Source organism: Salvia hispanica, chromosome 1, assembly GCF_023119035.1.
Source record: "Salvia hispanica cultivar TCC Black 2014 chromosome 1, UniMelb_Shisp_WGS_1.0, whole genome shotgun sequence".
NCBI classification, from domain to species: domain Eukaryota; kingdom Viridiplantae; phylum Streptophyta; class Magnoliopsida; order Lamiales; family Lamiaceae; genus Salvia; species Salvia hispanica.
This window is the reverse complement of record NC_062965.1, coordinates 38,405,660-38,471,201: the sequence shown is the minus strand read 5'-3', so window position 1 is coordinate 38,471,201 and position 65,542 is coordinate 38,405,660. Positions and strand designations below refer to the sequence as shown.

Genomic DNA, 65,542 nt, shown 5'->3' with positions numbered 1-65,542 from the left:
TTTGTTAATAATTCTGCCAGGTTATTCTCTGATGATATCTTGGTAAACATAATGTCTCGCTGCGCACTTAAATCCTTAATTAATTTCATACTTCCTCTCTATGTGATTGCTTAGCCTTATCAGATTGTGATTCTCTTGAGTTAGACACATGACTAGAGTAACCATAATAAAATATAATACCCATAGGCATACTCGGAATCACGGTCAAAGCTATTAGGAATATACTGAGATGCCTTAGTAGTTTCCAATGAAACCACACTTGTAATTTTCATGATAGAGCCTATGATTTGATCACACTCCTTCATGTCTCAGTATTCAACTCCTAAAGTGAACACATAGTCAGAGGATGACTCGATCACCGATCAATAATAAAATCGAATCAATGTAACCTAAAGGACATGACATGGATGTCTGGTAAACTAGAGCATATCGTTTAGTCTTCTTCAAGTACTATAGTATATTCTTTACCCTATCCAATGTCCTTGGCCATGGTTAATATGATATCAAGCTTCTATGCCAATGGCAAAGCTAATATTTAACTTAATACACATCATAGCATACATGAGACTTCCAATTACGGAACTTGTCTCATTCTTCTTGATCTCATTTAGTGTTAAAAAAAACACATGGCTACAGACAAGATAATTCCGTCTATAGAAGTAAAACCTTTTCTTGGAATTTTCCATGCTAAAGTGTCTAAGTATGATATAGATGTAGGATTCTTTAAGAAAACTTAACATTCATTTTCTAGCAATCTAATGACTTAGATGCTTAGAGTGTAACTAGTTAATCTTAAATCCATCATCCTTAAACTGGGTAGACGACCAGTTTGCTACACTAGATAACCCTCTAAGTTGTTTATCAACTTTTATAGATGTCATCATCGTAGAGTAACAAGAATATCAAATATAGTGCACTTTCAACTTTCTTGTACTTGTAGCACATAACCATTAAGATGTTCCATGCAGGTGATCTCCTCAAGACTTCTATCAAAGAGAACTGTCTTGACAATCGTAATGCATACACCCTAAAAATGTAGGTTATAATAGACCATATAATACAGATCAACTTAGGCAGAATGGCAGGTGAGAATATGATTCTCTCTAGGTGTAACCCTTTAGCCATTATTCTAGCCTTTTAAGATCCATGTTTACACTTGCAGATCCATTTGCTCCCACTGGCTAAAATAGTCTATGGGTAGTATATCGCAAGTCTTGCAAACATTCTTGTCTATCTTAGATTATTATTCAGAATCTATCATCTTATTAAGAATGATTATCTGAATGAGTCAATGCATCCTTGTAGTTACAGGAATTATATTCGCAAGGAACGCTCCCACTACGACATGACTCTTATAATCTTAGGTACAAATGTTGATTTCTAAGTGCATAAGTATCTAATGGTATGACTTCTTGGTTAAGATTGAAAATAGATATTCTCATTATCTTGATAAATATCATGCTTGTTAGGCTTGTAGTTCTTCTCATAATCTTCATAAAAGAATCTAGTATTCGTGTAAACAAACACCTATCTTACCGTGAAGATTATAGAACCTGTACCTTTTCTATCAATTGGGACAATCTTAAAACATACCTCAGTACACAACTCCAATTTCTTGGATACCTTTTCCAAAACATGTGTTGGAATAACTCCACACCTTGAGATGTGCTGGACTAGACTTACCTCTAGTCCACAACTCGTGTGTTGTAGAAGGTACTGATGTTATGGTAGTTTCTTTAAGATATAACTCGTTGTTTCCAATGTATATCCCATCAATGATAAGGTGTTAATGAGTAAAACTGTTCTCATATCGAACTTGTCTTAGAGAGACTTCGATATCTTCTTCTATGACTATCCCATTGTTTAGAAGAATGCTTGGAGTAGTCAACTAGGATTTAACTCCCACTACTGATCTTAACTCATTCCTCGTCTCCCATTGTGTAGACCATTGAGACTTGCTAGTCTTTCTATGTTTCATCTCTATAAGTATTCTGAATCCCTTGAACCACCAAAGGATCCTTACTTATAGTGCAACAACCAGACTTACTTGACTTTCGAGCTATTTAACAAGCAAATTGTTAAAATCTCGATAGTCTGAGTTAGACAAAATCAGTTTGAACAATTATTAAGTACTTTCTTGACCTTATGTCTAAGTGTCATAAATACTTTATCATTCATTGTATAAGAAGTTGAACAGTTGTTCGAAACTCAATCTTGTTGCATTTATATTGTTTAGATACTATGATGTATAATTTGTTTTTCTATGGTACTGTGATAGATATTCGAATCACGTTTCTTAATAATGCACGCATTATAAAATGACATCGAACATCGCTTAATCACAAACAAGTTTAGAAACTGAAAGTGAATTCTTTCTAAACTAAACTATACCAATAAAACAAACTCTAACATCAAACCAAAACAATTAAGTGAGCATAAATAAATAGCTCCCACTGCAACAACTGCCCAACTGGACTAAGATCTCTCCTTTAGAAGTTGCATTGTTATCTAAGTCATTGTCCTTCTTTAGAAGAGGTCAATCCGACTTACAATGCATCTTCAATTTGCCTTTTCATCTAATTTATCTTGCCTTTCTTGCTTTCAGCAGGCATAGATGACAATTCAGCTCTTCCCTCTTTCCATTGCTAGTCTTCTATTCGATCGAACTAAGACATAGGAAAGATGTAGCTTTAACGAAGTTGTCATCTATCATGTTATCTTCCTCTATTAGTAATAAAGTGAATATCATGTAGAAGGCTTCCAACTTTTAAGTAACAACCTTCATACTATCACTTCCTATTACATTTGACGAAGAACTGAGTGTAGAAACTATTTGAGTAACTGAATCATTAGATTCATCAAAATATTCTATCTCTCGTGGATATTCCAATAGAATCTGGACATCGTCCTTATTGGATATTCCCCTTTCATCAATATAAACCAAGACGTGTCTTACTACTTAAAAGAAAGTACTTTGACCTTCTATCTCAAAGAACTTGTCAAGTACATGCATAAAATGCATTATTGAACTTTCTTTATAGAATTTTGTCAAGGAAATAGAGGACATGAATTGGTGAATACACCCTTTAAGTTTTCAGCAATGAGAATCTTATCCATTTACATTTCCAGTCTACATAATTTTGGCCTTCGAGTTTGATTTCTTTAAGGTTTGCAGACATTATTAGGAATTTGGCTGAGAAGAAATAAAACTATTTATCACACACTATGCTTGATACATAATCGCAAACAACCACAAAACAATTTATGTATCTCGCAACTGCCAAAACCAAAATAAGTACGCCTCTAGGGAGGTCATACAAATTCGGATTCCAACAATTTCCTGGTCACAATACCGACGAATAGTCTAGAGACCACTAGGTGGCATGGCCACCAAATATTGCCTAAGCTTTTACCATAAATATTTGCACCTAGGAATTTCATTTCTGTTTTGATACTCCTTCTAGGGAAGGTCGTACGCCACTAACAAAATTTCATAGCTATCTCATAAATATGTTTAAACATACGAACTTGCAATTTCACAGGATTATGGCTCCCACTAGGGTGGGTCACGATAATATTAGAAACACGTTTCTAGTTTAAACAACTTACTATTAAGAAGTCTAATCTTATGAACTTGTTATTCGTAGGATTATAACTCCCACTAAGGTGGGTCGCGATAATATTAGAAACTGCTTCATATATAGACCAATTTATGGAGACCATATACAACACACTGTTGTAATTATCGCTTAGTTATTTTGAACATGGATTTTGCATAATTATCACATAAGCAGATAAGGCAGATTAATCCACTTATAATAGATAATCACCAAATAAATAGACAAATCCATTTACTTCATGGTAATTAATCACACTGGATAATTATTGAAATTATTTAATAAATCTAGGGAGATTTAATTAAATAATTAATTCCTTATCTTATTCCAAAATAAAAATTTCGGAAGATAAATTTATCTTGGATAATGGTTATCCAAATTAATTTAGGATTTACCTAGATAGAATTTAATCTATCTAAATCCTCTTAGGATTATTCTAGATTTTACATGGATAAAATCAAATCCTAAAACTCAAGATAAAACCGACCATGGATTATCATTATCTAAATCATACTAGGATATTTCAGGATAGAAACAAATTTATCCAAATCCATAAGATGAAGATAAAACCCAATCTTTCTAAGATTAAACAAATCTTAGATTATTTAGAATAAGAAACTAGAATATATCATATCTATTAGGATTTATTCTAGATAAAATAAATTTTATCAAAAGATAAGGATTATCTTGTATTATCTTTATCCAAATTTATCTAGGATATTTTCTATATAGAAGTAAATCTATTTATATCCATAAAGCAAGGATAAACTAGAATTAATATCAATTTAATTCAAACAGGATTTAACTCGATAGAACTAAATCTATCTTAAATCCAAAAGATAATACAATACTGGATTAATAATTATCTAAATCTACTAAGATATATTCTATATAGATGTTAATCTATCAAATATCTATAGCATATGGATAAATTTAATTATCTAAATCTACTAGGATATTATATAAATAGAATTAATTCTATAAATATCCACTAGATGAAGATAAATACGGATTTTAATTATACAAATCTACTAAGATATATTCTAGATAGAATTAAATCCATCTATATCTATAAGATATGGATAAACATAATTAAAATTTATCTAAGTCTATCTAGGATTTGTTCACATAGAATTAAATCTATATAAATCCATAAGACAATAAAATTAATTATTATCCAAATTTATCTAGGATTTATCTAGATATATTTAAATATATCTAAATCCATAAAATAAGGATAAAATTCAAACTTAATTAATTAGTTATCTAGTCTATCTAGGATTTATTTACTCAGAATTAAATCTATATAAATCCATAGAACAAAATAAAATAAATTTTTATTATCCTAATTTATCTACATAGAATTTAATCTATCTAAATCCATAAAATAAGGATAAAAATCCAATTAATCAATAATTTAATTAAAAAATTAAATTTTAGATAATCCAAATAAGATATACTCAAATTTTATTCTAAATTATATCTTGAAATTATTTCTAAATTTAGTTACTAAGGTTTAGGAAAACCTAATTTTAATTTCTCCAAAATTAGTTCCTAGGGTTTAGGAACCCTAACTAATTTTGGATTATCTCCAAAACTAATCCCTAGGTTTAGGAAACCCTAGTTAATTTTGGAATGGTTTGTTGAGTCCGGAAGACCACCGCAGCCATGGCTCCCACTCAATTCGAACCCTGTGCAATTGCTGATCGGAACTCCACCGTCACAGCAATTCGAACAGCCAATTCGCACAGCTCGGCCAGTTTGCTGCGCTGCTGCTGGAGCTGCTCACGGAGGGACGCCGCTGCTGCCCAACGTCAATGCTGCTGCATCGCCGTTGCTGCATCGTTTCCCCACTAATGCGTCACTCCCACTGCTTCGCAACTGCTGTGACAACAGCCTCCTCCGAGCCTGGGAACTGCCCACGAAGGGCTCCTCGAACTGCCACCGCAGCTGTAACTTCTCCACAGCTGCCTTTGCTTGCGATGTGTCGCTTAACAATATCCCACAATGACTCCAAATTTGATTCGGTTAATTCAATTAACAGAGAATTGAATCAAATCAACGTGAACAGGTAATAACTCCAACTCCAATTCACGTAAGCATCAAATAATCAAAAAGAATCATGACATATTGAATAAAACTTTACACATCATATACACACAAATGCATATGCATCCATATAATCAATACATGGAAATAGCGACAGCATAACTGAAAAACTATGTTCGCAAATACATCTACCGACATCGTTTTTCATTCTTCATAATTGTATTTGTTGCTCGATTATTCAAATAAAATGAAACAACAAAACAAACCAAACTAAGACAAAACTTGCATTCAAGCAATTAAATAACATGAAATTAATCCACATAATCAAAGCCAAAAATTGGCTATGATACCAATTGCTAGGTATTGGTGTCCCTTGCACAGCGGAAGTCATGCATAAACAAATAAATCATGCATCCAGATCTATTTGACTGATTATGAGATCAATTAACCACATGTTAAACAATCAAAATTGCATACAAGAACGCACATAAATCATGCTTTAAGGAATTAAACCCTAATTCATGATATTCTACGGATTAGGGTTACCGATCTGATTCTCCAAAGAATCGACAATTGCTTGCTCCTTCTCCACATGAATATCTTCGTACTCGACCAAAAATCTTCTAATCTGTATCCCGAACTTAGATAATGACCTTTGGGTGGGCAAAGCTTGTCAGAATCGAAAAGGGCTTGACTAAATAGAAGACAGAATCCCACCAGAAGGGAATGAAAATTTCCGTCTCCTCTGGAGAGAGGGAGCACGAAATTTAGTGATAAAACTAATTAAAATAGTCTTCTATTTAGTCTCCTTTATATAGAGTTATGATTGGTCAGATTAGGGATCCATGGAGGTTGGACTTGGGCCAATCCTGTTAGACTTTTACTAATTAAATTGAGCCCCAATTTAATACAAGCCCAAATAGAATATTGTTATCATCCACTGTAGTATAATAATATTGACTGCATGTCCAATCCCAAATTACGAGTAATTCGGGCTTTACCTCTTTAATTTATTATTTCCCGTGTTTAAGATATAGATATCCATTAATTAATTTAAGTCTGCTTTTTTACTTTAATTAATTAATATCTTTTTCCAAGAGTTGTCTAGTTCAAAATCTTTATTTATTATTCTGGAATAAATTCCAACCGGCCGGGTTTCTGAATAATAAAACCTTTTTCGTACACCTTTTGAGGATATTATCACTCTGGACTCACCCAACACACGATTCATTGCAATAACAATACTAGCACCTCTAGACATTGATCACCACTACCCAAGATATCAGGATTCTTGGATTGTGAAAAATCCGCACGATTTGATAAATCAAAGTAGTGCATAATCAATATCGTATGCTCAATGTTATATCAACAATGATTAAGAAATAACAATCACCGAGACCTCGTCTTTCAGTAAATAGCAAGAAAGACTTATCTCAACTGTTAGATCCTTCAGTGCTATACCACACCAGTGTCGTTTATTTCCTAAGGTAAGGAAACATGCGGACTGACACTGCAACCTTTCACGATAGGTAGCCAAAGCCTATCTAGGTTGTGAAATTCTATTTCTCTTCTACAAAGAACCGACTGCGTCACCTTTTGTGAACGTCGTTCACGACCAGTCTACTATGTAGAAGAATTAGACTTATTTGCTTCTTATACATTTAAATGTTTGAGAAACATCTTATAAATGCAAAAGCAAACATCAATGCGATAAAATTACTTCTTCTCGCTTTGGGTTAAAAGTGGATAGTAGAATATATTGAATACAAGCAATTCTATCCGTGCAACATGCTCAAAATATGCTTTTTAGTATACCAATCCTAACATTTTTCTTCCTCATCACCGCCTCCCTTAGAAGCTTCGCATATTTAGGTATTTCCTGCAACGATTCAACTAGAGGAATGTTAGTATGAACCTTACAAAACATGTTCAAAAAATGTTTGAACTGCTCTTCGAGCTTAAACTTCCTCTTTGGTTGGAAAGGTAGCACAATCCCATTATGCCGCACGAGTCCTTGCTGAGTGGGTGCTTCTGCCTTGTCTATGGCGGCCCGCCGTGGGGTGTGCGGCGGTCCGCCGGCGGCTGGGCAGTACCCAGTTTTCTGCTTTGCCACCCACTTCTTGTTGATCTCATCCACTCGTGCGGCTGCCTTTGCCCTGTCCTCATCCAACTTCTTTTGGATTTGCTCCATTTGAGTGTTGATGTTGGATATGGCAGTTGAGATCGTGTTCATTCCCTGGTCGAGGTTGTTTATTCTACCTTCAACCACTCCGATCTTGGTGTCATTAACCTTCCTGTCCTGCGTGATTACTTCCAAGATCCTTGTGATCCCTTGGTCATATTTTCCTCCTTCTTGGTTGTCTCAACTACTCCTCCCTTACTAACATTAAATCCTGCAGGGGGTTGCAAGTAATTATTGTTAGAATAAGAGAGATTAGGATGAGGTCGGTTTCCATTATAATTATTGAAATTACCGCCCCTCTGATTAGGACGACAATTGTTGTTGTAATTTCTGTTGGAACCGCCTCCTTGCATGTAGTTGATTTCCTCCACTATCGGGGTAGGAGTTTCGGGTTTAGAGACCGGTATGATGGAGGTAGGTGGAATCGGATCCTCCTTCCTTGATGTATCCATTTGGTCCACCCTAACTCTTAGCTCGGCCAATTCCTTCGCAAAAGAACTTTCATCGGCCTCTTCAATTGCAGCTATCCTCTTCATGCTATTTCTTTCTTTCGACCACCCCCGGCTGTTGGTGGTGAATTCCTCTATTACCGCCATGGCTTCTTCACCCGACTTCCTTAAGAATCCTCCATTTGCACCTGAATCAAGCATAGCACAAATATTCTCGTTAAACCCATTATAGAAGATTCCTACCTCATGATCCATGGTGAAACTATGGCTAGGGCACTTTCGGAGAAGAGCTTTGAAACGAGCAAACGCCTCGTAGAGGGGCTCGTCATGACCTTGGATGAACTGGAAGATCTCGCTTTTGAGCTTCAAGATTGTGCCCGGCGGATAGTACTTGTCGAGGAAGGCAGCTACAATGTCCTTCCATGTGGAGACCTTTTCTATGGGCATGCATTCAAACCACTCTTTAGCAGAATCAGTTAATGAAAAGGGGAAGAGTCTTACCCTTATGGCATCGTCATCGACACCGTTTAACTTGAGAGTGTTTGAGATCTCCACAAATTTAGAGAGATGGCGATTGGCATCCTCTGTAGCCCTACTTGCAAAAGGAGTTTGCTCGACCCTTTGAATAAGGGGCATGCGTAACTCGAAATTGTTAGCGTCAATACGAGGTCCTTCGGGAAAAGTAATCATATTCCCATGATTGAACATGTTCATCACGGGTTGTATTTCCTTATTCTTCTTCTCCAAAGCCTCGCGGGCTGCCCTTTCCGCATCTCTCTTGTCCATTAGCAGCTTCACTATCTCTTGTAGCTTCTCGATGTCTGTTCGGTCACCCATTGTTCCTGATCCTTTTTCACTTCTTATTTTCCTACGAGTTCTTTCAAGTTCTAAATCGAGCGGTTCTAGGCTGTCCTTCCCAGAGCGCGTTCACATACAAAACCTGCAAGAATAAAAAACAAAAACAAATTAAAAACCAAAAATAAAACTGAAAACAATTAAATTCCAAAGTAGTAAAATTATATGTTTGAAGATATCACTCCAAAGTGAATTGTCTTCCCCGGCAACGGCGCCAAAAACTTGATGCACTTTTTATTAGCACTAAATAAACCTGCAAGTATACAGAGTATATATAGTATAGCCAAAGGTCAGTACCGGATATCGAACACGGGGAAGGCAAACACAAAGTGTCTATCCTCTACTAAGACTCAATTACTATCTGGAAAAGCAAGTAGGTTTTGAAAAACTATGAAAACTAAAAACAATAAAAAGCATATAACAACTAAATGCAGATAAGACACAGAGATAATCGATAGAGATAAGGGAATCCCAGGGATGTGCGTTCACAGTTATAGTTATACAAATTCCAACTACAATACCTTAGCACATTTTATACTTTGAAAGGACGAGTCACCTAGCTTATGCTCATGCGATACAAACGTTGATTATAAAATTAGGGTTGTCAAACCTAACACGTAACTCCAAAAAGCTCCTAAGACCCTTGAAAAGTCCTCACTCTCAATTAACAGTGCCGTTTTAAGGGAAGCTAACTGTAGCGTCTACTAAGTGAATCTAACTCGCTAGAACTCTGTCACAGTTATGAAGCAAGCTATATTAAATCACACACGATTGTGTCACTCAATCATGCAGCATCAGAACTACTTAGGGAAGAAACAAAGTAAAAACAAAACGAATATTAAATAGAAAAAGGAATTGTATAACCAAAGTCGTTACTAACACATCCCTAGAATCCTATGAGTTTAGTTACACATAATGAAATAAGCTAAACACATAGATTGAAGGGAAGACAATTTGAACATAAAACTAAAGCAAATAAAACCCGTAGGTTGAATCCTTGTCGTTCTTGATGTTCTTGAAATCCTTCTCCAACTCCTTGCACAATTGAAGTACTCTAGCTCTTGATCTATATGAATTATCTTGCAAGTAGAAGCTCTTTCTTTTGATGAAGCTTGAGGTCTTATTTATAGGGGAAAGCCAATCCTTGTTATAGAAGGAAAAGATCTCCAAAATATGATAAATCTTGGAGCAAATCTAGGGCTTCTCAGATTCGCCGTCTTTCTCCGGTGGGCCGCCGCACCTTGGCGGCGGTCGCCGCGTTGGAGTCCAGAGAGTCTGTTTCCTCGGAGGCGGACCGCCACACGACTTCCGGCAGTCGCCGGACGAGACTTCTCTTCCAAGCGTATTTTTCTGAGGCGGACCGCTGCATTGATCTGCCCGGCGGGCGCCGCACACCTTCTGCGGCGGTCGGCGGTCGCCGTCTGACTCCAAATTTCCAGAGTTTGTGTTTTGGCTCCCTTTTTCGGCTCAATTATGCACGTTTCTCACAAAACACGTCAAAATACCTAAATAGACAAAATATGCAAATAATGGTCGAGTAGAGTGATTTTGATATCAAAATCGGACCAAATAATGGCCTTAAAATAGTGCGAAATCCGAGCGTATCAGAAGGCTGGTATTGTGTATTGTGCGCCTTGCAGCGCTTTCTCCAAGCAATAGCCTAACGACATTGAAACAGAAAACGAAACAGTATTTCCTATTTGCATGTACCTGTAATAACAACAGTAACATATAGAATACATCAAAAGATAAACACACTTGTTGCATATTATACTCTGAAACTATACCTCTCTCTTACTGGTCCAAAAAGCTTATAGCGGTCCGGAAATCCTTGTAGTCTTGCATTTTCACGAACATAGAGCACTCTATCTTGATTTGGATGTAGGAGAACCTATTAAGAAAAACAAAATAAATTTCACACATTCCTTAGTATTATTGATGACTAACTCTCACAGTCCAAACCTGGTTATGGTGTTCAGGCCTTGTAACTACAGTGGCCACAATGTAGTCCATCCCTAGTCGACCAAAAGACCTGTGGAAATGTTCGGGGTTAGATAATGAGTGTAAATATGGGCTATAGATAGAAAACACAGAATCTTACTTGCAAGACTTCCCTTCTTCAAAACTTAAAGGCATAATCAGGTGCATGTTTACACATAACATGAGTTATCCATAGAATAAACCAAAGAGGATCAAATAGTTCTTCAATGATGAGTACCAGAGGTTTGCATGACGTGCACCTAGCTCTCTCGATAGTTTCATCCAGTTTTACAACTCGATCGGATCCAACCAGTACTCTAGGTAGGTTTCTAAAGTTGGCTCCCTGTAGAAATGCAACAGTCAAAACTGTTAAGACAAAATACTGCACATAAGCGTTGGGGACGATCCAATGGAGAAATCAATCTAGGAGCTAATATTTGGAATCAAACAAAAAACATTCAACTTGAACTTGGGAACTTGACAGACTCTTTCATAATCATCCTGATTCAATTAATAGGGACGATGATCATACAGTATGGACTTATGTGAGTCTTGCATTTTAACATCAGAACAACCAAATATAACTATAGAAGATGACCAAATAAAGAGAACAGATTAATACTCATAAATATGAACCCTTACGTTCTTAATTCTTAATTGACAATGGAAGAACATTTCATTTATGAAAGACAATTACATTCAATCAGCTCCATCAAGTAAAAGTAAGAGGCGGTTAACTATTGCATTGAGAGTTAAACAAAAAAAACTATAATAACCTTTTCAGCTCAATCTAATGTGTTTCTGATATTCAGTGCTAGGAGCTTTATCATAAGGCATTTCATCTGCCTCTGCGTCATTCGTCACTTAAAGAAACATAGGAATTGGAGAAATGAGTATTATAATTTGGAACACATGTAAAAAGAAATGCAGTTCACAGATTTTCAACTAATAGGGGTTGTACCGCTGGCATATTAGAAATAGCATCTCCTAGTAGAGTAGATTTATGGAACTGACAATGATCATCTCCATAGAATAAACCAAAGAGGATCAAATAGTTCTTCAATGATGAGTACCAGAGGTTTGCCTGACGTGCACCTAGCACTCTCGATAGTTTCATCCAGTTTTACAACTTGATCGGGTCCAACCAGTACTCCAGGTAGGTTTCTAAAGTTGGCTCCCTGTAGAAATGCAACAGTCAAAACTGTTAAGACAAAATGCTGCACAAAAGCGTTGGGGACGATCCAATGGAGAAATCAATCTAGGAGCTAATATTTGGAAACAAACAAAAAACATCCAACCTTATGAAAGAGTCTGCTAAGTTCCCAAGTTCAAGGTTGGATGTTTTTTTTTTCCAAATATTAGTTCCTAGATGTGATTTCTCCATTGGAGCATCCCTAACGCTTATGTGCAGCATTTTGTCTTAACAGTTTTGACTGTTGCATTTCTACAGGGAGCCAACTTTAGAAACCTACTTGGAGTACGAGTTGGATCCAATCGAGTTGTAAAACTGGATGAAACTATCGAGAGAGCTAGGTGCACGTCAGGCAAACCTCTGGTACTCATCATTGAAGAACTATTTGATCCTCTTTGGTTTATTCTATGGATAACTCATGTTATGTGTAAACATGTACCTGATTATGCCTTAAGTTTTGAAGAAGGGAAGTCTTGCTAGTAAGATTCTGTGTTTGCTGTCTATAGCCCATATTTACGCTCATTATCTAACCCCGAACATTTCCACATGCCTTTTGGTCGACTAGGGATGGACGACATTGTGGCCACTGTAGTTACAAGGCCTGAAACCCCATAACTAGGTTTGGACTGTGAGTGTTAGTCATCGAAAATACTAAGGAATGTGTGAAATTTATTTTGTTTTTCTTAATAGGTTCTCCTGCATCCAAATCAAGATAGAGTGCTCTATGTCCGTGAAAATGCAAGACTACAAGATTTCCGGACTGCTATAAGTTTTTTGGACCAGTAAGAGAAAGGTATAGTTTCTGAGTATGATATGCAAAAAGTGTGCTTATCTTTTGTTGTATTATCAAGGGGCAGGCTGCTTTGAGGGCTTCCCCAAGTGTGCCGACATCTTCATTTAGTGTACCTGCTGAGAACCAGAGAATATGATCGTATTCTTTTCTAAATTTTTGTAGTGGTTCGTTGGTGCTATGAAACTTTTCTAACTTTTGTATGCATTCAATATTGTGTAAAAATTTTATACATTGGAATGCATGTTTACCGTCAAATTACTGTTCAATATATTAATGTATTAAATTATTTCAATCATTTTTTTGGTGATGGTTGAAGTAAATTTTACTCAAACAACTAATGTTTAGTACGTATTAATGAGATTAATTAATAAGATAATTTTGAAAACTTTTTGTCCAGCAAATAAAGAGAATTTCCATTTATGTAACATAAATAATTTATTAATTTTTTCATATTAAATTAATTAAGTTGATTAAATTTATAATTAAGTCATTAGTTATGATCAAACTAGATTTGACCGTTAACTTTAACTTGAGGTGTTAACTTGACCAAAAAGTAACAGACTTAATGTAAGGACCAAATTTTTTTTAAGATAAATGTAAAGGACCAATTATGGACTTTAGTCATATATATATATATAAGCACTTTACATGATAAATTGTGATCTTAATTTTTATTAGGAAAATACAAATACAATGGCGTAGTCTATATTTCATGATATGTATTGTATAAATTTGATATTGATAGTGTATACGTATGTTGATATGCCTTGAATTTGTATATTTTGCCGCTATGCTGTGTTTCTGTTTTATGCCCTAATTGTCTTATTCGGCCTAGTCCGTCGTCTGTATGCCTATTTATATAGAAGTAGGACACATAACTCTGTAATACAAAAACAATCCGAATACAATCTGTTATAGATTTCCTGCTCGTGGACGTAGCCAACACAATGTTGGTGAACCACGTAAATTTTATCTCTTTTTATCTCGATTACATAATTAGTTTATTCTATCACAACAACGTATATATGCACGCCCATTTAATGCCTAACCTATTATCTATTGTTGACATGAGATCTACACTTGCATAGTTGCATGTTGCATGATGACCTATATTAAACTCACCATGGAATTTCCTAATTAAGAATTAAGAATTAAGAATTAAGAATTAAGAATATATAAAATGGCTCACTTATAAAGTGATGGCTTTGAATTGCCTAATTCATAATAATATACTCCATGGTTTAATCATTTATGAAGTGGCGACTTTGTTTTTTTAGACTTTGATGCTTATAATTCGTAGATATGTGTAGCCATGTAGGTAAAAACATATACACAGTCACTCGTATTTACATGTCAAAGATTTGGCACTTTTGTCTATATAGATATTTTCCTTAACTTAGTAGTATTTGTCAACATATTAATAGACAAATTATAATGAATCTTTACATTAGTATTTCAGGGCGTAAAACATGAATGATTCTAAAATTTTATTCCCTATTTCTCTTTCTTATTTATTTTATTGTCTGTCTTACTTTATACTATTAATAATAATGTAATTAATTATAAAATTGAATCGCCGGCCAAAAAGCCACGAGAGGTATCAGATCCGCGCCCCACAAAATATACTGGGATATGGAGTATTTCGATCGTCACGTACTCACGTGACCTCTCAAACTTTTTTCTTTTATTTCAGCGGGCTCAGCACGTGACTTGTTCGTCTGTATATTTCGGTTTTCCTTTCCAATTTCAGAATCCGCTGTTTTCATCTCCTCTCATTGCTGATCTCACTTCAGAATACCGGTATTCTCCTTCTCACAATTGTTATTTCTATACTTTTATGTTGATTTTAGCTACGATCATCATTTCAGTTTCGGTGAATCATAATTTTGAAAAGTAAATCAGGTTGCTTTTGGCATTAATGGCGGACTTAATGAATCTCCTGATTTTATCTCCTTAGTAGCGATGACTGTGAAACGTAATTTTTTTTAATAACCTGTGGTCCAATTTTCTGTGATATTGTATCCCAGTTATTTGCATTAGATTATTTTGGAATTGATGGAGTGAGATACAATGCAATGTTTTGGTTTTCCGAACCTTTGTGATTTTGAATGTGGAATTTGTGTAGATGGCGACGTCAGCTTTAATTTGCGAAACTGATGCGTGGAAGGAATTGAAGGTAATGTTATGGTTTTTGTTCGAACCGTGGTTTGGAAGTGTTGTGGTAGTTAATGCGTGCATTTCAGGCCCATGTTGAAGACATTAAGAAGACTCATCTGCGTGAATTGATGAGCGATGCAAAGAGATGCCAGTCCATGATGATGTATGGTGCTTGTTCCCTCTTCATGTTTAAAGTTTACAAATAGAGAGCGGAGTTTTATGTAAAATGCTGTTGAATTTGGATTTTATTTCTTTGTCATGTCAGTGAGTTTGATGGGTTATTGTTGGATTACTCGAGGCAGTGTGCTACTGTTGATACTTTCAATAAGCTCAACAAATTAGCAGAGGTTTGTTATTCATGAAATGCTTTTAGGTATTATTAAGGGGGAGACTCGCATGTACGTTGGTACATATATGCACTATGAACTCTGATTTATGGTAGCTGGTCTGATAATGCAGGCAGCACATCTGAAAGAAAAGATTAACTTGATGTTCAATGGAGAGCGTGTAAGTTCTTCGTTGCCGACTTATTAACATATAATCCTTGTAAGATGGTCTCTGGAAAGCTGCCTTTTGTTACTTGCACTTGCATATTTGTCAATAAAGATGTTACGAAAGTTATGTATTTGTTAAATTTTGCATATAGGGACAAAGAATACAATTTGAAATTCTTACTTTTCTTTCTCAGGAAAACAACTGAGAATATCCAAAGCATGAAATCCACATGAGTGCTATTTCTTGAAAATGTTAGAAACCAAAGAAATGCCTGTCTTAAATATTTGCAATAAGATGCATGCGGAAAAACCATTTTGTATCTTTTGTGTCATGTCTCTGAACATTATTATCCTTATTATTGATAAATAAAGATCATGCAGTTCTCATACATTTTCCATCACTGCACTGAGGATTAAGATTGGAAATATTCCAAGAATCATCACTGTCATTTGAACTTTTCACATTGGCAGAACCTAGTGTGACCGAAAAATAATTTATTTTTTACAATTAAGTGATGGACAATAGATATGTTTCTCTGACATTCATCATCAGTCTTTGTTTTGAAATTTCGTGTATCAGATAAACAGCACAGAAAATAGATCTGTCCTTCATGTAGCTCTTCGTTCTCCAAGGGGTTCAGTTATAAACAGTGATGGGAAGAATGTGGTACCAGATGTTTGGCAAGTTCTTGACAAGATTAAGGAATTTTCTGAGAGGGTCCGCTGTGGTGCCTGGGTAATCCTTACCACCAAATATGCAGTAGCTTTTATTGGTTGGATCATAGATTTATTTTCCCATTTTGAAAATTCTAAAGGTTGGAGCCACTGGGAAGGCGCTAACAAATGTTATTGCAATTGGAATTGGAGGAAGCTTTTTAGGCCCTCTTTTTGTTCATACAGCACTTCAAACAGGTTAAAACGATACTAGAGACATTTTCACTTGTGTATTGACTTTTGCTCCCTGGATGAAAAATCATTTGTCTCCAATGATATCCATTTGCATGCTATAAAACATTACTAATGCTTCACATGATCATGCAGACCCAGAAGCTGCTCAATTGGCAAGTGGTCGAAAGCTGCATTTGTAAGAAACTAGTATATTTCTTGGTTATTGTTTATTGCTTATGGCATCATTTCTGTGTGTGTCTGTATTCTCATATCTTATGTTAATTACTTCAAGCTTATGTAACTTAGAAGATCTTGATCCTAGGTATAGAATTTATCGCAATTGAACTAACAGTTTTTAAGCCTATATAGAAACCTCAAGATAGTCCGGTACCAACTGTCAAGAGAGCCTTTCAGACTGGGTTTACTTTTTAGTCAGTAGCTTTATGTGAAAACTCAACACACCATGTTTTAGGTATCAGGAAAAAGCAATAGGTTATCTAATACTCCCTCCGTCCTATAATAGATGTCACATTATCCTTTTTAGTTTGTCCTGCAAAAGATGTCACACTTCTCTTTTTGGAAAAAGTTCTCTTTCACATTAATATAAATATACTATTTTCTCTCCCCACTTAACACACAAAATAACATCTCCTAAAATCTCGTGCCATTATCCAAGTGTGTCATCTATTATGGACGGAGGGAGTACGTATTTTCTCTTACTCTCTGATCTTTCCTGTTTCACTTTTGAGGTTGTCTTTCTATGGCAAGCCTGTTGTTGTCACTCTTGCTGCCTGCATTCTTTCTCTTCTTCTTGTTTGTTTGTATGGTGGACTGGTGGAGGGTAGTTTGTCGTAAATTATATTGAGTTTTTTCGAATTTATATTTTTTCTTTCAATGGCCAATGAGATTTTGTACGGGATGCATGAATGCTCACTTATGTCATGCACTGAAGTATATATCAATTAGCAGTTGCATTTGAGCTGAATACTGCTCTTGTCTCATTGTTTTTTCTCTTTTCCTATTGAAGCCTTGCAAATGTCGACCCAATTGATGTTGCAAGGAACCTTACAGGGTTGAATCCTGAAACTACATTAGGTATATTTCCACTTTATTTACTTATTTAGTTCCCAATAAAAATAAATCAAGCTATTTTATTGTATTTTCCTTCTGCTTTTATGTTTTGCAGTTGTCGTGGTATCAAAAACTTTCACAACAGCAGAGACCATGCTCAATGCTCGGACTGTAAGGGAATGGATCTCAGCTGCCTTGGGGTGAGAACATTCCAAAATTGAACTTCTAGCCAATTATCTCAGACTACACCTCAGTACTTTGACTAACTACATTCCCACAATGTGAAACTAGCATTGACAATACAGTTGCCGGTTATTATGATTGCTAATGTTGTTTAAGAGATCTGGGAGGGAAGTGTCTCAAGTTAAAGTTGTTGCAAAAGGAACTACAAGGAATTTGATAACGTAGAATGAGGACTCTATGGCAATTAGTTGTGCACACTTGTTGAACTGTGTAAGATCTAATTTATGCTTAGTATCTAGGGGCGTAGGCAGAAAAAATCGTTGGTGTGGGATGGATTTTCTAAATCTAGGTTCGAGATTATGATAATCCATTTTGTCTATGGTTCAGTTTTGTCACTTTGTGATAGGGGGCTTTTCTGCAACAGTTCTCACAAAATGCCTGAAAATTTCAAAATTTTATAAGAATACGTTTAAATGTTTTTATTGATTGGAGCTTAAGCCCCCCTCTCCTCCTCAATGGCTCCGCCTCTATTAGTATTTGAGCCTGCAGTAAAACAATTCTGTATCACTTTGGCTTATGATCATTATCTCTCTTCATGTGCCATTTCCAGACCTCAAGCAGTCGCAAAACACGTGGTTGCGGTCAGCACTAACCTAACTGTGAGTAACCTTTCCATTTTCTCTTCCCCTGTATTTGTAATTCCCTCAAGCATGAAAACCGACGTGTGTTCAATAATTTACTTTTCAAGTTTTCTTGAGTCATGGAATTTCTTAACTTTTGTTTTGTTTTGATTTTTCAGTTGAGAAATTATATTATACTCGGAAATATATTTTGATATCAGACCCTAACTTTTTCTTTTGATCAGCCACCATCATGACTAATTATTTGCATCAATGCCAATAAAACATAAAATTTTTCTTGTATGGAACGCCTAGGGAATCAAGTCTTTGTAATTATCTTCAAGTCAGATCTTTCTTACTGGAATTATTGTTGTAAAAACTGTAAGCAATTTTCCTGATCAGGTTAAACATTATTTGGTTGTGCTGATTAGACATGCCACTACTTTTATATGCAGCTTGTAGAAAAGTTTGGCATTGATCCAAATAATGCTTTTGCTTTCTGGGACTGGGTGGGAGGACGCTACAGTGGTATGATTGCTTTTATGTCAAATACTTGATTTAGAGGATGGCTAATTGGTTTCTGGACCACTGGTTGCAGTGTGCAGTGCTGTCGGAGTATTGCCTCTCTCTCTACAATATGGTTTTGCAGTTGTTGAAAAGTACAGTAATACACTGCTTTCTTTTAACTTATATGAAATTATTCTAAGACACTGCTTAATAAGTTTATTTTTTTCTGATTGATGACAATGATATGAAAGGTTTATTTATTAAAATATAGGATATTCTTTTCATTAAATGAGACATTTGACATGGAACAGTATTAATTGGAAGACATCATCACAATAACACAAATTCGAAGAGTCTTTGTTGCCAAAATGTAATTAATTTAACAACTTTAAATTAAGGCCTAAGCAAATATATAAAGAAAAGAACACGAAATGCCCTTAACATATCTGAAATTATAAGGAATGAAAATGTCTTAAGCTAGGACTCTATATCAGCACAAAGCTACTGACTTTAGTTTCTTTTATCTTAATACTTGCAGCCCAATAGTTATCCTCCAACTTTGTCTACATCAAAATTACTCTTAATATTATAAAACACCACTTTTTCATTCAGTGCAACCTCGTTTTTCTTTATGATATATATATGCCCTTTTCTTACATGATGAGGTGATGTTGATGGAGCTTGGCATGAACTTCTCTTTTGGGCCCTGCGGACTGACTACAAAATCATTAATTGACCTTCAATTTGGGAACCTTCTACTTATTGCTTTCTAGGAAAATTAAAATTTCTATATCCGTTTGTTGGTTTTAGATACTTTATACTCCCTCCGTCCCATAAAAATAGATAATCTTTCCGTTTTCGTCCATCCCATAAAAATAGTCCACCTCTATTTTTTGTAACTTTTTACTCCAATCATAATTTTCTCTCTACCTCTCTCCTCTACTTTACCAATTGTGCATTAAAACCCGTGCCATCTCGAAAGTATCTACTTTTATCAGACGGAGGGAGTACTTTTATCCTGAATCTCTGATGTATTACTTTACTTCATGTTAACTGATATTTCTATTGTTTTTCTCTTCGGATGAAGGTTCCTCCAAGGAGCTTCAAGTATTGATCAACATTTCCATTCAGCACCTTTCGAGAAAAACTTACCTGTATGTTTCTTTCTCAAAATGCTTAGTTTTGATGTTGTAGTGTGCTTTCATATGCATTATGATAACTTCTCTCCAACTACTGACTAGATTAAATTTGAAGACGAGTTCCACATTTCCAACTAAGAAGCACCAATGTATTTATATATGGCTGTGTTTAAGTATCGTGAATCGTAATAATGATATATTTGCATTTTTTCTCTCTTCCTTTGCTTTTTGATATTTTGATAGCCTTCCTTTCCTTGTTTATCTGTTGACTTATAAAAAAATCCCTCTGGCACACTATGTTGCATGTTTCTTGTATATGTCACTTATGTATTTATGCAAAATTTGTTCCTTCAGGTCCTATTGGGCTTGCTGAGTGTTTGGAATGTGTCATTCCTTGGTTATCCTGCTAGAGTATGTTTATGAGCTTTCCAAGTTTATTTGAATATTCTCCATATACTGATGCTTAACTTAAGCATAAGAGCAACAAGTTATTCCTTTTTTCAGGCCATCTTACCTTACTCTCAAGCACTGGAAAAACTTGCACCACATATTCAGCAGGCATGTTCTGATGACTCTGTTTTGATAGTTAATATTTTTGTTTCTAGCATTTGAGGTACGGCCTTGATATGCTATAAAAATTATCTATCCAGGTTAGCATGGAGAGCAATGGGAAAGGTGTGTCAATTGATGGGGTGCCCCTTCCCTATGAGACAGGTGAGATTGATTTTGGTGAACCAGGAACAAATGGACAACATAGCTTTTACCAACTAATTCACCAGGTAACAGCCTTAACATCTTGTATCAGCACTCTCAGTTTTCTCACAGTAAAGTGAACATGTCAACATGGCAGCCGTGCTTTGTTAATTTTGCTTGATACCTTGTACCTTAATATTTTTCCACCTAGTTCGTGTACATGCTCGAAAGGGTAAAAAAATAGGGAACATGATACTCTGGATGTGTGAATTTGTACTTGAACATAGGGTGCTTTCCCTTATGGACCTAAGGACCTTGCTAGATTATGAGTCTCACAAAGCACATGGTTAAAATTATATCTGATAAATTTGTGGAACATGATAACCACGTTATATCAATGTTGATAATTTTAAAAGAAGATATGTTCTTTATTATACCGTGGGCTGCATATTATTGGTTATGTTTTGTAGTCTCACTCTCCTCTGTGAAAATGCTCCTGACATTTTCTATATTTCACTCAAGCATTTTTGTGTATTGACTCCCAAGTTAGCTATATTTTGTTCGGATTTCGTTGGTTTCTGTTATAATTAGCTAGATTTTTTATTAACACGGAACCTACCCATCAATAGCTCCGGTGTTCCATTATTGAAATTAATCATTGCCTGGTTTTGTAAATGTGATGTCACATATTCTGAAATCATTAATTTAACCAATTGAATGGTGAATATCCAGGGTCGTGTTATTCCGTGTGATTTTATTGGGGTGGTGAAGAGTCAGCAACCTGTTTACCTGAAAGGTGTTATTTTTCTCCCATTAATCTGCTTTTAGTGATAATATGACACCGTGCTTTCATAAAAGCTGGTAACAATCTGTGCAACATATGACATAGGCAGCTTGCTTTTACAGGTGAATTGGTCAGTAATCACGACGAGCTCATGTCAAACTTCTTTGCCCAGCCAGATGCGCTTGCTTATGGAAAGGTGATACATTAGTCCTCTTTTACGTATTTAGCTTAGATTGAGGTTTACTACTTTCTTTTGTTCACTGGGATTATATGGATCCTCATAGCATTGAGTCATTGACATTCTGAGCTCGTCCTTTGCTTTTATTTTCTTTTTGTTGGTTCTGCCTGTAAATATCTTGCATAATTTATCACTAAAGCTTCTAGATATTAGCATTTAAATATTTGTTAATTGTCTTCCAGACTCCTGAACAGCTGTTGAAAGAGAATGTTCCTAGTAATCTTATTACACACAAGGTAATTTCATTTTGCTTCCAGTTTACATGATTATCTGCTTCTGCCTATGTTCGATGTTGGATCTGAAGTCATACACTTTTGCAGACTTTCTCTGGCAATCGACCCTCTCTTAGCCTTCTTCTTCCTTCATTGAATGCTTACAACATTGGACAGGTGAGCAATTTTGTTGTTGATGTTAGCCATACACACCATTATTTTCTTCATGTGCTCTAAACGTATACCTCATAATATTTGGTCTTATTCTACTATATCTTGGTCCTACAGCAGTGTTCTTGTTTGAACATGAGATCTTACCTGCGAATTTAATCTTGTAAATGCCTGTTATATGCAGTTGTTGGCAATTTATGAGCATAGAGTTGCTGTGGAAGGATTTGTGTGGGGTATCAATTCTTTTGACCAATGGGGTGTAGAATTGGGAAAGGTACAGTGACTATTTGCTAAGACTTTGCCTAATCTTTACAATTGCGATTCATCCATATAACTCCTTATAATTTTTTGATCTGATCAAAATCACAAATCAGTCTCTGGCTACTCAAGTGAGGAAGCAGCTTCATGCATCTCGTAAGAAAGGTGAACAAATTGAGGGCTTCAATTTTAGTACTGCTACACTCTTGACGCGATACCTAGAGGTATGTCACGACCATTTGTCAATCAAAAATCCGTTTTCATTCTTCTGGTCTTCATGATTGTCGACAGGATGTGTTTTTAGCTTATTCTTGAAGTTGCACATGCTCCAGCTTTATGTCGAGTAACATTAAGAATTACTGCCAATGAGCAAAATAGGATGAAAATGTTATCGAACGAGCATTGAATATAAGATTTCAAAATACACTAGTTTTATCACACCTTACCTGAACAAGCAAGATTGTTATGGGACGACCTGTTCCACAGATCGTTGCAAGTTTTTAGCTGATTTGGTCTAGATTTAAAGAACATTTCTAACTAGGCTTGACGTTTGTGACAGGCGAGCAAGGACATTCTGAAGGAGGACTGCACAGTGTTGCCAAAGATGTAAGAATCGACCGGACTGGAGAAATAATCCTGCTCAACACAACTTGAGCTCCCCTGTAATGGAACAGCATAAAGAGCTAGCTTTGCTTCTATTACTGGAATACATCCAATTATCTGCAACTGTAGCTGTGCAGTTTCCCTTTGTATTATCTTGTACTTGGAACATGGTGTACAAGACAAATTTTACTAAATTATTCACCGAAATAAGAGGGATATTTCAACATTAACTTAGCAATTAACTTATAAAAAATTTTACTGCATATAGATGTTACCCACGTTTTGGGTGTAGAGACACGCAACCTTACATGAAAACACAATAAAATTAAAGTAATAAAAAAACAATCCCCCTCTCTCCATGTGTTATGAATTTCGACGTTAATGCAAAACTATAAAAGGATATTTTGGTAAAACTGGTTAGTATTTTAAAATTGTTACTGATATTTATTTCAATCAGATGAAAAAGTTTATTTGTTTTTAAATTCCTATATTTTTGCCAAATTTTGATTTTGTATACCAGCTTTAAAGTCTGCCTATAAATTATCAAATTATTATTTATTCTAGTTTTGCAACAAAATGAATGATTTCTTATGATTCTGCAACTAATCATGATTCCGACACTAATATATAGTTTCATGATTTACTTATGTAGTATTATTAAACGTCAACCAAAATAACATTATATTCTAGACAGTGAAACAAAATCGTACTACCCCTATCCAATTAAAAATAAAATGTTTTCTTTTTAGGTTATCCCATTCAAAATAAAACGGTTCCTAAAATGAAAACAATGTCATCTCTGTTTCTTCTTCTCTTACTGAAGGGACTGGCAGCGGAAGCGGTGCGAGGGAATAACATAATTTAACAATTATTAATAGCACGAATAAATCACATAATAATCAAATCTATTTAACAGATTATTTAGACAAAATCTATTCGCGTAATTCTCACATGTATCATGCTCATAACTTGAATTAATCATGCTTTAAGAATATTGAAACCTAAAACATGCTTTTCTACGGAGCAGAAATAATACCTAATTAATTCTTCAAAGAATTGAAGATGGCTAGCAGCTTCTCCACGTGACGCTTTGAATACTAGACCACGGATCTTCTCTCTGGTTCTCGAACTGTACTCCGATATCAGTGTGGGTTGATCTCACCGGAATACTAGGACTTAAATAAAGAAGACAGAACAAATCCCTTTTGGAATAGGAGAATTTTCGAACTCCTCTTGGACAGGGGGGGACGAAAATTTGCAGTATTAAAACTTATGATTTATGTCTCCTTTATTCTCCTATTTATATAAAGTTCCTTTTGGGCCCAGACAGGTATCTATGAAAGGTTTTGGATATGGGCTCATCCAATTTACTTTTTACTAATTAAATTGAACCCACAATTTAATATAAGCTTAATTGGAATATTACGAGCAGCCACTACAGAAGTAATATTGAACTCTTCCCATCCAAATCCGAAATTATAAGTAATCCGAGTTTCCGTTTTGACTTTCATCTCCCGCGCTTAAGATAAAAATATCCATTAATTAATTGATGTCTACTATGGACTTAATTAATTAACTTCTTATTAATTCCAAGAGTGGACTTAGCATGAAACGCTTATTTATTATTCATAGAGTAATCAAACTCCAACTAGCTAGGTTCCGAATAATAAAACCTTGTTTCGCGCTCCTCTTGAGGACATTATCAAACGAGACTATCCTAGCACCGCTAGATATTAATCACCACTATCCAATATATCATGTTTATTGGGTTACGAAAAACCCGCACCATTTGATAAGTCAAAGTAACGCATAATCAATACCGTATGCTCAATGCTAACCTATATTGATTAAGAAACAAATATTTATCAAGACCTCGCCTTTCAGTAGATATCCTAAGGACAAGTCTTGCTGTTAGATCCGTTCAGTGCTATACCACACCAATAATCATCTTATTTCAATAAGGCTTAGAAATATACAGTCTACTCAAACAAAGACTTAGACTTTGTTAAGTTAACTTATACATTTAAACATGCAATTAACATCCATTAAATGTAAAACATAACAACATTATGACAAAAATAATCTGTTTTATTCCTTGGAAAATAAAATAAGAGAGTTTTATAGTATTCAATCACTCGGAACGTGAATTCTAGTATATAAACTCTAACACTTACTTTATTCTACCCTTATTAACTCTCAAAATAACACTACATAATATCTCTTTCCAAAAACCACCAAATGTTTCACATTTATTGGGATGAGAGAGTATTACTAAATTAAAAAATTTCATTTGTTGAATTTATATTAAGTTATATTAATGCCAAAATTTTGATTGGTCGCAAAATCAAAACAAATCAATAGTTGGTAATTTATACTCCCCCCGTCAACGAATAGGAGTCCCATTTATTTGTGGCACGAGTTTTAAGAAATCTATACTACTTAAAAGTGGCAGTTTGCTGAAATTACTTTGTTGCCCTTTTTGGCGGGATTTTGGAAGTGTTTCTGATGTTTATTTTTTTTATTGTTCTTATATTTGTTGTTTAGAATGTTATATATAAATATTAGAAAACAATACTTTTACACATGTGAAACTGTGAAACGAGACATTCAAGAAGAAATGTGTTTTCCCAATGCTTTGCTGGAATCTGTGTGAAATATTTTAATAGGTCAAGTCTACAATCAAGTAAGATCTCACTTTTTTCATATTTCTTATTTCAAGTATTTGAAATTCTGATTGAACCTAATATCTCCATATTTTGAAAACCTTAAGCAGCCGAAAATCCAATATTTTCATCTACATAATTCGAAAATGGAATGTAGGACAGGAGAGAGAAATAGATATATAATCAGTTATATAAAAGATGCAAGGACGAGAGAGAAACTGAGAGAGAGAGAGAAAGATAGAGGCAGAGAGAGAGTGGTAGAGAGAGAGGACACAGATTAATAAATACATATATCTCTCTTGCTAAGCAATATTTTGGGGTATTAAACCTGTTTCCAATGCAAACCATCCCTGAAAAACATTAATAAAAGGTTAGTATTTAATCCTAAGAATGACACAATTAACTTTCTCAATTAATGCATTTATCTTGCAACATATCAAATTTACAAATAAGAAAATTAAAGGACCTTCTTTAATGTATAGCTTGAAAGCAACAGATAAGATATGTATCATATTGCTTATATGAATTAATGGTATAGTTTTTAAAACCTGTTTCCAATGCAAATTGTCCAAGAAAAACATTAATAAAAGGTTAGTATTTAATCCTAAGAATGACACAATTAAGAAAGTTAAAGGAGCTTCTTTAATTTTATTACAAATAAGCAATAGGATATGATATGTATCATATGGCTTATATGAATTAATGGTATAGTTTTTGATAATGCAATCTCACTGTACATATGATTATGTTTGGAAGAGCATGACCTAAAATTCTGGAAATTAATTTAATTACCTTAGAAGTAGTTGTTCTTATATTTGTTGCTGATTTTTTGTTTCTTCATGAGTTGCTTCTCTTCCATAAATTAGTTCATAACCTGTTCATAGAAAGGGAGATAGTTAGGTGCGTTGCAGTAGTGCCAGCTCTGTGGAAAATTAAATAATCTGCCTTAATCTATTGCTTTTCCTGAATGTGCTGATTGTATTTTCTGATTTGGGCTTTATGTATGAATTGCTTCTCTTCCTAAAATTAGTTCATAACCTGTTCAAAAAAATGGAGATAGTTAGCTGTATTGCAGTGTTGGTAGAGGTGTAGTTTGTGATTGGTAATCTATAATAGAAACGTTATTAAGATATTTATTGGAATTGATCTAAACAAATATTATTAATGAATTGTAATACCTTCTAATTTGCTTTGTTTGGCCTGCTCTCTCTCTTGATAGACTTGGAAGAGGTTATTGTGGAAGGATCTATTTTCAGATCTTTTGTAGCTTCTCTGTAGGTAGCAGGGTATGTCAATTTATTTTGTCTCTTACTTTTTCCTTTGAATAGAGTGGCTGGCGTCTGCTTTTTAGGGTTGTATTGAATCCCCTTTGCACTCCTGTAAAATAGGGTTAAGTTAAATAGAGGAAATACCAATCAGGAAGGTCATTTATTGGGCAAGGCAAATGTGCCACTAATTAATTGCTATTACTGATTTAATCGTTTTCCAGGGCAAATGGACCACTTATTTATATTCCTGATTATTAATTCATTTAATGCATTAATTAAAATTGGGAATGCATTTTTAACTCTACATAAACATCAGGAGCAATTATTTTTACTCTTATTTAATATTTTCTATTAATTTATCTGTTATATTAAAAGAGATATCTGAAAGGTTCTCCTAATCATTCGGTTTTTTTGGGAATGTGGTGTTGTGTACATGTGTGCAGTGCATACTGGTCTCCTACCTCTATAAATATGGTTAGGTACTCAGCTTACAAATCACTCAGCTAATATCTCTTAAAAACTTACATCAACCTCTTCAGCAATTCATAAACTCGAATTTTGGTTGTTCTTTCCTTCTTTACTTCTTTTTTAGTCAATAGCAAGTGTTTTAGAGATCTTAGTGTCTTACCATTTTCTGAAATATTCATATGGCAACCCCTTGCTTCTCACTTATATCTCTGCATTTCTATCATTTTTTCTGCACATGTAAATGAATTTGTTGTTATAGGTTGCTTTGAATGATAACTGGAATAAGTTTTTATGATTTTAGATTTTTACCATTTTGCTGATACATGTGCATCTTCGAGCCTTCATTGCTTTGTATCCTTTTGTTTAAATATTGCTGCAGAAATGAAGATTATATTGTTATTGTTTGATGTCAATAAAAAGTGGAGTAGATGTTTAAAATCATAGTTTTTTACCATTTTGGTGAAGTATGTTCTTGGCATTCTTGAACCATTCATTGATGTCTCTCCTTTTGTTGCATTGTTTCTGCACATATAAACAATGTAATGTAATTTGTTGCTATCTACACAAGTTGATACCCGGATGTTTAATCTATAAATGTCTTACCATGCTGCTGAAACTGATATTGGCCTCTTTTTTCTTTCTGTCATGTCTTCACCAAAGTTTAACACAGAGGCTGTTGATTCAGATAATATGAATCATATCCAACATTAACAAACATATAGAAACACAGATCAACACCTATATCATTATTTACCATCATTTAGCATTTACTAATTGAATGTTTTGGAAAATTTCTAAGACCAAACATTGAGAATTTCATTTAGTGAAATATGTTAAAGAAACTTATATTTGAACACAAATTAGTGTGTATACATTAGTTAATTGCAACATAAGATTCTTTAGGGTTATACATTTGAACATTCAGACAGTATCGACTGTCTTAAGATAAAAATGAATTAGCTTTTTGAAAAATTTACAGCATAATTTATCAATATTTCCAAGAATCCTTTTTTAAACCTAGACTTGATATGTTTAGACACTTGATACATAGATTATCTGAAAGGTGTTCTTGGTATATGTGTGGCTCTAATCCTTAAATATATATGGCATTCCCCTTATCATTTTTCTCTGATTTCTTACATTTCTATTGTTCTTTTTACACTTCTTCTTTGTCTTAAATACCTCATTTCACTGCATAGTTATGGTCATCATGATTTAGAAGTAGTTCTTTACACCCTAAGTCTTATCTTTTTTATTGATCTTTCATGTCATTTTATTCTAGAATATCTCTCTGGTACCAACATAAAACATAACAATCAATGAAGAAACTTAGAAAATCTGTACTACTCAAGAGTTTGCCATTGAAGGACTTATCGCATTCAAGTTCAGGTACTCATCTTCTTATTGGTGGAATTCTTTGAAAAGTTGAATGTCTCATTTTCCTTTATGCTGTGCTTTTATACTTTGAGCTCCCTGTTGCAAAAATGTATAACTTCTTTATTTTAAAATTTATATAGAAAATCCAAATGCATTATATTATGACTGTAAGTAGAACACAAAGCCATAGTTTCTGTCCAATTTTGGATCTGTTTAGTAAAAAGATAAGCATGCATTGTTGAGCCATTATTATTTAATGTTTTGCATAAAGAATTTCAACGTTACTGTGAGAGTAAATATCTTCTTTCTGGATTATATTTATTTGTTCAAACTTAGACACTGAAGTAGAAACAATTTTGATTTAGATTTGCAAAGGACTTGAGTTACCTCTCTGTGGATTCTTTGGAGTTGTATTGGAATGGAAATACTTTTTTTCTTTCTGAGAAACTTCAATTTCGTTCCAAGTGTTCATCAAATCCACAAAATTCCTGCATAAATTCTGACAAACTTGTGAGAATCGTTTAGAGAAAGGGAAAATCAAAGGGTTTTTGCTTATTTACGGATTACCTTGAAGCTTTGATTTCGGTCGGTCATTGAGGGTTTTCACTTCACATTCCTTCGATTTTACTCCTCTTCCTTCTTCTCTATATTTGATTGATGTCTATTTCGCTTCGTTTCCGCTGATTTTTGTTCTTCATCGTTTCCAAATTTTTTAGAATTCGTCTCGGGGATATGGGTAAACTTTCGTGCCATCTGGGAGTTGTATGGTTGGGTATTTGCTTTAGGGTTTTTTGTTTCTGGTCGCCGGATATTTGTAGTGGCGGAGCAGAATAGGGTCGTGGTGGCGGAGGAAGAAGGAGGCGGCGGTTCCCCATTTTTAGGGTTTCCGTCGAGAGAGAAAGAGATAGAGGATTTTTTTTCAAATTTCTTATCTTATTTGTTTTCTTAAGTTTTAGCTTAAAGTTTAACTAAAATTTAAATATGTATTAAGATGATTAGTCTTATTAATCGTACTTAGCTTGAGATTTGATTTAATAAAGTATTGGCAATAAAATAATTTAGTATAACATTTGGGACAATTTAATTGTATTTGGGCCTGAAATTAAATGGTATTATAAAATTTGAGTTTATTTATATGTATTTGGGCCTTTCTCTGTTAATGATTGGGCTGTGATTTCTTTTAGTTTGATTGAGTTGTAGAGTTATATCTAATGGGCTTCTTATTTTTATTATGTGCTGTTTTTTTTTATAATGACAAAATATATAACGAGAAATAAATATTCTTTTGTTTCGTTGGTATTAAGTATATACGACAATTTGTTGTGTTGTAATCGTTTGTTTAATGTTTTTTTTGGGAATTATTTGGATATCAGTTTTGTTACATTATAAAATGTTAGTGTTATTCGTATTATAAGCAGATTTAAAATTGTTTAATATTTTTTCGATATTATAGTATTTGTGCACGAATTTTTTAGATTTTTAGAGTGGTTTACTTTGTCATCTAAATGGTTGTATAATTTTAGTTTTTTTTTTTTTTTTTTTGGAAATTATTCGTTTTGTTATTTTTATTAATTTTATGTTAATTTAGTCCATCATAAATTTAATTATGTACATTACGTTGTTACAAGGTTGTTAATCATGGTTTTTTTGTTTTCACTATTTGTTTGTAGTCAATGTTGGTGAATCTATTCAAAGTTCTATAGCTACCAGTGGTGTTGTTGATCAGGCTTCTTTGATCCCGAGATCTGAAAGTATCGTTTGTTCGTCTATCGTAAATCATGTTGGAGGTATAAAATTTGTAACGTTTGAAATTTTAATTATATTGATCGTCGATGGTTTTATTAATGAAAATAATTTGTAAATTCTCTTTATTTCCATCTTTTTAATATATTTCTATTTTATTTATGGAAGAAATTTTATTTTGTAGAATATTGGGATATTGGCGATGCTGTATGTAATTGTTCGCATTGTGGTGCTTTTTTTTTGGTTTGAGGAACGTGTTGGCAAACCAAGTAATGTGCATAATCCAAGATATTCTGGTTGTTGTATGAATGGGAATATCAAGATTCCTAACATGTTACCTCCGCCTCAAGCATTGTCTCTGTTGATGTTCTCTAATAACTCGAAGAGTGCTCACTATTTGAAAAATATTCGGTCATACAATTCGATGTTTGGATTTACTTCATCAGGTGGTAAAGTCAATAATAGCGTGAATACTGGTAATTCTCTACCTGTATTTCGGCTGCATGGGCAAAACTACCATTTAATGGGTAGTTTATTGCCAGAAGTTGGCTGCGACCCGAAGTTTGCTCAGCTGTATATTTATGATACGGAAAATGAGATAAACAATAGAATAAAGGCTGTGAGGTATTGTTATTCTTTTGCTTAAAAAAATTGTATAGATTATATTTTTTAAATTTCTTTACATTTGTTTTGATATGAATATAATTTTTTAGGGTGAATGATGATGCCAACAGTCTCCATACGGAAATAGTGTTTGATTTGCAAAAAAATGTTGGATGAAGAAAATGTTTTAGTCAAAACGTTCCGAATGGTAAAGGAAAAAATTAATCAAGAAAATCTTCCGAATGTGAGTTTAAGGTTGCTTGGCAAGAGAGGTAGGGATGGTAGGACTTATAACCTACCCACTGTTTCTGAGATTGCTGTTCTTGTGGTTGGTGATTTTGATGAAGCCTTGGGTGATAGGGATATTATTGTTGAAAAAAGATCTGGTCGATTGCAGCGTATTGATGAATTGCATCCTTCTTATCTCGCACTACAGTATCCTCTGCTTTTTGCTTACGGCGAGGATCAATATAGTGAAAAGATTGGTTTATCAGGATCTGGCGCTTCTTCGGGCAATAGAAAGAGAGTTAGCCCGAAAGAGTTTTTTTCATACCGATTGCATGATAGGCTGCATGAGTGTTCTATTATTTTGTACGGTCGACGGTTATTCCAACAATTTGTTGTTGATGCTTATACCATGGTTGAGACTGGACGTTTATTGTTTGACAGAACACAACAGAAAAAATTGCGTGCTGAAATGTATAGTGGTTTGGCAGAGGCTGTACTTCGAGGTGATACAGATGGTTCTATACATGGCAAATGAATCATTTTGCCATCCAGTTTTGTGGGTGGTGTAAGATATATGATTCAGAATTACCAAGATGCCATGGCCATATGTAGATGGGTTGGTTACCCATCTTTGTTTATTACCTTTACGTGTAATCCAAAGTGGCCAGAGATTGTTAGATTTCTTTCTGCCCGGGGCTTAAAATCAGATGATCGTCCTGATATTGTGTGTAGGATTTTTAAAGTAAAGTTGGATAGTTTTGTAAGAGATCTTAAAACCAGAAAAATTTTCGGAGTTGTAAAAGCAGGTTTGATAACATTTATTGAATATTTTTTAGGTTAATATTTTAAGTTTATATTTTAGGATTTTGATAAATGTTTTGTTTAACATTTTTGCAGTGGTGTATACAATTGAGTTTCAGAAGCGTGGTTTGCCTCATTCGCACATTTTGCTTTTTTTAAGCAATGAGGATAAACAACCTCGGCCTCAACGTATTGATGAGATTATTTCGGCTGAGATTCCTGATCCAGTATCTGATCCGGAATATTTTAAGAATGTGCAAGAGTATATGGTGCATGGTCCATGTGGAGTTGTTCGAAAATCTTCTCCTTGCATGCGAAATGGAAGATGTTCGAAATACTTTCCGAAAAAATTTGTGCGTGCCACAACGTTTGATGATGAAGGTTATCCTGTTTACAGACGTAGAGACAGTGGTCGTGTTATTATGAAAGATGGGGTGCCCTTGGATAATAGATACGTTGTTCCACACAATCGTGCACTACTTCTGAAATATGGTGGTCACGTAAATGTCGAGTGGTGCAATCAATCGCGATCCATCAAATATTTGTTTAAGTACATAAATAAAGGTCATGATCGCGTGACTACATCTTTTTTCCAGTCTAGCCCAAATGGTTCTGATCAAGTACAGGACGAAATTAGTTTGTACTATGATTGCAGATATATTTCGTCATGTGAAGCTGCTTGGAGAATTTTGGGCTTTGAAGTTCAGTATAAGGATCCATCTGTTGAAAGACTAAGTTTTCACCTTCCTAATGAGCAGAGCGTTATTTTTTATGAGAGAGAACGATTAGATAATGTTTTGAACCGGAATACAATTCATCAGAGTAAGTTTTTGGGCTGGATGGATGCAAATAAGATTTATTCCGAGGGTCGTGATCTATGGTGAATTTCCTACCAAATTTGTCTGGAAAACAGATCATTGGCAACCTAGAAAGCAACGTTTCTCCATTGGAAGGTTGTTTTATGTTCCTCCTGGTTCTGGTGATATCTATTATTTGAGATGTTTGTTGAACATTGTTAGAGGAGCTACATCATATGAAGACATTAGATGTGTAAATGGAGTTCAATATGATACATTCCGAGATGCCTGTTTTGCTTTAGGATTGTTGGATGATGATAAGGAATATGTTGATGGCATTGTTGAGGCATCATTTTGGTCTTCTGCTCATTCCATAAGATTGCTATTTGTTACTTTGTTGACTTCAGAATCTATTTCTAGACCGGATTTTGTTTGGCGAAGTTGTTGGAAGTATTTATCTGAAGATGTTTTGTATAATCAAAGAAAATTGAGAAGTCTTCCAGGTAATTTTTGTATAAATATTTTCACTTTTTCTAATTTATTCTATTTTAAATAATTTTGTTTAGTATAATAATAAATTACTTTTATTGTAGGGTTGTTGTTGAGCGACGATGATGTCCAAAATTTTGCTTTGGCAGAGATTGAGAAATTGTTGCAAAAAGTTGGAAAAAGTTTGCGTGATTTCCAGGGTATGCCTTATCCGAAATCTGAGTTTTTTGAAACGTTTGAAAATAGATTGATTTGCGATGAGTTGTGTTATGATCGTGAAGCTTTGGGAAGAGAACATTTGGACTTTCTTTCTAAGTTTACTGATGAACAACTTTATGTTCATGATACTATTATGTCATCCGTTAACTTAAATGTTGGAGGGATGTTTTTTGTCTATGGTTATGGAGGTACTGGTAAAACTTTCATATGGAGGTCTTTGTCAGCCGGGATTCGTTCTAGGGGTGAAATTGTTTTAAACGTGGCATCCAGTGGCATAGCTTCTTTGTTGTTGCCTAGAGGTAGAACAGCTCATTCTCGCTTTAAGATTCCCATCAATGTTGATGAAGATTCGATGTGCAACATAAAACCTGGGAGTGCGCTTGCTGAACTCATTGTTAGAGCTAAGCTTATCATATGAGATGAAGCTCCGATGGTTCATAAACATGCCATTGAAGCTGTCGACAGGACTTTTAGAGATATCATGCGTGTATGTGATGAGGGTAGTATGCAGAAACCATTTGGTGGCAAAACTATTGTTTTTGGTGGTGACTTTAGGCAAATCTTGCCTGTTGTTCCAAAGGGTAGTAGGCAAGATGTTGTGAATGTTGTTATCAACTCTTCTTACCTTTGGAAGTATTGTACGGTTTTGAGGCTTACGAAAAATATGAGACTGTTGAGTGCTGCATCATGTGATGAAGCGGAACGTTTGAAGGAATTTTCTTCTTGGGTTGCTTCAATAGGAGATGGTGTTCTTGGTGGTCCAAATGACGGTGAAGTGACTATTGGTCTTCCTTTTGACATTGTTTTGTCTAATTCTGGTGATCCTTTGAAAACAATTGTTTCCAAGATATATCCATCTTATATGAATCATGAAGAGTTGAGCGGTTGTTTGCGTGATCGTGCTATACTTGCTCCTACGTTGGAGATTGTTGACGAGGTTAATCAGTTCATGATGTCGTTGGATCAGTCTGAAGGTCGTCTTTATTTGAGCTCTGATAGTATTGCTAACTCAGATTCGACATCGGATGGTTTAGCTGCAATACATTCAGTTGAGTTTTTGAACAACTTGAAGTGTTCAGGTACACCTAATCATGAATTGTTGTTGAAAGTTGGTACTCCTGTCATGCTCCTAAGGAATATAGATCACTCAAATGGATTATGTAATGGCACAAGATTGCTAATTACACGATTAGGTGATTATGTTTTGGAGGCTCAAGTATTGGCTGGCCATAATGTTGGGCATAAAGTTCTGATCCCTCGGATGTCTTTAATTCCTTCTGATCCAAGGTTGCCGTTCAAATTACAACGACGGCAATTTCCTGTGGCTGTGTCGTATGCAATGACCATTAACAAAAGTCAAGGTCAATCTTTGGCTCATGTTGGGTTATTCCTACGAAAACCAGTATTCAGTCATGGACAGTTGTATGTTGCTATATCTCGAGTCACGAGTCGCGCAGGTCTGAAGATTTTGGTCTGTAAAGACGAGGATGATGATAGTAGGGGTGATTTGACTGTTAATGTTGTTTACAAAGAGGTTTTTCAAAATTTATGAACTATTACTGTTTTGTATATAATATTTTGTTGAGTTGTTTGTCTTTTTCTATTTAGCCTGTTATTATTTTTTTTGCCTTTTTTTTGCATATTGTTTATATTCTTATCTATTTATCTATTTATTTTTACTTCTAATCTCTTTTTCATCGGACGTCACATTATTTTATCTTTATTTACACATATTTTTAAAATCTTATGTCCCGTGCATAGCACGGGTGTTGACACTAGTGTTAACAAAAGTGGGTGAAAAAAAGTTTGTGGAATATGAGTCCTATTTATATATACTAGTTTTAAATGAAATGCAAGTGGAATAAGTTAGTGGAATATGAGGCTTATTACAATTTATAGTAAAAGCGAAGTGAGACTCCTAATCTCGGACGGAGGGAGTACTACATCCGTTCCATAAAAATAAGGACATTTTCCTTTTCCGTCCATCCCATAAAATATGTCATTTTCATTTATGGAGAGTTCTCTCAAACTCAATACCCATACACATCAATTTATTTACATCTTATACAACTAAGACTCACCATTAATCACTAATAATAATGTGGATTCCACTATCCAGTAACACTATTTTAAATATCATTCTCATATTTTCTCTTACTTTACCAATTGTGTATTAATTCCCTTGTCATTCTAAATGTCCTTTTTTTATACATAGGGAGTAAACAGATTTTAAAGTTAGGATGCAAAACTAGAATTTAATGAGAAATTGGCTTAATTTTCTTACTTTATTTTCTATTTATATTTGTTAACGCATGATTATTGATTCATGGAAGTGGATAAGGTTTCATTGTAAGTCCACTTTGCTCCAACTGCATCTTTTTAAGAGGAATTCAAACCTATAAACTAAAGACCATCACCACATAAGAATTAGTCTCTCTGTCTCATAATAAGAGTTACATTTTGTCATTTCGATCAGTCCCATTCATTTTTTGCTATAAATAGTAAGTAGGTCTCACATTCCACTAACTCACTTCACGCACATTTTATAATAAAACCAATATAAAAAAGTGAGCCACATATTCCACTAACTTTTCCAACCCAATATTCTTTACTTTTCTTAAAATCCGTGCCAACAACAAAAGTGACTCCGATTATGGGACGGAAGGATTAATTGTCAAACTATTCGCACAAGGGAACAATTTAGTTATACAAGGGACATTCCAAAAGAACACTTTTGAACAGCGTACACAAAAACTAAAGCAAAACTCACACTGAAAATAAGTAGATTTAAACAATAAAATGAAAAGAAACTACACCAAGAAACGGAGATACCTGCTGCATAAGTATCTATTTGCTCCAAGAATTTAGCTTTAGAGCATGCAGCAACAGTGCCCTTTCCCCAGTGATGGAACCAGAAATTTAAAGAAGCTGATGCTGAAATTTAAGGGAGTGTAGCCGACCGCTCTTCTATTTTAAGAACTTCTTTTTCTCTAATGGAATGAGACTCATTTATATTTTAGAAAATTAGCATTTCTTAGTCTATGCAAATAATATTGATATTGTTTATTTATTCAGACGCACTTTGACTTATCAATATGTGAGAGTTTTTTGCAACTCAATCATGGTATCTTGGGTGGTAGTCGAATAACATAAAAATATTAGAATATTATTTCGTAGAATTCACGTGCCCATTAATGTGGTATGATTTTATCCTCAAGAGGTGTTTGAAAAAAGAATTTATTATCCAGAAAAATGCGCAGTTGGAATTGATTCCATGAATAAATAAGGTTTCAAACTAGAAAAACGCTTTGGAGAATAAATTTAATTCAAGTCACGTAACAAACAAATAATTAAATCAATGGATTAAGATAATCTTAAATGCAAGAAATATTACTCCCTCCGTCCTGAAAATTTGTCACATATTTCCTTTTTCGTCTGTCCCTTAAAATTTGTCACCTTTCACTTTTACCATTTTTGGTAGTGGACCTCATATTCCACCAATTCATTCACACTCACATTTTATTATAAAACTAATATATAAAAGTAGGACCCACATGCCACTAACTTTTTCAACCCACTTTCTATTACATTTCTTAAAACTCGTGCCGGGTCAAATGGTGACAAATTATAGGGGACAGAGGGTGTATAAAATAAACCTAAACCCAAGTTCTTCGTAATTTGGTGATATAGATGGAAGTTCAATATTTTTCTTTAGTGGAATAAAATAATATTCCATTAGATAATATAATATCATGGGTTAATTGATTTAATATATTTATTGTCTAATGAGCTAGTCCAACATCTAATCATTCCATGGATCCTCATTCTAGCCCAACATGTCCACCTTATAAATAGTGAATAGATCTGGAAACCTAGAACACAATACACAACTCACTTCTCCCCAAACCCTAGCCGCGGCGTCGCCAGCCTTCTCTCTCTCCCTCTATCATCGGTTTTCGTGCCCTTGCCCTAGGGTAGGGTTTTGGATTTTGTTCTTGTTCTATCCTAATTCATAGGATTAGGAGAAGACAATCTTGTGTTTTGTATCGGTCTCCCTAGATCTCATATCACTATTATTGATTCTTCAAGATCCGCCCACCCGGATGAATAATCAAAGACGTGAGAATAGAATTGAAGATTTGTGGTCAAGAAACCAATGATTACCCGGAGATGCAGCTAGCAACGACAATCCTTCAATGGATAAAGAGGTAACAATCAAATCTACATCAAACAACATGTTAATGTGTGTTTTTGATGTATTTTCTATAGATCTAGTTTATTTTTCCGTGTCTTTCGTTGCGGTAACCCCAACAATTGGTATCAGAGCCAATTTTTTAGGCTCTGATTATGTACTTGATTAATTGAATTTTTCAAAAATTTAGTGTAAAAAAAGAAAGCTTGGGTTTTTCGAAAATCATGCAATTACATGTTATATGTTATTTATATGTTAATTTTTTCAAAAATTTAGTGTAAATTAAATATTTAGATTATTGGATTTAATCCTAAAATCTACAAAATATTTTAGATCCATGATGTATTAGATCTACAAAATATCTAGATCGATGATTGAATATTTAGAATTAATGCATATATGTATGTGTTTAAGTGAACATATGTGTTTGAATCAAGAAATAAGATGATCCATAATTGAATACTTGGATCTATAAAAGAATATTATGAATCTTGAATTTTATTCAAGTTTTTCACATGAATATTCTAGATCTAAGATAAAGTATTCATAGATCTATAGATTTATGTTTTAATATGCTAGAACAATTTAAATTGCTAAAAAGCTTGGAATTTAAATTTGCATATTTTGACATGAACATAAAAGATTGTTACAATTGTGAAACGATTAATTAAGATTTAAGCTCGCGGTCAAGCGAAGCGACCGCGATGAATCAAGTTAATTAAATCGAAAACGAACAAAGGAACACAAGGATTAAGCCCTAGGTGTGTTCATGTTCCGGGTTGTCTTCATCGGGGATCCGAGATCCAGATCCAGTGAGAAGAGGCAGCGGCGGTCTCGGCTGGTTGGAGAAATCAGCGGACAGCAGCGCAGGCGGTAGGCAACGGACAGCAGCTCTGGAAACGAGTGCTTCATCTTCGGACAGCAGCGCCGGACAGCAGCAGCACAGTCGTGTGACAGCAGCAGCGATCAGCTCAACGTCGTCTTCGATCTGCAACGTGCATATTGCCGGCTTGTGGCAGCGGCAGCCCTGACTTTGGTTGGGGCAGTAGATGTGTTCCAGGCGATGGAGGGCAGGCGTCTACCGCAGTGGGAGCGAGCCGGCGGCCGTGCAAACAAGGGCAGCAGCCTCGCCTCGGCTGTGGGGTGGCGGCCCAAACCCTAATTAGGGTTTTGGGCTCGTCGTCTCGTGTTCATTTTCAACTCATTTCTTAATGCACAAGTAATATATATTTAGGTTTGAAAACCTAAACCTAAAAGTTTTAATTGACTTGTAAATTGGAATATGAATAATTTGATTAATCAAGCTTCCAATTGGAATAATTAGCTCAATAATTGATTTAATTTGTTAATTAGCTGATTTAGATGTATATATTCCATCTTAGTAAAGTCAAAATAATTAACACAAGGAAATTCAATATTTGATTGATCTAATTTTTGGCATTTCTATAATTGGATGGAATTTGAAAGGAATATTGTTTCTAACTAATATGCTTTCATGTTTTATTTTAAGGCTTAATTTAAATTGTCTTTGTTTTATTTGGTGGTTGATGGATTTATTTCCTAGAAATATACAATGGCAAAAGACATAAGTTTTTCGATTATTTAAAGGCCTTTAAATTTTGAAAATTAAATATTAATAATTGGATGGATTTTAATTAGAATTCAATTCCAAGATTAACATTTGAATTCTGTCTTTAATTTGATGAAGGTGAATTTTAATCCATCTAGAGAACATCAATTTAATTTAAAGATGTGAGAAATTCATTTGGCATTGACATGCTACTAAAATCCTAAATTATTAAAGTTTCAAATAATTGATTGGATTTTAATTGGAATTCAATTCCTAGATTTAAAATTTGAATTTTATCTTTAATTTTGATGAAGGTGAATTTATTTCATGTAAAGAAAATCAAATTTCAATTAAAGGTATGAGAAATTCATATAGCATTAATTTCCTATTAAAAACCTTAATTATTTATAAGTTGAATTTTGTCTTTAATCTTTGATAAAGATGCATCTTGTTTCATCTAGAGAACATCATTATAAATTAAAGATGTAATAAATTTCTTCTTATCATGTGATTTTATGAAAGCTATGAGTATTTTAATTCATGAATTTAATTGGTGTTTTTTAAATGGATTTAGTCTTAATTGGATAAATGCGGATTTATATATCCATGTGGACATTATCTTATTAAATTGAAGACTTGACTAATCTTTTATGATAAACACCTAGACATTATATTAGGATTATAATGGATTATTTCTATCCAAGTAAATCCTAAGTGTATTAAAAGGTAGCAATAATCAAGATACATAGTTTTAATTAATAATGTATGATTATTTAATATTAGACTTTATGTCTAGATAATCTTGTTTATATGAAGGAAGAATTTAAATTCTTATTTATATTAGATGCTAAATTAAATAATCAAGTTTCGTCTTCATGGTTATGTGAACTTCTTGTAAGTGTGTTTACATGATTTATGATGATTGATGAATATTTAATTGTTTGAGTTGTGATTTCATTTGTTAAAATCTAGTTTAACTTAAGCATCGCCTATGTACTCGTTGTATGATATGGTTAATGTGCTTTCAATGCCTTAGAAACTTGCATGCATAGCTAGTAAATGTTTAGTTATCTTTTGTATTTGGATGCCTGTCTGATCTTCTTAAGTGATACTCCCCCTGTCCCCTATAATTTGTCACCATTTGATCCGGCACGAGTTTTAAGAAATGTAATAGAAAATGGGTTGAAATAGTTAAAGGCATGTGGACCCTACTTTTATATATTAGTTGTATAATAAAATGTGAGTGAGAATGAGTAAGTGGAATGTGGGGTCCATTACCAAAAATGGTAAAAGTGAAAGGTGACAAATTTTTATGGACGAACAAAAATGGAAATAGGTGACAAATTTTTAGGGACGGAGGGAGTAATTGAACTGTAAAACCAAAAACTCCAAAATATAAAGCGATAATTACAACATTTTGTATATGGCCTCCATAGAATTTGTGATATCCCAGAACCAAAATATGCATACTTTTACATATCTACTACTCCATTTCTTTGCAATGGCATATTTTGTTGTCATTGGAATAAAAATAATAAGTGAGGTAACAGAAAAAAGAAATTTATTACAAGGGATTAGTTAAAGTAATAGATGTATATACGTGTGTGCATGCACAATAAACATGTGAGTAGACGTCACCACGGTTCAAGAACCGCCGATTCCCGGTTCCGAACCGGCGGTTCAGGTTCAAAAAAATCCCGAACCTGAACCGGCCCGCCTAGCTTCCAGCGGTCCCGGTTCATGAACTGGTTCATTCAAGGTTCGTAGCCGGTTCAAGACCGGCGGTTTTCAGACGGTTACGGTCCGGTTCCGGGCCGGTTCGCCGGTTCAAGTTCGGTTTTTATTTTTTATTTTTTTAAATTTATTCATTTATAGTGCTAATTACAAATTACACCTTATAGTTGTAGTGTTTTACTTACTAATTACTATCGAATAAATAAATATAATGAAAATGACAATTGACAAATAGAGTAGAAGTCGACATTGGAGTTGGAAATTGGAATTTTATTGATACAATGATTACAAATTACAATCATACAATTATACAAATTTGAACGATATGTTGATATTACAAATACAAATGTTGAAAATTGAAATTATAAAAGAGTCAAAAGACTTAATACATAACATAATACATGCTTGTTAGCTTGTATAACAATTTAAATAAAAAAATCTTGAAATAAAAAATAATAAATTATAAATGCAAATAGATAGTATAATATATTATATATATACTCTTAGTCGGCGAAGGAGATGTTTCTACATAACTGAATTGAGGATACCTTTAGCAATTCAACCTTAATTGTTGAGTTTAATTTAACCATCAACAATCATGGTAGAATTGTCAAAAGTCTCCCGGATTTAGTCTTATAGAGAAGTCTTCTTCATCGATTAGAGTATATACAAATACAATTATATAATTGTATTTGTATATTTTAAAGTTGAAACAATTGAAAAAAAAAGAAATAAAGGAAAAGGACTTGAGCCCAACTTATTTAAGTTGGGTTGCCTACGTATCCTTAATGCTCAATTATATTAAGGAATCAAAGTCCACGTAGTTCTCTTACCTTACTTACCTATTCGGCAATCGGCGGTAGACCTCCCACTCCACCTCATTGTTGTTGTTCTTCTTCTTCGTCGGGGTAGTAGTCTTGGTCGGTTTGTACTTGGGTGTTCCAATCTAGCTCTAGGTCTCTAATGTCAGCCGAACACCAATCGTCAAGTAACATGGTGGCTTCCATATTTTGTTCGGATAGTCTACTTCTTCTATCGTCCAAGACGTTGCCTCCAACACTAAAAGCGGACTCGACGGCGACAGTGGAAGCCGGAATTGAAAAAATCTCCTTGGCCATTGATGCAAGGATGGGAAAATCTTTCTCATGTGTTCCCCACCAATCGAGGACGTCGATTTGGTTGGGAACGGGACCTTCATCTTCATTCAAAGAAAAGCGTGAGTCAAAATATAAATCTAACTCACTTACCGTACTCCTTGCCGACGAACTGCTGGTGGTGGTGTAACCGTATAGGTCGGCCAATTGGGATTGTGCGTCGGCGTCATCAACTTGAAAGAACCCAAAACTGTGTTGTTGATGAGGGGTGGGTCGTTGTCTCACTTGGTGGGTACTGTTGTACTTGGCTTCGTATTCGGCAAAGAGAGTTCGCAACTCAAACTCAAATGCATGTTTGATGACGGAGAGATTGGGGAGGTTTATTTGGAATGTTTCGGACAAACGTATGTTGTTGTCCTCATTGACTTCGGATTGCAAATCCCGAAGTGGTTGAAGATCAATAGAACTCAAATTGTTGTAATAAAATTCTAAAATCTTCAAGGTACCGACTAATTTCCATTTCGGATCCAAAACCTTTGCAATCAAAAACACCGTTGGAATCTCACTGAAATACTTAAGCCATTTGTCAATCATATAATATAAAACACACATCAACTCAGGATTTGTAACGGAATTTTTCATAGCCGTCTTAAAACCAAGTGATATATACATGCAATGCTCTAAAACACGAACAGATGTGCAATAATAAACACCCGATAACTCAACAGTCGCATTTTTGAAACCTTTGAACAATTTAAACAAACTCATGCTTTGCTCCCAACATGCATGCGATAGATATAAATCAGGAACGGGATAAGTCCTAAAAAAATCAATCAAATAATCTATATGCTCCAAAGTAGAGTTCAAACAATCATATGTGGAGTTCCATCTAGTAGACACATCAATTGTAAAATTTGTGTACCTGATCTTCTTTTGATGACAATATTTCTTCCAAGCCTTACCAATGTGAGGCTTCCAATGGATCAAATTTACGGCAGTTCTAATAGGATCAACATGTTTTTGCCACAAAGAAAGAGCATCTTGTACACATAAATTTAAAATATGACAAATGCATCTTTGATGAAAGTACTTACCATTTATAACCGGGGCACAAGCCGCAATTAATTCGGCAATACTTGCAGTGTTAGCGGTTGCATTATCAAAACCAACATAAAAGACCTTATTGCACAATCTATATTCATTCAAAACTTGAATTAATTAAAGCAGCAATTGCGGGTGCGGTGTGTGGCGTAGGAAATTGTCTAAAACCAATCAAACGCTTGTGCAACGTCCAACTATTGTCCAAAAAATGACATGTAATGTCCATATAAGAATTTCTTTGAAAAGCATCAGTCCACACATCAGAGCAAATGTTTACTTTGTGACCCAAGGTGGACAAAAAACGTGTTACTTCTTTTTGCTTCTCAAAAAATTATCTGTTGTTAGATCTTTGATGTGAAGTTGCGGGTATTCTTTTAGCACCGACATTAAAAGCGGTTTGCATAGTAACTTCATATTTTTTGTCATCAAAAAAATTGAAAGGCAAATGCTTCATTGCAGCCCATCTAACCATAGCATCTTGAGCGACTTTATGATCATATTTAAAAAGAGGCGTACCTGTTGTTTCAGACGCACCGGACGGGAAGTTTAGTTGGGTTTGGGATTTGGCGGTCCCATATTCGATCGGATGCTTTGCCTTTAAATGACGATGGAGAGTACCATAGCCCCCACCGGCAAAAAAGGGGTAGGATTTATCGCAATAGTTACAATATGCGACAAATTCATTGGTCTCTTTTTGAGTGGTTGCATCTAGTACCGGGACTTTTTTATAATGTTTAACAAAAATATCCGATTTCAAGGCCTTCTTATTAGCCTTACCCCGCTCGGTTTGAGTTTCAGGAGGAGGAACCGCTTCATCATTTTCACCAACTTGTCCGGCGCTCGTCGGAGGATATTGTGCAGATCCTCCACCGTTACCATCGTCGTCGTCGGATGATAAATTCACATTACCATAAGAGTGATAAGACTCATAACCTTCGCCGCCGCTCATGTTGCTAAGTACCATGGCAGCCCTATGATCTTCTTCGGCCTACAAATATTATATCTAAAGTTATAAACGGTATAAATAATGTATAGTACCAAAAACAAGAATTTGTAAAATTAATATTCGAACAACTTACTTGCAAACGCATAGCGGTTTGTCGGGAAACCTCATCCATAACCTCACGACGACTAGGGCGCCTTGATTTCCGACGACCACTTTGATCTTGGTCTTGGGCAATTCCCTTGCCCCGATCACCACCACGACGAGATGAAGACATTTTTTGCAAATTGAAAAATAAAGAGAGAGTATAACAAGAGTAGTGAGGGATGACCGGATGATTATGATAGACAATTGAAGTAAATTATAAGAACAATTTGCACAAATATAGTAAACAACTTGAGCAATTAGAGAGAATGGAGATTGAGATGAGAGAAATTGTGAGATTGAGAAGAGAAATCCTTGTTAACACAAGAATGGGGTGAGTAGAAATGAAGGTGAGAGGGGGTATTTATAGGAGAAAAAATCAGATTTAATAAAAAAATAATAAAAAAAAAATTTGAATTTCGAAAATTTGAAACCGGCCGGTTTACTGCCTGAACCGCCGGTTTCTGACACGAAACCGCCGATTTCTGCCCGTTCTGCCACCCTACGCCTGACCGCCTGAAAAGCTGCCGGAACCGGCGGTTTCTGGCTGGTTTCCGACCAAACCGCCGTTTGGTCGCCAGTTTCCTGCCCATTCTGCCACCCTACGCCTGCAACCCTACGCTGCCACCACCTGCTGCCTGAAAAAGCCCGCCGGTTTCCGGCGAACCGCCGGTTACGAACCGCCGGTTACGGTTCTTGATTTTTTGCGAACCTGAACCGGCCCGCCTAAACCGCCGACTCCTATCCGGTTCTGAGCCGCCACTGCGGTTCTGGTTCACGGTTCCAAACCGCTGGTGACGGTTCCAGGCCGGTTCCGACGGGCCGGTTCGGTTTGGTGACGTCTACTGATGTGAGTATGTCCGATGTCCCTACGCTGTAAATATATACTAATATATAAATATAGTGCATGCAATCATCCATGGAGTTTTAAACTTGTAAAATATGTGAGGGGAGGAAATGTTTTTTTTTATTATTTGTAAAGGGACGTGTCTCATTTATATTTCTTGTAGTATGACTAATGCTTTTTAAAGAAGGTGATAAATATATTAAGTCGGTCTGTACAATAAAATAATGAGGTAAAAATAATTATTTTTCCAATAGCAATACTCTCTATTGTAAGCTATATTTTTGTTTGAAAAGAAAAAAAAAGAAAGGAGAAGAACTCACTCTCAAGAAAATATGAAGAGTCGAGTGTTGAAGATCAAGAAGAAGGAACCAAGTGCTCGGTTAGATTATTTGTCGTAATCAAGTGTGTATAAATCACACTTTTAATTTTACATATTTTATGTGATTGATTGCTATGTGTTAAATTAGAGTGAATATTTGAATTATATGATGTGAGCTTAGAATGATTATGTGTTATTTGATATTGATGTTAATATGATGTGGATATGTGAGTGCAATGGATATGTTTATCTATAGTATTGGAGTTAATTGATGGTATATATGGATACGTAATTGGTGCAATGGATATGTTTGACGTATGGTTTTGGAATTATTTTAATCATTGGATTAAAGAGGATCTGTGACAGTCATGCACTGGATCTGATATCAATGGCAATGGACCTACGGGTCATATACAATGACAATGGACCTACGGGTCATATATACAATGGCAATGGACCTCCGGGTCATATATATGTATACAATGGCAATGGAACCTACGGGTCATATATACAATGGCAATGGACCTTCAGGTCACATATATATATGTACAAAGGCAATGGGACCTACGGGTCATATATACAATGGAATCCCGGTCAGATACCAGACTTGATTTGTCACAAAATAATAAACTGAACAAAGTGGCATGTGCATGTGTATATGAATTTGTTTTTAATATTTGTTGGTTATTGCTACATATATTGGTTAAATAATATGTTTGATTTTTGGGTCGTGGAATTAAAGGTAAGATTTATATACACTGAGTTGTGGCTCATATAAACCACTAATATTTTTCAGGAATAAGACATCAGTGAAATTATTCATTGACGTGGGTCGTAGGTCGTAGGAAATGCACGTGTTATTAGGTTCGGCGGCTGACGCATTTTTGGCAACCTTCTCATCCTCATCATTTTTTGCATATAGATAAATATATAGTATAAAGAATGGTGAGAGGGTCCCATTACTGTTTAGAATGTTTTGAAATATGTACTCGATAAATGTTGGTTTTTGAAATTATGTAATATGTGTGTTTTTGTACTTGACGTGTGATTATTTCTTTTAAAATTTTGAATTTATTTATACTAAGTGCATAAGTCATAAGAGTTGGGGTGTGATAGAATTGATCTAAATACGAAGTAGTGACTAGCATGTCTTTACGGGAGGAACATTACCAGTTAGAATGTTTAGAATTCTCTAAATAAAGGTTATTAAAATCGTAAAATTAGTTTTTCAGTAATATCGAGGCTGGTCTTTACCAGAGCAATATTGTTGCGAAATTATAAGGACTTGTATTTTAATAATGCTTGGAGAGAGCTATAGGAGGAGATGCTTGTCCGGTTCGACCTTTCTATAGAGGAGTGTACGCAGAAGTAAAGAATCCGTAGTGCTTAATTTTATGATTAAAACGCTTTAGCAATAATAGTCATCCATGCCATATTTTTGGTCTCTAGACTCTCTGTTGGTATTGTGGCCAGTAAACCTAATAAAATTTGCATGAATATGACATTTCTTCCTAGTTGAAGACCGTTTGTGCTTGATTTTTATGGATGTAAAATGTATGAATTGTTTTGTGGATATTTGCAATTCCATGATATTTTCCATGTTTATATTATTGGTATTTGTTCTTAGCTTGAACGAAATGTGATTACAACTTGGGACATTTATGTGTCATTCTTAAATCAAAGGAACATGATTCTGATGCATATGTGGAATGGAAAAAGAAACTCGATACTAATCAGTTGGCTGGTGATCTGAAATTGATCATCACGGAGGATCGTCCATCTGCCTTTCATTCATCAGGCAAGGATAGGGAAGCTTATGATCGGTGGCATGCTGCGAGTAGTCTTGTCAAGAAGTTTTTGTTGGCTTCGGTCGGCAATTTCCGGGATGGATTGACAAGCCCGACAGGCCATTGATACAAGAACTCAATGGTTTGATAGGGTGTCCACCAAGTGTCTTATGAGATTGGTGGTGAACACATTGAGGAAAACTGTCTTAAAGGAAGACCAAAACATTAGCGACTATATCGTGGAAATGATGGATGGTTCGGATAGAGTACTAGAAAAGATATCCTACCCAATGCGGGAGAGTACTCGAAGAGATGTCCTACCCAATGTTTCATGTCTATCCAAACCATCCATCATTTCCACGACATAGTCGCTAATGTTTTGGTCTTCCTTCAAGACAGTTTTCCTCAATGTTTTCACCACCAATCTCATAAGACACTTGGTGGACACCCTATCAAACCATTTGGGCTCTTGTATCAATGGTGTGTCGAGCTTGTCAATCCATCCCAAAGAATTGCCGACCGAAGCCAACAAAATATTCTTGACATGACTACTCGCAGCATGCCACCAATCATAAGCTTCCCTATCCTTGCCTGATGACTGAAAGGCAGAAGGACGATCCTCCGTGAGGATCAATTTTAGATCACCATCCAACTTATCAGTATGGAGTCTCTTTTTCCATTCCACATATGCATCAGAATCATATTCCTTTGATTTAAGAATGACGTTATAAATGTCCCAAGTTGTAATCACATTTCGTTCAAACTGAGAACAAATACCAATAATATAAACATGTAAAATATCATGGAATTGCAAATAACCACAAAACAATTCATACATTTTACATCCATAAAAATCAAGCACAAACAATCTTCAACTAGGAAGCAATGCCATATTCATGCAAGAAATTTATTAGGTTTATTGGCCACAATACCGACAGAGAGTCCAGAGACCAAATATATGGCCTGGCTTACTAATATTGCTAAAGCGTTTTAACCATAAAACTAAGCACTAAGGATTCTTTACTTATGCGTGAACTCCTCTTAAGAAAGGTCGAACCGGAAAATCAACTCCTCCTCCAAACATTATTAAAATACAAGTCCTCATAATTTCGCAACAATATTGTTCCGATAATGACCAGCCGCGATATTACTGAAAAACTAATTTTATGATTTTAATAACCTTTATTTATAGAAATCTAAACATACAAACTGGTAATGTTCCTCCGGTAAAGACATGCCAGCCACTACTTCGTACTTAGATTAATTTTATGGAGGTTATTATACAAACATGTTGTAATTATTGCTTTATATTTTGGAGTTGTGGTTTTACAGTTCAATTATCACTAAACATGTATTAGCTATGCATGTAAGTTTCTAAGGCATTGAAAGCACATTAACCATAGCTTACAACAAGTACATAGGCGATGCTAAAGTTAAACTAGATTTTAATAAATAAAATCACAATTCAAACAATTAAATATACATCAATCATCATAAATCATGTAAACACACTTACAAGAAGTTCACATAACTATAAAGACGAAACTTGATTATTTAATTTAGCATCTAATATAAATAAGAATTAAAATACCAATTAAATTCGAGAATTAAAATACTCATAGCTTTCATAAAATAACATAATAAGAAGAATTTTATTACATCTTCAAATTATAATGATGTTTTCTAGATGAAATAAAATTCATCTTCATCAAAGATTAAAGACAAAATTCGACTTAAACAAATAATTAAAGATTTTAATAACAAATTAATGCTATATGAATTTCTAATACCTTTAATTTAAATTTGACGTTCTTTAGATGAAACAAATTCACCTTCATCAATATTAAAGATAAAATTCATATTTTAATCTAGGAATTGAATTCCAATTAAAATCCAACTAATTTTTTCAAACTTTAATAATTGAGGATTTTAGTAGCATGTCAATGCCAAATGAATTTCTCACATCTTTAACTAAATTGACGTTCTCTGGATGAAATAAAATTCACCTTCATCAAATTAAAGAAAAAAAAATCAAATTTTAAACTAGGAATTGAATTCCAATTAAAACCCATCCAATTATTAACATGTAAATTTTGAAAATTTTAAGGTCTTAAATATTTGAAAAACTAATGTGTTTTGCCAAGGTATATTTTTAGGAAATAAATCCACAAACCACCAATTAAAATAAAGACAATTTCAATTAAACCTTAATATAAAATATGAAAGTATATTAGAGAGAATATTCCTTTAAAATATCATCAAAATATGGAAAGGCCAAAAATTAGGTCAATCAAATATTGAATTTCCTTATGTTAATTATTTTGACTTTACCAAGATTGAAAGAATCCATCTAAATCAGTTAATTAATAAATTAAATCAATTATTGAGTTAATTATTCCGATTGACAATGTTAAAGAAGGCAACAAATTCTCTTTAAATTGGAAGCATGATTAATCAAATTATTCATTCCAATTTATAAGTCAATTAAACTTTTAGGTAATGTTTTCAAACCTAATAAATTACTTGTGCATTAAGAAACAAGTTGAAAACGAAACAACGAGACGACAAAAATGACGAGCTCAAAACCATAATTTGGGTTTGGGCCGCCACCCCACAGCCGAGGCTGCTGCCACCGCTGCACTTGGGGTTGTCACTGTCCGACGAGAACAGCTACTCCGCCGTCACTCGAAGACGACGCAGCTGCTGTTGCTGCTCGGAGTCGCTGCTGCTGTCACACGACTGCACCGCTGCTGCCCGTCGACAACACAGCTGTTGTCCGAAGACGATGCAGTTGCTGGCGGAGCTGCTGTCTGTTGCCTTCTCCGATCAGCCGAGACCGCCGCTGCCCTCTTCTCACCGGATCTGGATCTCGGATCCCCGGGCTTAACCCATGTGTTCCTTTGTTTGTTTTCGATTTAATTAACTTGATTCATCGTTGTCACTTCGCTTGACCGCGATCTTAAATTATTAATCGTTTCTCAATTGTAACAATCAATCATATTCATCCAAATATGGACATTTAAATTCATGCATTAAAGCAATTTAAATATAACTAGCATATTAAGAACACAATTTCATAGATCTATGAATACTTTATCTTAGATCTAGAATATTCTTGCGAAAGAATCGAATAAAATTCAATATTCATAATATTCTTTCATTGATCCAAGTATCCAATCATGGATCATCTTATTTCTTGATTTATAAACATATATTCACTTAGACACATACATATATGTATCAAATTATACATATAATCGAGTATATATTACTTAGAATATATGGATCTAATGATATTCATCATAGATCTAGAATATTTTGTAGATATTAAGATTAAATCCAACAATCTCAATATTCAATCATCGATCAAGAGCATCACATCATAGATCTGGAAATAAAATAAAGAAAAACATAAATCCAACACATATTATAATCATATAACATATAATTGCATATTTTCGAAAGTCCCAAGCTGTTTACACTAAATTTTCGAAAATTTCAATCAATTAAATACCTAATCAAAGCCAGTTTTTGGCTTTGATACAAATTGTTGGGGTTACCGCAGCGGAAGACACGGAAAATAAACCGTTCCTTACGGATCTATTTAGGTGATTATGTATTCTATTCCAATTTTATGCAAATTAAACTAGATCTATAGAAAACACATCAATAACATATAAGACATGCTTATATGATGTAGATTTGATTGTTACCTCTAAATTCATTGAAGGATTGACGTTGCTTGCTGAATCTCCCAGCAAACCATGATTTCTTGACCATGAATCTTGCATAATATTCCCATGTCCTTGATTGTTCATCCGGGTGGGCGGATCTTGAAGAATCATAATAGTGAGATGAGATTTTGGGAGAACCACACAAAAACACAAGATTGTCCCGATCTAATCCTATGAATTATGATAGAACAAGATCAAAATCAAAAACCCTAATCTCCTTAGAGAAATGCACGATCGATGCAAGAGGAAGAGAGAGAAGCCATGTGAATGGCGGCTAGGGTTTAGAGAGGAGTGAGTTGTGTATTGTGTATTGTGTTCCAGGGAGGGTTTCCACATCTCTTCACTATTTATAAGGTGGACGTGTTGGGCTAGAATGGGGATCTATGGAGTGATTAGATGTTGGGCTAGCCCATTAGACAACAAAACTTATTAAATCAATTAACCCATGATTTAATATATTATCCAATGGAATATTATTTTATTCCACTAAAGAATAATATTGAACTCCCATCTAAATCACCAAATTAAAAAGAAATTGGGTTTCATTTTATTTTATAATATTTCTCGCGTTTTAGATTATCTTAATCCATTAATTTAATTCTTTGTATGCTATGTGACTTGAATTAAATTAATTCTCCAAATAGTTTTTCTAGTTTGAATAAAATTCCTACTGCGCAGTTTTCTGAATAATAAATTCTTTTTTCAAACACCTCTTGGGATAATTCTGTTGGGGTTTGTATACTAAAAGATGCTTCGAGCGGTTGGTATACTCGAAAGCATTCTTTGAGTATAAGTGGGAGATTGTTGGGGTTTGTATACTAAAAGATGCTTCGAGCGTACATGCCTTTGTACAGTCAGCTTGTGCATGTATACGAGAAACGCCACGTCCACTTGTTTACCTATTTATGAGAATAAATAATATAATATAATGGTTTATTATTGAAATATAATAAACAAGTCTAAGGCTTTTTACTAAGAAGGTCAAGAAGGGAAATTCGATGAATCTCCTCATGAGTTTTCCAGTAGGGGACTTGGCCAGATCTAATAAAAAGAAAAACGTATTCACAACCTAGATAGGCTTTGGCTACCTATTGGTACGGTTGCGGTGTTTGTGATAATTCTCTCTTACCTAAGACGAGATTAGTAACACCGGTGTGGTAAAGCACTGAAAGGATCTAATATGAAATGTATTCTTTATTGCTATCTACTGTAAGAATTATATTTCAAAAAGTTTAGTATTTTCTAGTCTATGATATTAATATCAATATTGTTTATTCAATCAAACGCCACTTTGACTTATCAATGTGAGAGTTTGTACGTAACTCAAGTTCATGATATCTTGGGTGGTAGTAATTGAATAACATGAAGGTATTGGAATATTATTTCATAGAATTCGCGTGCCCAGTGTGGTATGATTAAATCCCTAAGGGGTGATCCCCAAGAGGTGTTTGAAAAAGGAATTTATTATTCAGAAAACTGCGCAGTTGGAATTTATTCCACGAATAATAAATAAAGTTTCAAACTAGAAAAACTCTTTGGAGAATTAATTTAATTCTAGTCACATAGCAGACAAAAGAATTAAATTGACGGATCAAGATAATCTTAAACGCGGGAAATATTATAAAATAAAATGGACCCAAGTTATTTGTAATTTGGTGATTTAAGTGGGAGTGCAATATTATTCTTTAGTGAAAAAAAATAATATTCCATTGATAATATATTAAATCATGGGTCATTTGATTTAATTAGTAATTTATCAAATGGGTGAGCCCAACACTTAAGTCATTCCATGGATCTCCATCCTAGCCCAACAAGTCCATTAAAAATAGTGATAGAATTGAATCGAGATAGATAGTTTGGTGTAGTGTTCCTCCTAGATCTCATCAAGACTATTTTGATTATTCAAGATCCGCCCACACGGATGGATGATCAAGGACAAGGGAATAGGTTGGAAGATTCACGGTCGATAAACCAAGGATCTCCGGGTGGTGCAGCTAGCAACTTCGATCCTATGATGGATCAAGAAGAGGTAACAATCGAATTTACATCAAATTGCATGATTATGTGTTTTTGATGTATTATATCTATAGATCTATGTTTATTGCATGAAATTGGAGTCGAATGCATAATCACCTAAATAGATCCGTTAAGGACCTGTTTGTTTTCCGTGTCTTCCGCTGCGGTAGTCCCAACAACTGGTATCAGAGCCAATTTTTAGGCTCTGATTATGTATTTGATTAATTGAATTTTTCGAAAATTGTAGTGTAAAAACTTGGGATTTTCGAAAATAATGCAATGTGTGTTGGATCTATGTTTTTCTTGATTTTATTTTTGGATCTATGATATGATGTTCTAGATCGATGATTGAATATTGAGATTATTGGATTTAAATCCTAAGATCTACGAAATATTCTAGATCTATGATGAACAACATTAGATCTATATATTCTAAGTAATATATACTAGATTATATGTTTGTTGATTACATATATGTATGTGTTTAAGTGAATATATGTTTTTGAATCAAGAAATAAAGTGGTCCAAGGTTGAATACTTGGATCGATGAAAGAATATTATGAATCTCGAATTTTATTTGAGTTTTTCACAAGAATATTCTAGATCTAAGCAAGTATTCATAGATCTATAGTTTTATGTTCTTAATATGCTAGAACAATTTAAATTGCTAAAAGCTAGATGTTTAAATATGCATATTTGATATGAACATAAAAGATTGTTACAAATTAAGAAATGATTAATTAAGATTTAAGATCGCGGTCAAGCGAAGCGACCACGATGAATCAAGTTAATTAAAATTAAAAACGAACAAAGGAACACAAGGGTTAAACCCTAGGTGTGTTCGAAGACCAGGCTGCCGATCTCGCCTTGTCGGGGATCGCCGATCCAGACCCGGCTGAATGAGGCAGCGACAGTGGCCGGGGAGTCGCCGTCTTCACCGGGCAGCAGCCGCAGTCTTAGGACAGCGGAAGTTTGCTTTCCGGGCATCCAAGGCAGCGACGAAGGGCTGGACAGCAGCTTGTTCACGTCGGTGTTGACGAAGACAGGCAGCCGTGGATCCTTGTTGATCCAGCAGCTGCAGCGTCGTCTTCAAGGGGTCAACGGGCAGCAGCTCCGACAGCGGCAGCGACTCTAGGCTGCAGCAGCAGCTGCGTCGCCTTCGGGCGACGGCGGAGGAGTTGTCCTCGTCGGACAGTAGCTTCTTCTCCGGGCAGCAGTGACGCTGCTGCAGACGCCGGATTCTTCGTTGCTGGACAGTGGTGGCTGCTCCAGTGGGAGCGGCAGAAGCGGCGGTCAGTAGGCGGCGACGCTACAGTGGGAGCAGCGCCGGCAGTCGCGGGAGGCGGCGGAGGTTAGGCGCGGCAGCAGCGGCTGCTGCGAGGCCCGTGGCGGCCCAAACCCTAATTAGGGTTTTGGGTTGCATCGTCTCGTCGTCTCGTTCTTCGTTTTCATGTTTTCGTTTCTTAGCGCACAAGTTATTTATAATTGTCGTTTAAAATCCTAAACCTAGAATAATTCTATAACTTGTGGTAAATTGGAATGATTAATTTGTTTAATCAAGATTCTAATTTATAGAGAATTGGTTACCTTCTTTAAAATTGTCAATTGAAATATTTAGCTCAAATAAATTGATTTAATTTGTTAATTAGTTGATTTTGATGGATTCTTTCCATCAAGATAATATCTTGATAATTAACATAAGGAAATTCCATTTTTGATTGATCTAATTTTTGGCTTTTCCATAAAAGGATGGATTTTTAAAGAATATTCTCTTAATATGCTTTCATGTTTTATTTCAAGGTTTAATTGAAATAGTCTTTATTTTAATTGGTGTGTTATGGAATTATTTCCTAGAAATATACCTAAGGAAAAGACATGAATTTTTCAATTGTTTTAAACCTTCAAAATTTTCGAAAATTACATGTTTAATAATTGGATGGGTTTTAATTGGAATCTAATTCCTAGTTTGAATTTTGTCTTTAATATGATGTAGGTGAATTTTATTTTATCTAGATAACGTCAGTTTAATTAAAGAAGTGATAAATTGATTTGGCATTAACATGCTAATAAAATCCTAAATTATTAAAGTTTTAAATGATTAATTGGATTTTAATTGGAATTCAATTCCTAGTTTAAAATTTGAATTTTATCTTTAATTTTGATGAAGGTGAATTTATTTCATCTAGATAACATCAAATGTGATTTAAAGGTATGAAAATTCATAGAGCATTAATTTTTCTATTAAAATCCTTAATCATTTATTGAAGTTGAATTTTGTCTTTAATTTTGATGAAGGTGAATTTTATTTCATCTAGAAAACATCATTATGAATTAAAGATGTAATAAGATTTTTCTTGTCATGTGATTTTATGAAAGCTATGAGAATTTTAATTCTCGAATTTAATTGGTGTGTTTTAAATGGATTTTGTCTTGATTGGATAAATGCGGATTTATATATCCAAGTGGGCATTTTAAATTGAGACTTAGCTAATCTTTTATGATATACACCTAGACATTAATTTTAGGATAAGAATGGATTAATTCTATCTAAGTAAATCCTAATAGTATTAAAAGGTAGTTTCAATAATCAAGATACGTTATTTTATTTAATAATGTATGATTATTTAAGATTGGACTTAATGTCTAGATAATCTTGTTTATGTGAAGATAGAATTTTAATTCTATCTATTTATTTTAGATGCTTAATTAAATGATCAAGTTTCGTCATTATGTTTATGTGAACCTTTTGTAAATGTGTTTACATGTTTTATTGATGAAAGATGGATATTTATTTTGAGTTATGATTTTATTTGTTAAAATCTAGTTTAACTCGTGCATCGCTTATGTGCTTGTTGCTTTTCATGCATAGCTAGTACATGTTTAATTATTCTTTGAATGTGGATACCTGCCTTATCTGCTTAAGTGATAATTAAACTATTAAAACCACCAACAAGAAAATATGAAGCGATAATTACAACACGTTTGTATATGGCCTCCATAAAATTGGTCTTAGTGCGAAGTAGTGATCGGCCTGTCTTTACGGGAGGAACATTACCAGTTCGTAAGTTTGGACTTCTCTAGATAAAGGTTATTAAAATCGTAAAATTAGTTTTTCAGTAATATCGCGACTGGTCTTTACCGGAGCAATATTGCTGCGAAATTATAAGGATTATATTTTAATAATGCTTAGAGGGAGCTATAGGAGGAGGTGCTTGTCCGGTTCGACATTTCTTTAGAGGAGTTCACGCACAAGTAAAGAATCCTTAGTGCTTAATTTTATGGTTATATGCTTTAGCATTGTTAGTCAGCCATGTCATTCTTATGGTCACTGGACTATCTATCGACATTGTGGCCAGTAAAAAAATAATGAATTTCTTGCATGAATAAGACACGGCTTCCTAGTAGAAGAACGTTTGTGCTTGATTTTTGTGGATGTAAAATTGATGAATTGTTTTGTGGTTATTTGCAATTCTTTGAAATTTTACATGTTTATATTATTGGTATTTATTCTCAGCTTGAATGAAAGATGATTGATACTTGGGATATTTACTATGCCATACTTAGTTCGAGGAAGCATGACTCTGAATTGTTTAAGGAATGGAAAAGTAAACTTGATGTTGATCGTTTGATCAATGACTTGAGATTGATTCTCAGCAAGGATCGTCCGCCCACATACCATCTACAAGGAGAGGACAAGGAGTTTCGTGATCAGTGGCATACCGCGGAATGTCATCTCAAGGGCTTCGTTTTGGCCAGTGTTGGCAATGCCCTTGAGAGGTTTGACAAACCCAAAAGGCCGTTGGTCAACAAGCCCACGTGGTTTGAAGAAAAGTCCTCTAAGGTAAGAGTTGGTATCGCTGTGAAGCATTTAAGGCATGATGTATTTGAAGAGGGCCAAGACGTGGGGGTATATGCCCTAGTCATGCTTGGCTACTTCAATAAACTTCACTTGTCGGGGGGGAAAGTTGACCCAGAAACCCAACAGATAATGATCCTTGATGGGCTTCCAGATAGCTTTAATGAAGTCAGAAATGAAATTTTGTTTAGCGACAAAAAGTTTTCGTTTTTGGAGCTTTATAACAAGCTTGTGATTGCTCAAACAAAGATGAAAAGAAGGGGTGGACTTTTGAGATGACCATGTTCAAGTCAGAAGAGTTTATTTTTGCTTTTATGTTTACATTGTTGAATTTTAAGAGTTTTTGATATTGTTTGGTTTTGATATCATATGGATTATTGATATGGAATTTTATTCCTAGTTTATCAATTGTGTTTTTGGATTATCGATGTCATTTTATAATGCTTGCATTATTAGATAAATGAAATTTTGATTATCCAATTATTTATGACATCAAATATAACATGGTTAATATCAAAATGTTTACTTGTGATTAAATTTGTTGATTCAATTATTATGAAGTTTTCTTCTAGAAATATTGATTATTAAGTTTCTTTAATCCTTAAGTCTTTTGAACCATTATTTTGTTGATGAGTCAATAGAACATTAATGTTCAACATGGATTCAATACAAAATAAAATGATCTTATGATCGCGTTTGTTCAAATAAAGGTGTGAGAAAAATAATCACAATAATTGATTACAAGACAAGTAAATTAAATTCAACTAGAAACAAGATAAGTATTTATTATAAATACTAGAAATTCTTGTGTAGTAAATATAGTGTGCACATTAAATTTATTTTAATGTTCCAAGCCTAGAGTTGACTATTTGATTAGTTATTGTTTTATTTATTTTGTTGTGAAAGTGATAATTAAAATAGTGGGAGCTTTTCTTAATGAATAATTAAATTCTAAGTGTTTAATAAGAGCGTCATGGCTTGTTTTATTAAACTAGGATGAATTTAACTCCAAGACACTGTTTAAATTGTTTTAATAGCCTTAAAGAATATTGAGACTAGTATTTTTCTACTTTTAAAAGTGGGAGCTAAATTTTGTCTCATAGAATATTCATAAATGGAATTAAGGTAATGTTTGATAGAGTTAAAGGGGTTCACACCCTAGAATGAAAGAAGTGATGAATTGCACACTTTCTAAGACTCTAATAACATTAAAAGATATTTCCAAGTTAGCTATTAAAAATTAGAATTACTTTTGGGTTTCCAAAGGAAGTATTTCTAAAATTCACAACAAATGGTTAAATAAATGAACTCTTGGAATTTATGACTATAAAACAAAGAATGCAATCATTCGGTTTTATTTTGTCATAAGGACTAATTTCCAATTAGTCATTGTGATGAGGTAATTATGTTCATACATAAATTTACATCACAAATTATATAGCAAGGATAATACCAAGTTAGATTGGTATTATATAATTAAAGTTTTGGGAATCATATTCGACATGATTAAAACTTTATATATTGCTATAGGTATTCTACTTTAATTAGTAGAAATTCAGAAGGATCAAAATAATGGATTTTGATAGAGGAATATGTATAAGTGCACTTGAGAAAGACACATAAAATTATTCCACTGGATCAAAGGGCCTAGAAATATTTTGATCAAATAATCGTGCTCCTTAGCAAGAATTAAGGTTATAAATTACAAGTATATTTTCGTTTTATGTACTCTAGCAAACTATGTTGGTAGATTCTTTTAAAGAATTATAGTTTTGAGTACATAGTGGCCAAAGCCTGCTTTGAGTATAAGTGGGAGAAAATGTGTGTGAATGTGTAGCACAAGGCCAATAAAGCGGTTGGTATACTCGAAAGCATTCTTTGAGTATAAGTGGGAGATTGTTGGGGTTTGTATACTAAAAGATGCTTCGAGCGTACATGCCTTTGTACAGTCAGCTTGTGCATGTATACGAGAAACGCCACGTCCACTTGTTTACCTATTTATGAGAATAAATAATATAATATAATGGTTTATTATTGAAATATAATAAACAAGTCTAAGGCTTTTTACTAAGAAGGTCAAGTAGGGAAATTCGATGAATCTCCTCATGAGTTTTCCAGTAGGGGACTTGGCCAGATCTAGTAAGAAGAAAAACGTATTCACAACCTAGATAGGCTTTGGCTACCTATTGGTACGGTTGCGGTGTTTGTGATAATTCTCTCTTACCTAAGAAGAGATTAGTAACACCGGTGTGGTAAAGCACTGAAAGGATCTAATCCGAAATGTATTCTTTATTGCTATCTACTGAAAGAATATATTTCAGAAAGTTTAGTATTTTCTAGTCTATGATATTAATATCAATATTGTTTATTCAATCAAACGCCACTTTGACTTATCAATGTGAGAGTTTGTACGTAACTCAAGTTCATGATATCTTGGGTGGTAGTAATTGAATAACATGAAGGTATTGGAATATTATTTCATAGAATTCGCGTGCCCAGTGTGGTATGATTAAATCCCTAAGGGGTGATCCCCAAGAGGTGTTTGAAAAAGGAATTTATTATTCAGAAAACTGCGCAGTTGGAATTTATTCCACGAATAATAAATAAAGTTTCAAACTAGAAAAACTCTTTGGAGAATTAATTTAATTCTAGTCACATAGCAGACAAAAGAATTAAATTGACGGATCAAGATAATCTTAAACGCGGGAAATATTATAAAATAAAATGGACCCAAGTTATTTGTAATTTGGTGATTTAAGTGGGAGTGCAATATTATTCTTTAGTGGAACAAAATAATATTCCATTGATAATATATTAAATCATGGGTCATTTGATTTAATTAGTAATTTATCTAATGGGTGAGCCCAACACTTAAGTCATTCCATGGATCCCCATCCTAGCCCAACAAGTCCATTATAAATAGTGATGAGATGTGGAAACCCTAGCACACCACAAGTCACACCTCTCAACCCTAACCCTAGCCGCCACTAGCGTGGCTTCTCTCTCCCTCATTTGGCTCGATTTTCGAGCCTCCAAGAAATAGGGAGCTAGGGTTTTTGGTTTGATCTTGTCTTGTTCATTCTAATCCATAGAATTGAATCGAGATAGATAGTTTGGTGTAGTGTTCCTCCTAGATCTCATCAAGACTATTTTGGTTGTTCAAGATCCGCCCACACGGATGAATAATCAAGGACAAGGGAATAGGTTGGAAGATTCACGGTCGATAAACCAAGGATCTCCGGGTGGTGCAGCTAGCAACTTCGATCCTATGATGGATCAAGAAGAGGTAACAATCGAATTTACATCTATTTGCACAGACTAAGAAATACTAAAATTTCTGAAGTATATTCTTTCAGTTGAAAGCCATAAAGAATATATTTTGTGTTGATCCTTTTAGTGCTTTACCACACCAGTATTACTAATCTCTTCTTAGGTAAGAGGGAATTATCGCTGCAACTGTACCAATAGGTAGTCAAGGTCTATCTAGGTTGTGAACTGGTTTTTCTTCTTACTAGATCTGGTCAAGTCCCCTACTGGAGAACCCATGAGAAATCATTTGATTCCCTACTTTAACCTTCTTAGTAAGAAACCTTAGACTTTTTATTTATATTTCAATAAATAAATCATTATATTATACTCCCTTCATTCCAACTAAGTTGAGTCAATTCTTTTTTTGCACTCGTTTTAAAAAAATTGTAATAAATAGTTAAAGTGGATATATAGTTAAGTAAAAGCGAGAATAATATAAAGAAGAGTCTTATCTACAGTATTTTCGCTTGTACTTTATTATATGTCCTCAACTTAGTTGGGACAGAGGGAGAATTATTTATTCTCATAATTAGGTAAACAAGTTGACGTGGCATTTCTCGTATACATGCACAAGTTGACGTGGCATTTCTCATAATTAGGTAAACAAGTTGACGTGGCATTATTTATCCTTCTTTGATTCTTCTAGCATCGTCTTTTGGATGAAATTGGAGAGCTCCTCTTGGAGTCGTCTCGTCACGGACTTCGTCACGGGCCTTCCACGCGGGGTCGTATCATTTCGGTTGTGAAATTATGGTGCTATATTTTGGTTTTTCTTCTTTGATTTAACTGTGGTACAAGATACACTAACCGGGCGTAATATAACCCAAATGAAGAACGAAGATAAAAGTACAATAAACTGAATTGAAATAACAAAACAATAATTGAAACTGTAAACCGTAAAGGTATAAGCCGAGTCGAGGAGTCCTCTTTCCGCAAGACAGATACACCCCAGTAGTGCTCTCGGATTGGCGTGTTGTCCCCAAAAACGGCTTCGTCGAACATAACAAGCTCCAGCGAACTGGATGATGGCGAGGGCAGAGCTTCGATGGAAGACTATGCAAAGAGAGGGAGAGAGCTATGCAAATGATCTACAATCTTTTGTGTCAAGTGTTGTGTAGAGAATGCAATGGATGCATGCCTATTTATAGGCCAAGTCCACTCATGGGCATTGATGGAGTCAACGGCCATTATGTGCGTCATGATGGCTTTGACTGTAACCGCCGGGGGTTACGAGCCGTTACGGGAGCTAGAGGAGACTAATTCATCTGGACACGCTACACGACGGGGTTCATCGTGAACCTTTTGGTCACACGATACGTCGGGGTCCATCGGGGACCTTTTGTCACCCGCAATGCATTGGGGTTCGTCATGGACCGCTTGGGACCCGCTATACGTCGTGGTCCGTCGTGGACCTTTTAGCACCTGTTGTGCACTTGGGTCCCTACTATAATTATTACACGTAATAATTTATCTTATTAAATCAATGTTTAATAAGGTTTTCTCCACCAATGTGGGATAATTAACTCTTTTAATTAATCCCTTGGTTTTATCTCATAGCTCGTTTATAGCTCACCACTGTGACAAACTTTAATTCATAATTTCGCACTTACCGGGAATCGGTTTAGAGAAAATGAATATACCACATACATCTACTCCGAAAGTAGATCGTCGCTATTGTATTTAATTTTACAAAATTAAATGTCTTGTCACATTTAAATTGGTCAAAGTCCATTGACCAAATACAATTCCAACACTATACTATATTATATGAAATTGTCCTTTAAATTATGGAGTGAAATATAAAGACATGAATATCTTATTCTTAAGATAATCTTTTGGTCTGCAGGTATTGACTATACCAACAACCAAAGTCCATGGTCTAATGAGGAAACCAAGGCCCTAATTTCTATTCGTAAAAAGATCGATAAACTGTTCGAGTGCAGGAACTAGCTTTTGTGGCACCACATCTTCTTGCAAATGAGGGAAAAGGGGTTCGATCGATCTTCAGGTTTGTGTGAGAACAAGTGGATGACAATGTTGTACGAGTACGAGAAAGATGAGCATGATATGATGAACTTTTACAAGGATATAGTTGAGATTGAGATGAGGAAGGGCAAGGATCCCCGTTTGGATCCTGAATAAAGCTAAGTGGTTTGCCAATTTTAAGGAAGAAAAAGGGTATGAAGTATGAAGGCATTCCCCTTTCTGTGGTGTTTTTTGTTTTCATTTTATTTGTTCGAATATCCTTGTAGTCTAGTAGGGTTTTGCTTTAATTTTGGATTGTGCTTGTTCAATAATGTTCTTTAGAAAATACTCTTGGATGCAGTTGGTTAAGGGAAGCATATTGGTCTATATGTTTTTTGCTTTCCTATCCACAATTTATTGGCCATTTTCAGCAGTGTGATGGTAATTAGATTGACATTAAAAGGCTAAATTGTTCCCTCATGTGAATAGTTTAGGGGTGTAACTTAATCATATCAGTTTTATTTATTTTGTCTGGTATTTTCAAGGATAACCAGTTCTGATGCAGTGATGGTCTTCAATATATGCAGGAAAAAAGTAGGAAACTATCATGCAATCCACAATAGAGTTTTATACATTGTTGGAAGGTAGGTTCAATTTACCTCTCATTTGCAATCTACTGTCTCTTCTCCCCTCTGCCTGTTGAACTTTTTGTGAGACAGTTGGAGAGGGCACTTACCTTTTTATAAACCATTATTTGTCGAGATTTGTGCTCAGCATTGCATGGCTGAGTCGATAAATGGATAAATGATTACTGGTTCTGTAGTATAGTTGTAACTATACATCTTAAAAATTTGGATTTCTTACTGCATAAACATGTTCTACATGTTTCCATATTCTAAATTTTGCATTAAATATTTCAATTCTACTTGGCCTATGCAGGTGACTGACTATCAAGGTCTATCTGAGTATACTGATGAAGGTATGTGTATTGTTGTATCCTCTTAAATCTGATAAATTTGTCGTTGGGCGTGTGTGTGTGCGCGAAAGAAAGGGATAGATTGTGCCTCCTGTTCCTTCATTATTAAAAATAAACCTGCAGCATATAGGTGATGACTATCCCACCAACCAAGGTCCATGGTCTCGCCGCAAAGAAAAGGCTTTCGAGAGTAGGACGAACACCAAGGTATTATGGAAGGACATCAGCAAGAAGCTGAGGTTGAAAGGGTTTAATCGATCATCAAGCATGTGTGAGGATAAGTGGATCACTATGTTCGAAGACTACAAGGCCCTCACTTCTCGCTGCAAAAGTGTGAAAATCAACAATCAACTCTTGTAGGAAGAAATCAGCCTTGAAATGTCTGGTAAGGGGTTCCAATGATCATCACAAGTGTGAGGAAAAGTGGATGAATATGGTCAAAGAGTACGAGGGTATTGATGAGATTATGAGGGAGAGGCACTGTGCTCTAAAGCTAATTTCTTGGAGCAAATAGATGCTGATGCAGGTATCCCCGTTCCTTTTTATTTATTGTTTAAATCTATTTGTTTCAGTGTGGGTTTTGCTTTAGTTTTGGTTTGTTTTCAATCTTTAGTTTTTGTTTGTACTATTCAATAGTGTTCTTTTGGAATGTTTCTTGTATGCAGTTGGTTAGGGAAGCATATAGGTCTATTGCATTTGTGCTTGTTTACCCTTAACCCCCAAATGAGAGGCAATTTTATAGTGTAAGGGTAATTAGATAGACTTTAAAGAGCTAAATTGTTCGCTTGTGCTAATAGGGTCGAATTCTTATGTAGTGATGGTCATCAACATCTAATGATAGGGTCGAATTCCTTTGAAACAGATGCAGTTAGAGCAAGTGGAGTTCATCTTGAACAATGAAACCTTATCTACTTCCATGAATCAACAATCTTCCTTTTTGGGTCAATTCTAATTTTGCCAAAATTCAGCACACTTTATTACTTTATTTTTTCTCTTTGATTTTTTACTCTTTCTTACTTTATTTTCTTTACTATTGTTTATCTCATATTCCCTCTTTCCCATAGAAATAGGACGAATTTTCTTTTTCGTTTGTCCCATACAAATATTCTATATCCATTTATGACAATTTTTTCTCTTCTTTTTTTACTTTATCATTTATGGACTCCACTACATGATCTCATGTACTTTTTCTCTCTCTATCTTATTTTACCAATTATGCTTTAAAACTCGTGTCAACCCCAATAAGTCTATTTCAATGAGACAAAGGAAGTATTTAATTTAATTTATTTACTTTTGTTCTATTCTCTTTTTGCTTAATTAATCCACTGAATATTTATTTCTTAATCACCGTGTCTAAAGTTAAAGCTCTAACACTCGGGGACAGAGAGAGTTATACCTCAATTAATTATTGATTACATAATTGGTAAACACCTTGAGTAAAATCGAAATGTTAAATGTACTTTATCTTAGGAAATGAGCAAATTTAGAAAGAAGAGTTTATTCATCTTACAAGATATAAACATGTGATGGTGGATTGTGATTGCAGTTATGTCTATGAAGTCAACCTGTATTATTCTTTTGACTTATATGATGATATCTCGACAGAAAGAAATCGAAATGTCAACTAGCTAGGTCTAAGCAACGTAAGGATCTGTTTGCCGTTAAAAATAAGTGAAGTAGAAATTTGCATTTGACCTCCCGAGCCACCGGATAGTCACGCGTTCGAGTTTTAATGTGCAATTAGTACAGTAAGAGTGAGATAGGAAGAAAAAATTGATTGGAAATTTTTAATAGAGAATGAATCCTACCTTATTAAAGAGAATTTTTTTCTAAAATAGAGAGTTTCTATTTTAAGAAACGTACCAAAATGGAAAAAATAAATTTTTTTAAAGATGAGGTAGTATAATAAATATATTTAATAAATTTAGTGATAAAATAATAATAATAACAATAATAACAATAACAATAATAATAATAATAATAATAATAATAATAATAATATAACAATAACAATAACAATAACAATAACAGTAATACTAGTAATAATAATAATAATAATAATAATAATAATAATAATAATAATAATAGTAATAATAATAGTAATAATAATAATAGTAGTAATAATAGTAATAGTAATAATAGTAATAATAGTAATACTAGTAGT

At 34.5% G+C, this 65,542-nt stretch overlaps 4 protein-coding genes, 1 long non-coding RNA gene and 1 pseudogene across 9 annotated transcripts; 3 read left to right on the top strand and 3 right to left on the bottom strand.

Moving 5' to 3' along the window:
* Positions 1-5,402: 5,402 nt before the first annotated feature.
* On the bottom strand, positions 5,403-9,134 carry LOC125196092. The gene is made up of 4 exons (XM_048094463.1): positions 8,141-9,134; positions 8,052-8,059; positions 7,482-7,965; positions 5,403-5,593 (listed from the first exon to the last, which is right to left on the bottom strand). The coding sequence occupies exons 1-4, from the start codon at positions 9,132-9,134 to the stop codon at positions 5,403-5,405; spliced, it is 1,677 nt and encodes a 558-aa protein (XP_047950420.1).
* A 1,622-nt stretch (positions 9,135-10,756) lies between these two features.
* On the bottom strand, positions 10,757-12,835 carry LOC125196084 (DNA (cytosine-5)-methyltransferase CMT3-like). Its single transcript, XM_048094453.1, has 6 exons — positions 12,764-12,835; positions 12,206-12,310; positions 11,336-11,475; positions 11,115-11,184; positions 10,940-11,043; positions 10,757-10,862 (listed from the first exon to the last, which is right to left on the bottom strand). The coding sequence occupies exons 1-6, from the start codon at positions 12,833-12,835 to the stop codon at positions 10,757-10,759; spliced, it is 597 nt and encodes a 198-aa protein (XP_047950410.1).
* A 1,970-nt stretch (positions 12,836-14,805) lies between these two features.
* On the top strand, positions 14,806-23,365 carry LOC125200733 (glucose-6-phosphate isomerase, cytosolic-like). Its single transcript, XM_048098479.1, has 24 exons — positions 14,806-14,917; positions 15,243-15,293; positions 15,361-15,437; positions 15,540-15,621; positions 15,734-15,781; positions 16,349-16,504; positions 16,584-16,680; positions 16,810-16,852; positions 17,684-17,751; positions 17,843-17,927; positions 18,521-18,569; positions 18,986-19,058; positions 19,129-19,189; positions 20,125-20,191; positions 20,531-20,587; positions 20,681-20,734; positions 20,827-20,955; positions 21,602-21,665; positions 21,776-21,849; positions 22,074-22,127; positions 22,212-22,280; positions 22,459-22,548; positions 22,649-22,756; positions 23,092-23,365. The coding sequence occupies exons 2-24, from the start codon at positions 15,243-15,245 to the stop codon at positions 23,140-23,142; spliced, it is 1,707 nt and encodes a 568-aa protein (XP_047954436.1). The 5' UTR covers positions 14,806-14,917; the 3' UTR covers positions 23,143-23,365.
* A 2,594-nt stretch (positions 23,366-25,959) lies between these two features.
* LOC125200865 lies at positions 25,960-29,858 on the bottom strand. 5 transcript variants are annotated; one of them, XR_007172796.1, is made up of 9 exons: positions 29,479-29,858; positions 29,299-29,410; positions 28,138-29,007; positions 27,987-28,056; positions 27,844-27,907; positions 27,695-27,763; positions 26,977-27,175; positions 26,591-26,672; positions 25,960-26,148 (listed from the first exon to the last, which is right to left on the bottom strand). It is a non-coding gene; the product is annotated as an uncharacterized LOC125200865 (long non-coding RNA). The 5 variants fall into 5 exon arrangements; XR_007172794.1 differs by having other exon boundaries at positions 29,299-29,399; positions 29,479-29,857; XR_007172798.1 differs by having other exon boundaries at positions 28,138-28,207; positions 29,479-29,852.
* Positions 29,859-30,517: 659 nt separating this feature from the next.
* On the top strand, positions 30,518-35,372 carry LOC125196075 (annotated as a pseudogene).
* Positions 35,373-56,798: 21,426 nt separating this feature from the next.
* On the top strand, positions 56,799-57,407 carry LOC125196066. The gene has a single exon (XM_048094431.1). It carries the CDS (start codon positions 56,799-56,801, stop codon positions 57,405-57,407), a length of 609 nt encoding a protein of 202 aa, XP_047950388.1.
* Positions 57,408-65,542: the final 8,135 nt, after the last annotated feature.

Bases quoted from the DNA above. Each gene is read 5' to 3' on its own strand.
- LOC125196084 (XM_048094453.1), bottom strand. From the start codon at position 12,835: ATGGGCTATAGACAGCAAACACAGAATCTTACTAGCAAGACTTCCCTT. The intron at 12,311-12,763 runs GTACATGTTTAC...GCATTTCTACAG, and splicing joins AAAACTTAAGGCATAATCAG to GGAGCCAACTTTAGAAACCT. The intron at 11,044-11,114 runs GTTTGGACTGTG...TTTTCTTAATAG, and splicing joins GGCCTGAACACCATAACCAG to GTTCTCCTACATCCAAATCA.
- LOC125200733 (XM_048098479.1), top strand. From the start codon at position 15,243: ATGGCGACGTCAGCTTTAATTTGCGAAACTGATGCGTGGAAGGAATTG. The intron at 19,190-20,124 runs GTACAGTAATAC...CTTCGGATGAAG, and splicing joins GGTTTTGCAGTTGTTGAAAA to GTTCCTCCAAGGAGCTTCAA. The intron at 22,281-22,458 runs GTGAGCAATTTT...TGTTATATGCAG, and splicing joins ATGCTTACAACATTGGACAG to TTGTTGGCAATTTATGAGCA.
- LOC125196092 (XM_048094463.1), bottom strand. From the start codon at position 9,134: ATGGGTGACCGAACAGACATCGAGAAGCTACAAGAGATAGTGAAGCTG. The intron at 5,594-7,481 runs GTATACTAAAAA...ACACATCGCAAG, and splicing joins GAAGAAAAATGTTAGGATTG to CAAAGGCAGCTGTGGAGAAG.
- LOC125196066 (XM_048094431.1), top strand. From the start codon at position 56,799: ATGATTGATACTTGGGATATTTACTATGCCATACTTAGTTCGAGGAAG.